Source organism: Brassica napus, chromosome C3, assembly GCF_020379485.1.
Source record: "Brassica napus cultivar Da-Ae chromosome C3, Da-Ae, whole genome shotgun sequence".
NCBI lineage: Eukaryota > Viridiplantae > Streptophyta > Magnoliopsida > Brassicales > Brassicaceae > Brassica > Brassica napus.
In genome coordinates, this window is record NC_063446.1 from 73,945,048 (window position 1) to 74,014,685 (window position 69,638).

Genomic DNA, 69,638 nt, shown 5'->3' on the forward strand with positions numbered 1-69,638 from the left:
TGTTGGAGGTCCCAAAGGCCCGCTTGAGTAACAAAACTTCTGAATGCTACAAAACTGCCTTCCCATCGTTCGAGACCTCCAATCTTCTCTGAGCTATCCAGCACGTCATTGAAGTCCCCAGTTACCAACCAGACATCATCTCTTACAGTTCCAAGGCTTGTTAGTTTCTCCCAAAGATTAGCTCTCTCCTCTGGCCTTGGAACTCCGTAGATGAACGTGATGAACGTAGGCTCACTCCCCAATATCTCAACCTCGACATGTTCCTTCCACGACAGAGATAGGCCTCCGCTGAGCCCTGTTGGAGGAACCGTGAAGTGGTAAGAGTAGGGCGTGTTCGCAAACTGTCTGAAAACCGTCTCATCTTGGTTTTTGGTTTCCATTAGAAACAAGATATCTGGAGACTTTCGTAAACGTATGTCTCGCAGACGACGAACTGTAGGAGTGCTTCCGATCCCCTGACAGTTCCAGCTCAATATGGTTAAGGAAGAGTGCTGGGGCCGGACCGAAAATCCTTCCCTGATCTTGTTATAGCTGGGATGAGAGTTATCGGGGGGTCGCCCGCTATGCTTCTAGCTCCCTGATTAATGCCTCGACTTCCTTTTGCAGGTTGTGTATTTCCAGTAGTAGGTCTGCGTTTAGGCGAGTGCACAGTCTTTGTGACTCGTCTTTTCTTGAGACTCACGCCTTGTAAAGGGGTTCTGGTTGTTCTCTTTCGAGGTTGGGGCAAGTCGTTCTCAGCAACTTTCCCCTTTCCGTTTGAAGTCAAAACCACCCCTTTACCTTTCCTAGACGAGGTCCCAGCAGTGGCTGGGGGGAGATAAGAGGGATCACCATCCTCCGACTGTTGGGGTGCATCCCTCGTATGCTCCACTTGTCTCCTGTCCTCACTCAAGCCTCTAATGGGAGAGATTTGAGGCCGAGATAACCGTTCCACTGCTGGTACTCGTGATGATGAAGGTTTACCGGAGCCTTCCAATAAAGTGAGGGGAAAGGTATCTTCCAAATAGTGGACTGCAACATCTTGGAGGCGTCCAGAATCAGAGTTTGCAACTCCATTACGCAATAGCGGAACTCTTTCAGTAGGGGAAGGAGCCAAGCGTTGTAAGGCAGGAAGACGTTCCTGAGCCGCCATGGCATGCCCGCTAGGAACAGGCGTAAGTGCTCTGGTTCCTGGTGTTTCGATTCGGTGCAGCACAGAGCGACGTTCCTGAGACGAGCTATCCAAATCTCCCACAGGGGGTAACACACCTCTCTCATCAGATAGTTGGAGGCGATGAGCGATTTGTCTGCGGTTTTGCGTGGAATCAACCTCTTGGTTAGCATACATTGCTTCTCTTGGTGGGTTTGGTGGTGGGGTATGTGAGTATTGAGCTTGTGACCCTTTTTCCACCCAGACTCTTTCACCCAGTCGAGAATGAGCACTAAGTTGACCATGGGAAATTCTTTGAGACGCAGAGAGCCGAGGAGAAGCAGTTGTATTTTGTGGGTTCCTCGCTGTGATTCTGGTCCCTAGTGAGGCAGCAGAGGAGCCTCGCATCTGGTCGTTGTGATTAGCCACTCTAGGTGGGGATCTGCGGTGGTTTACTTGAGTACGCTGGTGGATATCAGATCTTCGACGGTGGTAATCCGCTTCCCTGCGTGAGGCTTCAACAAATCTGCCTCTTTCTATTTTCCTGTCATCTCTAGCCCTTCGATAGGATTCAAGGCTCTCAATGGTTTGGGCGTGGTTGATTCCTCTGTTTGAGGTTCGATTCACAGCTGGGGCATTTCTTTGGGAGCACTCAGATTCCTCATGAGAGAGGGAATGACATAAGAAACAATGTTTTTCTAATTTTTCATAATGGAGTTCGACTTTCTTTGTTCCACTAGAAGGGAGTGTGATGTCCAGTTGCATCTCAAGTGGTTTCAAACCATTGATACGGACTCTAACTCTCCCTTGGTCGACGTCTTTAGTTTCCACCACTCCAAGATCCGATCCAATAGCGTGAAGAGCTCCGTCAGTCCAATAGTGAAGGGGGAGACCATGAATCTTTATCCAGAACGAAATGTCAGATGGAAAATCATCGGAAACTATGGGTTCCCATCTTTGAAGTAGAACCATCCAGCGTTTGAAGTGGAAAGGGCCTTTCTTCAGAATCTCCAGTAGGTCCCTTTCTGAGTCAAACTTGAACTGGAACAAATGGGGGCCAAGATCCCGCCCAGTAAACTGTCCAACAACGGACCAATGTTGCAAGAAGAAGTCCACCAGGGCCCTAGTATTTTGTGTCCTCGGGTTGGTGACGCGCCCTATGAGAGTGAACTTATTTTCTTCAATGAGGGAGCTGGTATTTGACTCTGGGATGACAACTGGGTTTCGTCGAGGTTGACTTTTACTTGAAGAAACCCACTTCTCTTTTTCAGATCTAGAAAATCTCTTCGCCATGATGAAGAGAGTGTGGACAGGTGAGTGATTTTCAGAGAGACTCTTCAATACCAAACAATGTAGTTTTCAGAAACTAAAGAGTTGACAAGTCTACACACAATAGCAATTACTCTGGCCAACGGTAAGAAACAGAGCATTCAAGATGAACCAACACACAGCTGGAAGAACCGCTAGGTAAAGCAGCCAAGCGGCGGAAGCCAGAGACCCGTACTTAATGCACCTTAGATGGTGCAGGTACTTGCAGACACCTTCGGGGAGTCATGGCTCGGTGGGCTCCGGCGGGAAGACGGCAAACGACGGTCCCTCCGACCCGGGTCGGGGGAAGAACCCGGCGGGTAAAGACCAAGTAGGGGGAGAAGTCCAACGGTTAAAGACTAAAGAGGGAATAATTTAAAAAAAGCTTTAGAAGTTCAGTGGTTTAGTGCCAAAAGAGGAAAAAACCGGGTGGTAAGCTGAAACCGTGTGCGCTCGGACCAGCGGGTATAGACTAAGCTCGAAACGAGTGCCTGGGAGAGATTTTTTGGTCTGAATATGATCATGTTTATGTTTTATGTTCTGCTATATAATAAAGAAAATAGTTAATTATAAAAATAAATCTTTACGACAAATTATTGAAATATTGGGTTTACAATAAATATCATCGTAACTGGAGCATTAAACTAGTTTATATAACTAATATAACAGATTAAGCTAGATAGAATATCGTAATAATATTATTTATTAATAGATTATCTTAAAAAATAGCCTAGGTTATGCTTACAATTAAATCAGTTTTAGATTATGCAGTTTTTAAAGTAAAGATTAACTATTTATACAATATACAGTAAATTCTATAAATTAATAAATTTTCGGTCTTAAGATGAAACAATATGAAATATGATATAATTTGATAAAATAATATGATAATAAGATAATAATATTGAGAAAAATATTAACTAAATATATGGTCTCATAAAAGCATAAATTAATAATTACCATTAAATATAAATTATAAATAAAGAATTTGTGTGCTTATATGTAATTAGAAGAACCCAGTCTTTCTATAACTATAGGCTTATCCATAAGACCATGTGCTTTATGTATTTGTATGTATTTTATGTATGTTAAATATGTATGATAACATTTGTGTGCTTATATGTAATTAGATAAAGTGACACCAAAATATTGAAAATAAAAGATGAAATTAGAGATAAATTTATTTTGAATTAATACAAATAAACAAAAAAATTCTTTATGTATTTTAACATACATAAAATACATTTCAATTGAGAGTAGTTGTATGTATTTTATGTATGTTAAATATGTATGATAACATTTGTGTGCTTATGGATAAGCCATACATATTTAACATACATAAAATACATACAACATGGTCAAAATTGATCAGGTCGTCGTCTTGATCTCAAGAAGAACCCATTCTTTCTATAACTATAGGCTTATCCATAAGACCATGTGCTTTTACCAACTTGTGAATCAAAGATCTCTCTGTTACACACCATGGAATCACTTTAAAATCCTCCATATCATATCATGATCAATTTTGAAGAAACGACCGGAGCAGTTACATAATGATCTCGTCTAGAGAGACATACTCGCTAGAACCATATGATGTGTTGAACGGAGAATATGTAGCCGACAACACGGCAGTGAAACATTAACGCTGAGCCTCGCCACCAACGTTATCCACGGTATGGCGATGCTTGACGACTGTTTTAACCAGGGTAATGTCGTTTTCATCTGCGGTTTTGAAGAAGGTATAGGAGACAATGACAATAACGAGGACAGGGGACAAGGGGCAACAGCGGATTAAACTTGTTTATGGTTGAAAAATGTGCAGATTAAGTCACTAGAAATAGAAGGAGAGAGAAGGAGAACGTGGGTGAAAGATAGAAAATGATTATCAAATTGTCAACAGCACCAAAACCAGTGAAAGGATATTTACTTCATTATGGTTTTTTTGTTATGTGGACCTAAATACTCTTCTTTTCTTGCACGGCCGCATTGATCTTCCTTTCTTCACAAAAGTTGTTTGTAATATGGGTTCATTAAAAATTAAGTAATAAATAGAGCCCAGGCATGAAAATATGGGGTCCCATCCAAATTATACCTAAACAAAACAAAATAGGAAGACAAAAATATATTTAACTTTGAATCTTTTAATTTTATATATTACTAAATTTTATCTATTGAATAGTTTAAATAAATTTTAATAATTATATTTTTTTCAAATTAAAAAATATTTTGTCACATATATCATGTTAATTGATTATTTCTACAATTAATATATAAATGTAATGTTTTGTAACAATTTCAGACAGTTAAATATGATAGAGTCTCATAAAAATGTTTCAATCCAATGAGTTCATTCTGCCTCTGGTTATAATACAAGGAATTCAAAGATAATATAGATCAAACCTATTAGACTAATACAATATACAAATATAGACACATGGAAAGAAACACACTATATATATATATATATGCCAAGAAATCAACAACAAAAAACTTTCTTCGAAATGAATCATTTTATTTAAGAATATGAACCATTATATATATAAAATTAATGTCTTGATAGATAAGAAACGAAAAACATTCAATGTATTTGAGTTATATCCAGCGACTTTGAATCTGTTAGTGAAGAGAATGCCTCAGACTCAAATAGTGGCTGTAACCATAGAAATTTGAGAGTTTCTGGCAAGGAAACTATAACTAAGTACTGCAAAGCATAACAAGAATATTAAACCCAATTCAATTTCACAGTTTCTCGCTTATTCGGATCAATGCCTCAGCAAGTCAATTGCTTGAAACTTAAGGTTTCGCACACTTCTTGTAAAGAAGAAAATCATAGCTAATCCCAAATACTTAATGGCTTGACTTGAAGGAAAATCATCCTTATATTCATCCTTAGTTTGTCTTTCATTTCGTTTGATTCTCAAAATAATTACTAAAATATATTTAAATCGAAGACACCAACTAAACTAAATGCTAATAAAAATATTAATTAAAATTTTAATCTATTAATAAGAAAATTATCATGGTTGAATTTATAGAAGTAAATGCAATTCAATATACTCAAGTAATAATCAAACTAAATAGACATTATATATCCAAAATCACATGTCTAATTAAAGTAACATAATATTGTTATAACAAACCATATATATAAATTATGAAAAGATTAAAAATGAAATATTATCCAATTTTTTTGATATTTACTTTGTTAATATTTAAACATGTCTATGAGCACATAAAAATCACCTACTATAACTATAGATGTAAAGATTTAAGATATGTTAACAATTATATTTTCATATTTAGTTGACAAGTTTAATGCATTCTGACAGTACATGATATTTTATTTATTTATTGGAATAGCTGAAATTAATTTCATACTAATAAAAATAACATAGGTTAAACTATCAATTTAATCTGATTTTTTAATATTTATTTTACAATATTTATTATTCGTTAATAAAATAGACTAGGATTATAGAATTTATAGAATTTTTATCAATTTAAACCTAATTAATATTCATATATAATTGTATTATATTACTAATTATGAAATTAGTGAATTATTTATTAAAATATATTTACCTCAACATATTTAAATATAATAAAAAATAATTTAAATTTATATTTTAAAAATATATTATGAGTAAATTAATTTGAAATTGATTTGACATTATTAAACTAAATAATATCAAAGAATTAAAATAATTTCAATGATATTGATTGTAAATCACAGTAAAATTAATGTTTGTTTCATATTTCTTATTTTGAACAGAATTGAAAATATATATTTATAACTAAACTAAAAGGAAATAAAAAAAGTATTATGATTTAGTTAATTTTTAAACTAATTCATTTTAAATTAATTTTAGAACGTTATCCTTAATGAATTTCTATAAAAATTCCAATGATATAAATTTTAAATTATATGTTAGGTAAATTGTAGTTTCATCAAAGTACATTTTATAGAATAGATTTAGGTTAATCGTATTTAGCTTGACCTTGGTTTTCAACTAATGAAATGAACATAAATTATATGTGTATTCCTTAATGGAATTAACTCAATATACCTAACTTTAGCTAAAATTAGGAAATTATAACTGGAAATTCACATTCTTTGTAGCAAAAGTGACAGACAAACCATTTTATCTTTTTTTTTATTGAACGCTTGATAGTATATTCTTCATTTTCATATGATCTTTTCTCTCTTCTTTGCTTCTTTTCAATTTGTTTTCACCATCACAATAATTCCGCCGACGCTGGACACCGTGTATCTCATAAATCATTGACCCAAAGAAAGACATGCCTCCCGCAAATCTCTCAGAGAGCCATATTTATGGAAGATCAATCTGAAGCGCACCAATAGATTTTGCCTCAAGCCTAACCTTGTGTTTAAGAATCTTTTTTGGGGGGTTCTTAGATAGCTCATTGCTAAGTCTTAGCAGCTTTAGATTCAAGTCTTTCTTGTATCTTAATGCCATTTCTATGAAATGAATTCACATTTTGCAAAAAAAAAGAAATATTCTTATATGCTCCTGAAATTGAAAATCATTGGATTGGATGAATTATCGATTGCGATTAATTACTGGACCTTAGAGAATTAACAATCTGTTGCTAGTTTCAAGGAGAGAGAGTCTCACAATACGTTCAATAATTTGGGTGTAAATTACTAGTATGTTAACCAAATTCGCTGAACTTTACCGTAACGTGTGATATGAATTGTTAGTGGGTAATTTCTCAATCCGTAGGTATGCTCCCAACGAATATATCAATTTATATTAGCATATACTGCATGTTTTGTTAGCGACCTATATTTACATGTAAATCATTGAAGAATCAATAGTATACATATATAGTAATAAATACTCATATAAGTTAGGAGTATTTAGACGTAACATAATAGTTTACGTATAATATGATCATTGTTAACATCAAGAATGTAGAAGTTAAATAGATAATGATTAAATTATCATGTTAATCTATTTTCAGCATCTAAAAAATCATCTATCAACTATCGAAAACTATTTTTAACATTTTACCAGCATTTTAAAAAAGCGGCAACATGCTTTGTAACAGCTAATCAAACATGTATCAACCAATACTTTGTATCATTTAACCAACCATTTATCAATTAGCATCAACCACAGTTCTTAACAGATAACAAAACATGTATCGGCTCATAACACCTAATCTATAGCAACTAACCATATATTTATCAGTTAATGACAAGCCAAAATGTTACATGATAGCTACAACTACTCAGCAATTGAAATATTCATGTCCTCGTCTTAATCTCAGGAAACCCATTATTTCTCTAATTATATGCTTATCAATAAGACCATGTAAAATCTTCCATATCATTTCATGATTAATTTTGAATAAAAGACCGGAGCAGTTACATATGATCTCGTCTAAAGAGACATACTCGCTAGAACATAATGATGTGTTGAACGGAGCATATGTAGTCGACAACACGGCGGTGAAAGATTAACGCTGAGCCTCGCCACAAACGTTATCGGTATGGCGAGGCTTGACAACTGTTCAATCAGGGTAATGTCGTTTTCATCTGTGGTTTTCAAGAAGGTCTAGGAGACAATGACAATAACGAGGAGAGTGAACAAGGGGCAACAATGGATTAAACTTGTTTATGGTTGAAAAATGTGCAGATGAAGTCAGTAGAAATAGAAGTGAAAATGTTTATGGAGATTTTAAGTAGATAGGAAAGAGAGAAGGGAACGTGGGTGAAAGGTAGAAAAGAATTATCAAATTGTCAACATCACCAAAAACAGTGAAAGGATATTCACTTAAATATGAACTTTTGTTATATGGAACGAAGCCTAAATACTCTTCATGGAAAATTGGGGTCTATGACCACGAAAAACCCTGTAATTCACCCACTAGTCATTTCCCCTAACATTCATATACACGCCGTTAAATATACATATTAATACTGTAATATCCTTTCGTATAACCGGCGCAACCTGCAAAAAAATAAATTAAAATTATTAATTATTAACCGCAGAAAAGTAAAATGTGTCTTACCCTACTTCACATCTTCCTTTTTTCACTTCCTTTGATAATTTTCTCAAGTCGAAAGGTCTCCGGCGCCGATTTGATCCAAAGCATTGCATCCGCATGCAATCAAAAGCTTTTCCATCTCCTTCGTATTCCCTTGTCAATTGTCTTCCATGTTAGTGTTTCACCGGCGGTTGGTAACATACCTTTCCTCTCCAACTTCACAAACTCGACTATTCCACTTGGGATAGTATCACTTGATATTCTGCTTTGCTTGGCTGACCTTCCCTTGTTTGCAATGTATTTATTGAGTTGGTCATTTTGATTTATGTTTATGTTTTGCTCGTTCTGTTTAATCTGTCAGTCTTTTGAATTACACAGCCTAAGCATTTAATTTCTCGGGTGGAATAGCACTGCCTTACACTTGTTTACCCCTATAACTGTTAAATCTACAGCCTTCTTGACGGTGAATGTCAGATCTATTAGGTATATTGAGCTCTACAATTTATACTCGGTTGTGCTTATTCTTTCTTAAGCTTGAATTGGGTTTTTTTTTGTATCAGCGGTACATAGTACATAGTGTAGAAATATTGATTATTGTGTGGAATAGAATAAAATTATAAGTTCAAATTATTCTACTTTACATGGAATTGTAGTTTTATATCTTGTGATTTTCCATTCGTATCTATACTTAATCTGTTTTGAGTGATAATTCTTTTCTATATTCTATATTAAAGCTTCCACCGTCCTCACTGTTTGCCGTTCTTACTTTCATTTTTCAGGTTTGGCATGGACGAGTTAGGCCTTCCAAGTAGATTGTTTGAGACAAGCTTTGAACCCACTGGCAAGAAAAGGATTAACAACTATTTCAATCTCTGTTGTAAATCAATTATGGATTTAAAACATTTAGTACCAAAAGGAGCATAGTAGCAAATAACATAGTATGTATTATATGAAATAGCACTTATCATGTAATATATGTTTTAACTGTTTACTCACCCTATAATGCACATATAATATGTGTAAGTTAACATTGGCATCATTTAATTTATCCAAAGTAGAAGGGTATGGCGGAAGGTGGATTTAATTTCTGAAAGATTTGGGTTGCAATGGATGAGGGTTTATATTTTCCTAACTTGGGTTTAGTGTTTAGTGTCAAGTTCTCTCTTACCAATCCGCCATTAGATTTCTATTTTATGTAAATCAATTCTGGATTTAAAGCATTTAGTAGCAAATAACATAGTATGAATTATATGGAATAGCACTTATCATGTAATATACATTTTAAATGTTTACTCACCCTATAACACACATATATTATGAGTAAGTTAACAGTGACATCATGTAATTATCCAAAATAAAAGGGTATTGTGGAAGGTGGGTTTAATTTCTGAAAAATTTGGATTGCAATGGATGATGATTTATATTTCTCTAACTTGGGTTTACTGTTTAGTGTCAAGTGTTCTCGTACCAATTCCTCATTAGATTTCTATTTTATGTAAATCAAGCATGGATGTACTATGCAAATCGTAGCAAATAACATAGTATGTAGTATATGGAATAGAACTTCCCATGTAATATATGTTTTCAACATTTACTCACCCGCATAAGTTAACATTGTCATCATTTAATTATCCAAAATAGAAGGGTATTCTGGAAGGTGAGTTTAATTTCTGAAAGATTTGGGTTGCAAGGGATGAGGGTTTATATTTAATTGTCAAGTGTTCTCGTATCAATCCCCATTAGATTTTTATTTTATGTAATTTAGTCATGGATGTACTATACAAATCGTAGCAAATAACATTGTATATAGTATATGGAATAGAACTTTCCATGTAACGTGTACTCACCCTACAATGTACATATATGCTTTGAATACAGGTGTCCCACACGCTCCGTAAATTATGTGATTGTTACTATGCGACACAAAACTACCATGTCGTTTACTTTATAATATGAAACCGGCAACCAATAACTTGAAGGGGTATAACCGGGTGGAATGAAGCCAAAAAACCTAACAATGCATTATATCAAAATCATTGTTAGTTCCCTAATTTACCACTCAAATACTATCTCGCCAATAAGCCATTTTATGAGAAACTGGAGCCTATGACTACGAAAAAACCATAAATCACCCACTAGTCTTTCCCCTAACAATCTTTTATTTCACTGCCGCATTGATTTTCCTTTCTTCACAAAAATTGTTTGTAATATGGGTTCATTAAAAGTTAAGTAATAAACAGAGCCCGGGCATGAAAACATGGGGTCCCCTCCAAATTATACCTAACCAAAACAAAATAAGAAGACAAACAATTATATGTCAAGAAATCAACAACAAAAAAATTTCTTCAAAATGATTCCTTTTCTTTAAAAATATGATCCATTATATGTATAGACAATTAATGTCTTGATAGATAAGAAACGAAAAAAACATTAAATGTATTTGAGTTATATCCAGCGACTTTGAATCTGTTAGTGAGGAGAATGCCTCAGACTCAAGTAGTGGCTGTAACCATAGAAATTTGAGAGTTTCTGGCAAGTAAAATATAACTAAGTACTGCAAAGCATAACAAGAATATTAAACCCAATTCAATTTCACACTTTCTCGCTTATTCGGAAAGCAAGTCAAAGGCTTGGAACTTAAGGCTTCACACACTTCTTGTAAAGAAGAATATCATAGCTAATCCCAAATACTTAATGGCTTGACATCAAGGAAGATGGATATAATCAGGCATGTTACATACGAAACTATTAATGAAGTATAATATGACTATATGATTGATACAATCAAACTGTTTCCCCTTCTGAGCTGTTGACACGAGGGGTTCGATTGCTAGCATCTTGAAACATTGAAGAACCTGACCTCTTCTTTAGAGAGTAACACTTTCTGCGTTGAACTGGTGCATCGTGCTCATGATTCCCATAGTATGTAATCACCAATGACTTCACATTGTCTGCTCTTCTCTCCACATGCTTCTTCACATCGCACCCAGCGAATGTGCATTTGTAGTAACTCCTGTGAAAACCATTTCCAAAATAAAAATATACATATTTAGACTAAGCATCGAATATCTAGGTTTTGCCCAAAGCGTGAGACTAATTTCAGAGTATATTTTTGACACAAATATTATACAACCTCGTATTTTGGTTCCCCATGATGAGTCTCTGACCATATTTTTTCCAGCTATAACCATCGTCAAGATTGTTTTCTTCACTTTCCATTTGAATTATGACCCCTTCATTGTATCTGCCCGCTCTTAAGGTTCCAATAATGTTTGATACCTCATCTTCCCTGCGATAGAATTGTGTAATTTAGGTTAATTTAATCAAGATGTTGAGTTTATTATTCTATAGTTGATTATACGATGTTAACTTGGGACCTTCTTTTTGGAGATGAAGGTTCGACGTTTAGAACATCAATAATGTTCTGATCTTCAGGAGCCTGATCAACGTCCATCCGCTGATGAGGAAGACCGTTGTTGGATATCATCATTGTTGCATGATCGCCACCGGAACTTTCCACCACCTCCGGAGGCCCGATAATGGCAACTGGAGAAGGAGGGGCAATCTGGAAAACGAAGTAACCAAAGAAAATAAACTGTTAGGGTTTAGGATTGGGATTTTTCATTTGTTTTTCTTTTCCTCCTGGAAAGAACACTGAGGCCTAAGATCTAACAAAGTATAGTTTTATCATTCATAATCATATGTAAAGTTTGTATTCTACGGTGAAAATCAATTGTGAAGTCGAGTAGGACGTCATTTCCACGAAGTTTTATTTAGAATCGCTTATTTTTGTTGGGGAGAAAACTCTGAAATGTAATGAGACACGTACACACAAACAAATAGATCGTCAGAAACAGAATATCTGTAATAAAGAGTTTATTTATAAATGAAAAGGAAAAACCTTTTATTTAGAGGAAGCTAAGCTAGCCCGAATCAAAGAATATGAGGAAGATGATAAGAGAAGAATACGAGAAAGTTGGTATTCTTATAGTAAAACTCAAACCATTTTACTTTGGAAACAATTGATATGGTCAAACTTTCTATCATCAAGTGTCAGGAATATATTAAGAGATTTTTAATTAGATCTCTTTCCTTTTTGATATTTATGAGCAGTGTATATATTTTGGTTTGGTTTTATCAAAAAAAAAAAACCGAAAAGTTAACCAAACTATACAAAATTCAATTTTCTTTTCCTCTATTTTATATATATCAAGACAAATAAGAAACTTTTATCCTTAAAAATAATTAAATTAAGTAAATTAGATTATATTTGACTAACTTAAGTTTATTTTTTGAAGATTAACTTAAGTATGCAATGATGTTTAAAATTATTTTCTTTAATAGAATTTTTAGTAATAAAACCCCTTCAACTAAAGATAGATCGTAAAAAAAACTCAACTAAAAAATATTCAACGAAGAAATCCTCAATTTTAATTATGTTAATATATGTCACCCTCCGTCACGAAATTTAAGACAGAGGATGACAGAAATTAACGAAATTAAAGCTGAGAAGTTCTATCCTCGAATTTTAAGTTGAGTGGTTATTTTGTGATTTATTTTAGTTGAGTGGGTTTATTACTAAATGTGATTAAATGTTTTAAAATATTCATTATCACTTATGCATTGTTTAAAAACTTTTATAAGCCTTTAGAATAGTTTCTAAATTCTTATACATTACTTTATAAATTCTATAACTGATTTATACAGGTTTATAAATATTTTAATACTTTTATAAATGATTATAATAAGGTTTAACAATGATTTTATAAGATTAAAGATATGGTTGTTCGTCATACTACAAAAACATGAAGTAAATAAATAAAGCAAGAGAAGTAAATCAAAGATATAGTTTTATTGATTAATATGGTAGGAGTATAATGTATTGGTTCTAAAATCAAAAAGAGAGAAAATAATCATGCATTTTTTTTCTCGGAAAGTCTGACCTGAAGTCTGGAAATCCTGTAAAGAGGAAAAGAATGCCGACGCCATACTTTAAGTAGGAAGGTTGAATAAGATCATGTCTATGTTTATGTTTATTCTCTGCTATATAATAAATAAAATGATTAATTTTTAAAAACTATTTAGGATAAATTGTTGAAATATTGGGTTTACAATAAATATCAACTTAACTGGAACATTAAACAGGTTTATATAACTAACTAGTTGATGGCATGCGCCTTGTGCGGACTAATATATATATATATATCAAATAATTTTTAATTTTATTGTTTATTTTTATAAATATTTAAATGATTAAATTAGACACAAACTTTAAATTAATATTATAAATTATAAAATTTCAATACTCATATTGGTAATCGATGTATTAAATTATGTTATTTTGTTTTATAGTTATATTTATGACATGTAGATTTATACGATGAAAACCTTTTCTGTAGTATTATCAAATTATAAAACTTGGATTTGAAATTAAACACTTATTGTATTTGTGGACTACAAAAAATTCAATGGCATTGAAAAGATTATAAACAATCACAACTCATAAAACGTCAACAAATAAAAATACCTAATAAACATATATATTCACTATAATTTAGATTTTAAAAACAGTGATACAAAAGGAAAAAAAAATATTATAAAACATTAACTTTGTATTTCTTAGATTATATTTATATCATGTTTAGTATTTTTAAAAAGTTTAATATTATTTGATTTTTTTATCCTAGTTTTTCATGCTTTAATATGTTTTTAATATTTTCATTTTGTCTTTTATATAATATTTACTATTTTGGTTTTAGATATTTTGTTTTTACAACATTTGTGATTTTATCAAAAAACAATTTGATGTTCGTGATGTACAAATACAACTTAATTATTTTAGATTAGGAATATGATTGTTTAATTTTCAAAATATATATATAAATATTGAACATAAGTATACAAGTTACATTTTATGACATGTATTTTCAATGTTGTTTCACCTTTAATCTTAACTTTAATATTGTATTAATTTGTGTTGAGATCAATTTTTTTCAATTAGAATCAGAGAAAGTGGCTATAATACTAGTCATAAAATTATAAACTCAATATAAGATATACGTAATTATGAATTATCTGTCCAACTTGTTAATCTCTATTGTTAATATCTATTTATTAATTAAATATTCTAAATATCATGATAAGTATATATATATATATATATTAAATTGTATATATATATATATATATATATATATGTGTGTGTGTGTGTGTTTATTAATTATCTTAAATATATGTAAATCTATATGTATATTTGTTTATTAATTATCTAAAATATCATGATAAATATAAATACTAAAATAAAATTTGAAGTAATAATATTAGTCAAACTAATTAATTATCTTAAAATTATGGAGAATATGATATATCAACAAAATCAGAAAATATAGAGAGAAATTGTTATGATTGTTATTATAATTTATGATGACATAAATATGTACTAAAATAGAGGATGCACATTTTTAAGATAGTAGAGTTGGTATATCCTAAAATAGTGTAACATCATAGATGGTTTTTCTGTTTGAGTACTTACATATCCATAACAATACAATATATTTATAGGAATTATCTTTAGATTTTGGATAATTATTATTATTATTAATTTTAATCACTTATCGAATCACAATAATTTAAATTCATTTTTATTTCATAGCTAACTTATATTTTTTTATTTATTAAAGGTATAAACTATATTAACCACTATAAATCTTAACGTGAGAGATTTGTTTTTATTTTATAGTTAATTTATATATTTCTTTCATTAAGGGTATAAACGATATCAACCACTATAATGTTTACCGAGAGGGTTCGAATACGAAAATATTCTCCTCCAGAAAAACATGAAAAATAAACAAAAATTAGATCTCAATCCGCGCAACCGCGCGAGTTTTTGTTTTCATTTATTTTTATATAAACATTTTGTTTTCAATTATAAATTGGTATATATTATAATATATATGTGTCTATCAATTTTTAAAACATAATAAGTTTACGGTATATTTTTTTCATTGAATAGATTGTTTCAAACTTTCATATGTATTTGTATCTTCTTCTATATATATATTTTCGGATTATTATTTCATTATTAAAATCGTAACTATATATATAAAAGATTAGTAAAATATTGTTTTATTGTCATATTCAAAGATAGTGTAACATTTCACAAATTTAGAAAGTTTTTTAAAAATTAAACTTTTCGCTTTATAGATTTATATTATCGAGTAAATAATTAAACATTTAGTTTTTGTTTAGTTTTTAAAATAAACTATATAGTTTTAAATTTGTTTTCATTGATTTAAGGTAGTAAATATTAATCATTGTTAGATAATATGATTTTTGTTATTTAAAAAAATATTTATAATTTTAAAAGTTAACATCAACAAGTATTTAAATAATTAACATATGGAGGTATAGTATTACAATATTAAATTATATCTATTTAAATTATACTATCTATAAATCCAATGAATCATCTATTATTTAAATCCAATTATTGATAGCCCAATAAAAATTTCAGTTATGCCCAAAATTTAAATGATAAGATTAGAAATTAAATGTAACATGACTTTCTAGGAATAAGTCTATTAGGTCTATTTTTTTAAAAAAAATAACCAATGAATCAAGGTTGTGACTTCTGTTTTAATATATAAGATATCTAAAATCATAGAAAAGTTGAAAAAATCAGAAAAATCACTTCTTAAATAATAGTATAGATATAACAGATTAAGCTAGATAGTATATCACCATAATATTATTTTATTAATAGTTAATTTGTAAAAATTAGCCTAGGTTATGCGTACATTTAAATCAGTTTTAGATTATGCAGTTTTTTAAGTAAAGATTAACTATTTTTACATTATATAATAAACACTATAAACTAATACTCGTAAAATTAATAAAGACTATAAATTAATAAATACTTCTGGTCTTAAGTTGGACCAGTATAAAATATGACATAATTCGATAAGATAATAAGATAATAATATTTTAAAAAATATTAACTAAATATATGGTCCCATTAAAATCATAAATTAAAAATTACCATATATATTATAAATAAAGCATTTTATTGTTTGTTTTTATTCAAAATGAATTAATCTCTAATTTTCATTTTCATTTTCAATATTTTGGTGTCACTTTATCTAATTACATATAAAACATAAATGTTATCATACATATTTAACATACATAAAATATATCAAATAATATAATTTTAAAAAAATTCAAATTTTTAAAGTTTAAATAATATATATGATATTGTGAAATAAAATACTTTTAGCCTTTAAATAAATATTCGAAAACTATAAATCTAGAAAATGAAATTTTTTTAAAATTAATAATTTTATAAATAAAGAAATTATCATAATTCTAAAATTATTAATTTATAGAGTTTTTACAGTATATAGCTAACATCACGTTGATTTATGTTTACTAATAACTATGTGTTTTGTCCGCATATACAGACATAATAATCTTACACCAATTTGGTCGTGACCTTGTAAACCAAAAATATTCTGGTTAATTTTTGGATAAGTTTCGAAAATAATTGTATTTTCTGTGGTCAACACAAATGTGGAAACACGAACAAAAATGTTGACCAAAGAATATGGCAAATGCAAAAAAAAAAAAAAAAAAAATCAAAGAATATGGCAAATGCAAAAATATAGCCATATATACACACATATAACGATTAGACCATTGGCGACACAAAAAAAAAAGAGAACATTGACAAGCCCACAGCCACATACTAGATAAGTATTACGATTTAGGAATGTATTTTGGATATGTGTTCTTTGATAAAGCTTAGGGGTTATTGGCAAATGAATTTTCACCGACTTAGGAAATTTTGAGATTATATAGTATTGACTCATTCATTTTAACAATCTTAATAAAATCGCTCGTTATTAGTTAGAGAATTTTGAAAATCGATTAAAATCTTTTGTTAATCAAAATCATTTTTACTCATAAAACATAACTTTCAAAATATCATGTGTATCCAGAAGATTTATAAAATCTATGTGACAGAAAAGTCTAGAAAACAAAATAATTATTCTTGCCAAATGTCTTTTGCACCTTCATTCCAAATTATATGTCTAAAATCATAATTAAATACATTTTATATAATTACCTTTTGAATGTATAATTATATTTTATTTTTTCTCATTCAATAAAAACAATTATAGAGTTTTCAAATTATACACTTTGGAATTTTATTTTTTATAATTTTTTTGAAATATTTTATATTTGTGATAAAAAAAACTTGTTAGGATCATCCAAAGAAATTTTTCAGCCATATATTTAATTTACAAAGTAAATGATTGAAAAAAAATAATATAAATTCATGAAGTTGCAATCTAGAAAAGTTATGATCAAATTTTGTAAGTCAGCCTATACATATTTTCTTAATACATATAACTTTAAAAATCTATCAACTTTTAAAATTCAAAATTTTACACAATTTTTGCTCCCATTAACCCCCTATTAAATTCTTTTTCCCTGGTGATTTTCCAGGAGAACAATTTATTGCACATTGGCTCATATCTTTATATCTGATGGATTTGCCAAAATTCTTGTCAAAAAGACATTGATTCTTTCTCCAAAAAAAAATTGATTTCTTTAAAAACAAAAACATTGATTTCATATGATTAGTAGGACGTTCTAACATCATGTTACGATGATCTAAATATCACATGCTAATAAAAAAATTAAAGAACTATATGTAGGTATAATATTTTGGAGTTTAATGCATAGGAGAAACTATTGTATAATAAAAATTTAAGAGTAGACTTAAAGCATCAATAATAATAATATAATTTTATTAAGTAAATAAACTTAAATATAAAATAATTAAAATCAATTGCAAGTTGACACATGTTTATGAGACTCTCGTAAGAGAGTTTATATAAACCACGCGTTAGTGGTCCAGTGGCGTGAAACCATCTCGCTCCCAGGTAGCTCCTCACGGGGTGACGGGTTCGAGGGCGCTAACTGGCGGATGTTGCTCTTGAGAGACCTTTGGGCCCAATACGGACACTTCCAACTGCGTGTGGCCACTGGGTCGATTAAATGAGGCTGCCCAGCTCTCCTGGATGCCTCGGCGGGCTCCCCGGCTTAGCTCCGGTGGACGGTCATTGGCGCTAGTCGGATCCTCACGAGGCTCCGGATACCAGGGTCATCAAAAAAAAAAAGAAGAGAGTTTATATATATATATATATATATATATAATAAAATCTTCTCCATTTTTTTACCTTTTCACTTCCGCTTTCTAATTTTTTAAATTATTGCATTATTAAAAAACAGGATGAGAAATTTCACTTGCAAATGCTTCTAGCTTCAAACTTTTTTCTAAACTTCTAGTTTAATTTAATGAGTATCGGTTAACATATGTTTTTTTGTCAGCGGTTAACATATGTTTTTACAAGAAAAAAGATAGTAAGTTAGCGGAAAATCATATAAATAAGAGAAATTGGACAAAAATTTCTATAAATTAATATTGTTTGGGATTGTGATATTTTATTAATTTATAGATTCCTTAATTTAAAAAAAAAAATCATTTTTAGAATTTTCTATTTTTATAAAATAAAACATTAGTTTTACCTTATATACATTAATTAAATTTTAGAAATTCTACTTTTATATTGTCTTATTATATTATTTAGTGTATACAAAATATGTTTCATAGAATTAAATGTAGTTTTAGATATAATTTTACTAATATTATCTGAATACTTTTGAAGTGTTAAGAGAAAAATAAAGATGAACTCCATTGTGAATATAAAACACATAATAGAATGTTTTGTTTGTACTTATATAAACTTTATATATACAAATTATTAATTCATAATTTTAATGGGACTATATATTTACAAAGAATTTTTGAAAATTATAATTTTATTATTTTATCGATTTGTGTTATATTTTGAATCGGCTCAATTCATGACCAATTTTGTTTTTTTAATTAATTTAGCTTATTTATTAATTTAACGGGTATTAATTTATACAGGTTTTAATGTACATAAGAAAAAACTTATTTAAACTTATACCCATAACAATATATTGCTATGATATAATAGTTCATGTTCAATATACAAGCTTATCTGGAATAACCATTTCCAACTGTTGAATTAATAGATCAACTCAAAGAGTAATATGCAGTAAAAATCATAATGAAAGGGGATGAATACAAGATTTTGTATATCTTCTACATGATTGTATATCTGATAAGGATATAAAAAAAGGTTTGCATCTTTTTATTATTTTTATGTTAAAGTTTGCAATCTAAAAGTTGAAACCAAAGTTAGGCAATAGTCGATCCTTCATCCCATTGTACACCTCTGTACGGTCGGGTATCACACGATCAATAATCGGTTCATCATGCCGGTACATAAAACCATGATTATGGTTAACCGGAAAACTCTGCAGCTTAGAGAGTCCAGTCATATAGAGCAGTGCCATATCAGGGTGTGGCTCCAAAGAAGAATAGCAATACTGACAGGCCGAAGAGGAAGAAGGAAGCCTGCCTAACCGAGGGGTTTGAGACACTGAAAAGCCGGAACGGTTCCTTGGACCGGATCTATTGCTACTGCGTCCAGTTGGTATTGGGTGATTGTGTTTCCCATCGTATGTGACTACCAGTAACTTCACATCATCTGCTCCTCTCTCCACATGTTTCTTCACATTGCACCCACCGTGTGTGCATTTGTAGTAACTCCTGTGAAAACCATTTATACCATAATCAAATATATATATATATATGTGTGTGTGTTTAGATTTAGCATCGAATATCTAGGTTTTTCCAAATGCCGGACTAATTTTGGAGTGAACAGTTCTCATGCTTTAAGAGTTTTCCACAAATGCACCACATATCATATATATATGAAAAAGATGATGACCTCGGATTTGAATTCCCATTGACAATTTTCCGACCGTATTTTCTCCACTGATAACCATCGTCAGGATTGTCTTCTTCGCATTCCATCCGAAGTATAACCCTTTCGTCCTTTCTTGTTCTTTTGGCTCCGAACATGTCTGATACCTCATATTTCCTGCAAGAGAATTAATTGTGTAATTCAGGTTAATTTGGTTAAAATGCTAGATTAGTATTACTTGTATTCTTAGTTAACTCGGGACCTTCTCTTTCGAGGTGGAAGCTCATCTACACTGTCATCTTCTTCATCTACATTTTCGTCTTCCTTGTATTCTTCGTCCTCCTTATAATCTTCGTCCTCGTCCTCGCTGTCGAGGGAGATGATGTTCATGATATCGGTTTCATTGGCAACTTCATCAGATTCAAAAGAAGTGACTAAAGGAGCACCAATGAGATCAGCATGAGATTCATGAGATGGGACATAAACAGACTCTTCGGTTGGAATATCATAAAAGCCTGTTTCACATGTAGAAAAGAACTGATAAATATAAGAAAAAAAAAGTAGGGTGGGCATTTCTGTTTAGTTATGGTTCGGTTGGGGTTCGGTTCGGTTTGGTTTATTTGGGTCTAAGAAAACTATAACCAGAGTCAACCCAAATTAGTTTGGTTTGGTTTGTGTTCGGTTCGGTTCGGTTTAATTTGGTTTTATTTATGTTCGTTCAGTTCAATCGAGGTTATTTTTTAGTTTTGTCATGGTTCAGTTACAAAAATATAATTTATAAAAACATAAACAAATCATCATTTGACACTAAATCATTATTTTCTTCATATTTAAATGTAAAACCAAACATCACAATAAAAATGTAAAAAATACAATTCAATAATTTTATATTTTTATCTTCAAACCTAAAATAAATATCATTAGTATTTTTCGGGTTTAATGTTAATGTATGAGATTCATATTCTTTTATTTTACTTTTATTTGTGTTTATTCTATATTAAAATATATAAAATTATGTTTAGTTGTATAGGTTAAACAGTTAAATATATTAAATCTTAATATTATTAGTATATTAAATTGATCTAATTAAAAATCGCTTTGTGTTTTCGTTTGGTTTGGTTTTAAAACCAAACCAAATCGATATATTTGGGTTGATAAAATCTTGAATCAAATGGTTTAGACATAAACTTTGGATTGGTTTGGGTCAGTTTGGTTTGGTTCGAATTTTTTGCCCACCCAAGAAAAAACGAGAAAATAACATGAGAACAAGCAACTCTATAACCTTCATGATGAGGCATATGATCAAAGTTCATCGGTTGATGAGGAACATCGTTGTTGAATATCATCGTGGTTGCATAGTCGCCACCAGAACTTTCCACCATCTCCGGAGGCCCGTCATTGGCGACTGGAGACTGAATGATATGCTAAAACATTTTTTTTAAGTATGATAAATATCATAGGTGAACAAAAAAACAAAGTGATAGATTCTATGTTTGCCGATATATAACATCTACTTTTTATATTTTTAAGACCTAATCGTATTAAAAATAATATACTGAATTATATTCCAAAATATTTGTTCAACTATATATTCGTTCAACTATTTCTGATATCTTTATATATATGGCATTGTTATTTACCTGTGAAAAAGAATTAGAGAACTTTTTTGGAGACTGCAACAGTGCGGATGGGCTAAATCCTGGAGAGACTGCGATGAGAGGAGAAGGGACATTAGTCTGGCTTCTAGAAACAGCAAATGGACTCATGATGTTCTCTGTCTCGAGCGGTGGAACATTAAATCCTATTCTTGAAGATACTCTTTCGCCGAGACTAGATCTTTGTTCGGACTGATGATTAGTGGATAAGTTGGTTTTAGGGAAGATCTGGCTGATCGAATTAAGACCATTGTCGGTTTGCTCCAGCATCGCTCGTACTATTCCATCGCAATCACTCATTTTGGGGGGATTCCAAATTTCTATGGCGTTTCCACTCCAATCACTCATTTTTGGGGGAGAAAACCCTGAGATGTCAAGAAACACACACAAACTAAAACAAAAAGAACATGCATTAAGATATTTATGTCTGGAGTCAAACACACACAATCACTCATTATTGAATATATAGTTTACTTAGTTACATATAGATGTAAAGATCAACCATTTTTTAAGGAGACAAAGTTGTTAATAGATCATGCTGGAATGTTGTCATCGAAAACATAAAGATATTTATGTCTGGAGTCAAAAATTAAAAAAAAATTGTTTGTTTAACTATACTAGAAGAAGAACGTGAACCAGCCCATTTAGTAGCTAAATTAGGTCCTCCAAATCTTATTTATCATACTTAGAAATTGTATCCACCTGCATGGTTGTTTAACCCTTTGTACAGTGATCTAGTATCCTCTCTTCAATCAATATAAATGAAAGTTTGACAGAAAAAAAAAACATATGGATGTAAAGAAGAAACCTTTTCTTCAGAGAAAGCTAGCTGAAAATTATGATGAAAAGGAACAGATATGTGTGCTGCATAGGAGAGAGTTGGTGTTCTTATAGTAAAATTCAACAATTTTATTTTGGTAACAATTTATATGGTCAAACTTTCTTCATCCAAAATGTGTAAAGAGATTTCTATTTTTTTTTTCTTTCTTTCTTTCTGGTTTTATGAGAAGTGTATACATCGGTTCGGTTCGGTTTTATCAAAACAATAACAAAAACTAATGAAAAAATAAGATCCGGTTTTTCCTGTATTTGAAAATATATCAAGAGAATTAAGAATATTATTTTTGTTAAATATAAATTCAGTATATTATATTATACTATATTTTACTAATTTAAATATAAAGATGCTTAAAATAATTTCTTTTAACACAACTGTGTTTATATTTTACTATATAATAAATATTTTAGTTAATGATTAAAATATTTTAGAGATTATTTATCGTTAACTAAATCTAAATTCGACGATTTTCATAAAATAGTGAATTCATCTATTAGACGGTCCATTTAGACAATAATTTTTTATAGTTTATACTGTAAAGATTTTAGAATTCAAATCTAAATCCAAATTATACTGCAAAGGTTTTAGAATTCATTAACTAAAAATTAAGTTTAAATAAAGTTTAATTGATTGCAAAACTTGACAATTGATTTTAAATCATTGATTGAATAATACCTCCGAAGATTTTTTGAATTTATTTATTTATTTTTATTTAGTTGCACGTACGTTTATTAATTTTCAATAAATTTTGCTTACTTTATGGGTTTCATTCATTCTAGAGATTTTTTTTGTTTTCAATTTGTTAATTTCAGTTAAGACAAGTTAAAAGATGTCAAATCCGTCTCCCACAATATTAAATTATAGTTTATAATAAATTTACTGTAACTGAAACATCAAATTAGTAGATGTTATATACCAGGCTATACTAATTTGCGTATCACGATAATTTTATATTTTTAATAGTTAAAACAAAACTTTTTATGAGGAAAAAATTCTAAGTCATATATATTTTAGTTAGTTTTTGATCGAATGGTTAGTTTCTCAAGAAGCGATAACAAAAAGTGATCATATTTCGACCGCTTGATCTTGACCTTGTAAACCAAAACATTTTTGATTAATTTTTGGTTCGGTTTCAAAATATGTGTATGTTTTAGTGGTTAACCACAAGTGTGGAAATATCTTTAGGAATTATTATTTCTATATATTATTATATTTTTTACTTAAGAGTCAATAACATATATAGACAATGTTGACCGAGGAATATGATAAATACATAAAAAAATTTAAAGGCAAATGTAGTCAGAGTTATAGATTATACCATCACCCACAAACTAAGTAAGTATTAGGAATTTAGGACTCAGGAATATATTCTATATTTTGTAGACAAGGTATATATATAAATTTAAACATATTATTTTTTTCATGATATCATATTATCAAGTGGTTTATAAAAAAAAAATCACATTAATGTTTACAAATATATACTTACAAATTAATATAGATTTTTATAAATATATACTTAGAAATGTAAAGAAGAACCAAATTGAATGAAAAGAACAAACTTATGCATATTTTGGCCTAATTAAACTAAGAAAAATAGTTAGTTCAATTTATAGGAATTGTTTCAATTCAATATGAATTTTTATAACAAAATATATGTTAAAGTAAGATAACAATATAATGTTTATAAGGAAAATCTATATAATTTTCATACATATAAATTATAACCTATTTAAAATTTTCTAAAATGTGAAAGCAAAACATTGTGATTTAACTATTTTATGACAATTTAAATTTGTGTATGGGTTTTTAGAATACTACTGATTATATTGGCTAATGCAACTCTAATAACATTAGTTTTTTAGTTTTTTTATTAAACAACATATATTTAAATTATACAAATTATTATAAAATATATTTATAAAATACTATGATTGTAATTTATTCAAAACGAAAAAAAGATTCAATGATAAATACAATCCAATATACAAAAAAAAACTGAAATAATTTGATTTGTTATCTATGAAATGTGAATTTTTTGAAGAGAGAGAAAGCTGAGGATTTTTCATCACAGTTGTATAAGCTTATAAGATCAATAACATACATATTTTCATACAAAAGTCATAAATAAGCAAAACTAAGAAAAATAGTTAGCTCAATTAGAGGAATTGTTGCAATTCATTATGAATTCTTATACCAAAAATATATGTTAAAGTAAGATAACAATATAATGTTTATAAAGAAAATCTATCTGATTTTCATATATATAAATTACAAACTATTTTAAATTTTCAAAAAAGTGAAAGCAAAACATTGTAACTATTTTATGAATATTTAAATATGTGTATGGGTTTTTAACATGCAACTCTAATAACATTAGTACTTTTAGTTTTTTTTCTGAAATAACATATATTAAAATTATACAAATTATTATAAAATATATTTAGAAAATACTATGATTGTAATTTATTCAAAAATAAAATAGATAAATACAATCCAATATACCAAAAAAAACTGAACTAATTTGAATTGTTATCTATGAATTGTGAATTTTTTGAAGAGAGAGAAAGCCGAGGCTTTTTCATCACAGGTGTATATGCTTATAAGATCAATAACATACATATTTTCATACAGAATTCATAAATAAGTAATTTTTTTACAAATCACTTATTGATACGTTACTACTATGTGATTTTCCCGTACATATGCACGGGCTTAAATATATGCGTAAATAAATTATAATAATTTATTTACTTATAAATTTTAAATCTATTTATAATTTATGTACATAATTAAATATTACTTTAGATAATATCATTTTACTTATACATGTAATTTTAGGTGACATATATAGTCGGTTTCGTTATCATTTAGATATATTAGATTATATTTATTCTTCTAAACTAAATCATAACTTTTGTCCTCAATTGGGTATTTTTTTAATTAATCATAACTTTTGTCCTCCATATAGTTATGTGTCTAATATTTGTAAATATATTTTTGTAAAATTATATATATTTTGTTATATGTAATTTGGGAAAACAAATAAAAAATGTATATAAACAAAAATGGTGTGCTTCAAAAAGAAAACCAAAAATGGTGATTGTCTCGTAGTTATATAAATGAATTTTAATGATAAGCTTTTGGAATATCATGCACTTTTATAATTTTCAAACGAACTAACTCATAATAACTGGTTAATATTTCATTTAACTTATCGATTTGGAGATGTATAAATGAAATTAACTGATAATATTTTAAAATTTCACACATGGATACAAATATTTTAAAAAATAATTAAATTCTTTGCTTTTAAAATTTATCAATTCAAATCATTATATTATTTTGACGTATGAAAATGCACAAATATTATGAAACCAAAATCTAAGAATTTGGATTTGTATTTACGTTTTAAATATAGTAAATAATTTTATCATATATACATATATAGTTAAAATAAAGATAAAAAGGAAACTTAAATCTTAAATAAAAGAAAAGGAAATTACTTTAAAAATAATAATAATGGCAATTACATATAATATATTTATTTCATTAAGGTTAACCCTGTAATTAACTACTGTAATAATTGATGTGAGCGCGACACGTAGAAAACTGACTTCTCAAATAATATAATAGAGATAAGATGTTTGAGTGCAGTTAACCAAGGGTCACGCCACACACTCGTAGTTTCTCCATTACCAATGGCTTTTCCCAAACCTTTGAGGAAAAGGTCTCTACCCAACAGTACTCCTTTCCAACCATGCGATGAAGATGCAGTGGGAGTGGTTCTCAGGAAGGAGCTCTTGATGCAGTATCGTCCTCTCAAGACACGAGATAGGAGGCAATCGGGTTTAGTTACAACTCTCCAAGCTTGTTTAGCGAGGAGTGAGGTGTTAAAAGCTTGTATGTCTCTCACACCCAAGCCTCCTAGAGTGCCTTAGGATTGATGATTTTGCTCCATGAAACCCAAGACATCTTCCTTTCGTTTTCATTTGTATCCCACCAAAATCGTGTAAGAGTCGATCGGATTCGCTTACATAAACTCATAGGAAGCTGAAAGCAAATCATAGTGTATGATGGGATAGCAGTTCAGACGGACTTGAGCATTACTAGTTTACCCCCACTCAAGAGCCGTTTCGACGACCAGATGTTTGCTTTTAGTTTGATACGATCAACAATGCTTGTGAAGAGTTTTTTTACGTCTTCCAACGTGTTCTGTCAAGCCCAAATACTTTCTCACTCCTCCTTCATTAGCAATACTGAGGATATAATGAACACTAAGGCGTGTCCTCTGTGGTGTTTTTGCTGAGAATGAGGTAGATGATTTAGCTGTATTAATGTTTTGGCCCGTTGCTGCCTCGTACGTTTGGAGTATGTCCGCAAGATCTAGGAAACTATCACTGTCTGTTTTTACGAAAAACATAATGTCATCGGCAAACAATAGATACGTGGTGAATGTCTCCCCGCTCTTAGACCCGTTAGATGTCCATTTTGTTGGGCTTGCCGCCAAAGACCGGAAAGGATTTCTCTTCATAGTATGAAAATACACGGTGAGAGAGGGTCGCCTTGTCTAATTCCGGGGGAAGGGATTACTTTGCCATGGACTGAGTCATAGATGAGGAATGAATAAGAGACCGAGGTTATACAAGTCATGATCCTCGCTACAAAGATTGGGTCCAAGCCAAAGTGTAGAAGCACAAACTCGATGAACTTCTATTCTAATCGGTCGTAAGCTTTTTCATGTCAGTTTTAACTACCATAGAGCAATTTATACGGGCTTCGGAGTGCCTGAGGGATTGTAGGAGTTCATGTGTGAACATATTATGTAAATTCTGTTATGCAACATTTGCGTATTTTCATACTCATGCATGTGTACTATATTTATGCCAAACAACTTACTTACAATGTTGAGTGCATATTATGTAAACATTGAAAAGAATCAAATATTTGGAAATGGTTACTACATGGACTCTTTTTTTGTCAACCCGTTACTACATGGACTATAAGAAGAAACCAAACATAAATTAGGCAGAAAGTAGGCCATTACTTTCTTTGGAAATTAGGCAGAAAGTATATTATGGATATGAGACTAGAATTTGCGAGTATCCATAGATTTCTGCCAGCAAGACCAGTCCATCCTATTGCATTGGTAGTTCATCCAAGGATGATGGCAAGTGGTTTTATAAAGATATATACAATGAGAGAGAGATTGAAAGGATTTCAAGTGAGAGAGTGATTTCAATCAAACCAAATATAGTTCTCATTGTTGTCTTCTCCTATAGAACTCATGCATTCGAAGTTTCAAATTTCAACTATGCATAATACATATCTAGTTACCATATAATATTAATGCTAGCTATTATATATAACTATTTTATCAAATAAATTAATTTTGGTATATATATATGATTCCAACACGTACCCGCTTTATAACGCTTCCGCGTATCCGCTTCCGATTCCATGTAACATAAGTGACATTACATAAAGCTATCGGCTGGTACTCCGATACTTGCTTGGGGCTGGCCAATTTGGGAATGAGGCGGATGTTAGTTGTGTTTTAGATCGAGCCCAGGGATCTGGTTCTAAAGAAGGCCTGGATATCCAAACATATCGCAGGGCCGACTGTTTCCCAATGTGACTGGAAGAAGCATGCAGAAAAACCATCCGGACCAGGAGCTTTGTCCGGATATATCGAGAATAAGGCGAACCATATCTCAGCTGGAGTAGGACTCGCTGTAAGAGATGTATTTGTAGACGCATCAATACATGGAGCTATGGCCTTAGATACCGTTACTTGTGGTTATTTCAATTTGTTAAGGGGAGATACAAAACCAAAGTTGTAGTTCAAAAAACAGATGATGAGACGGTATGTGTCATGGTCTTGCCAATGTATATGACAATGCGGGTGTATATGAGAATCCTGGAAAGGTTGAAAAAGAAGGGCTTTATCAAGGTATTTATGGTTTCTTTACTCACATAAGTAGTTTTAATGTATCTTTGTTTTAACTGTTCCCTTTTCTGCAGGAGTTCTCGAAAGAAATCTCCGGTACAAGCTTTGAATTTTAGATCAAATTGACATCCAATAACATGAGGATTGCTGGGGAAATTTTTGCATAAAGCTTTCTGTCTCGAGTTGGCATTTTCTACAACGAGAATGTATCTCTTTATTCCAAAAGAGACTATAACAGGATACAAGTCTCCACTAGAAAGAAAGTGAAAATCCAGATTCTTCTGTCTCATTCCCTTCTTAACCATAAACGTATACTAACTTCTACATCGGATTTTTTGCAGTAATTGAGGAGTTTTTACAAGTACAGGGTTACTCAATATGAGAAGAGAAAGGTAAGAAAAAGCCAATGATTTTGTTTTTCCTCGTTGCTAACAATGATTCTCACTGTCTGATATATAGATGTACATATAAAATTGAAGAAAAACTGGAGGCTGAGCTGAAGGAACGAAGCCACAAATGTTTGTTAGTCTCATTAACGATGGAAAACTCTCTTTGGGGGGGGGGGGGGGGGGGGGGGGGGATAAAGTTTTAAAGTTTGAGGTGATTTAATGAGGTTTTAGATGATTTCAATCAATTGGATAGTTTAAAGTGATTTTCGTTAAACTACTTTAGAATATCTTATCACCTAAGACCATAGATTTGAGTTTTATTTTTTTTTTAACTAAGAAACTCCATCCAAAGACTCTAAAATCACTTTGAAAACATTAAAACTCCACAACTTAAAATATTTTCAAAACATTAAATTTCAGAGTGCTTTATGAAATGTCAAGTTCAGTAACAGTGCATTTTAAATGAGTTTTTAAAATTCATATTTGAATAACAATGAATTTGTCATTTTAATGCAAATCGCCAAAAAAATTGGTTGAATACACCCTCCTTTCGAGGAGTTGAAACGTAGGGGTTCGACTACTATGGAATCTGTGGAGATCTTATCATTGCTGATAGCAACAATTATGCTGCAAATAGAACTATAAGAAGAAATTAAAGAAATAAAAGAGGAACTTAAACAACTGAGGGAAGCAAAGCAAAATTGGCCCTGGATTGAAGAGATGTATGCATTTTTAAAGGTATATGATATGAAGAATTATGAATAGTTTAAAGTGATTTTCGTTAAAATACTTTAGAATATCTTATCACCTAAGACCATAGATTTGAGTTTTAATTTTTTTTAACTAAGAAACTTCATCCAAATACTCTAAAATCACTTGAAAACGTTAAAACTCCACAACTTAAAATATTTTCAATAACAGTAAATTTCAGAGTGCTTTATGAAATGTCAAGTTCAGTAACAGTGCATTTTAAATGAGTTTTTAAAATTCATGTTTGAATAACAATGGATTTATCATTTTAATGCAAATCGCCAAAAAAAATTGGTTGAATACACCCTCCTTTCGAGGAGTTGAAACGTAGGGGTTTGACTACTATGGAATCTGTGGAGATCTTATCATTGCTGATAGCAATGATTATGCTGCAATAGAACTAGAAGAAGAAATTAAAAAAATAAAAGAGGAACTTAAACAACTGAGGGAAGCAAAGCAAAATTGGCCCTGGATTAAAGAGATGTATGCATTTTTAAAGGTATATGATATGAAGAATTATGAAAAAGAGAAATATTTTCTCAAGTTAACTTGAGAAAAAGACTTCTACTAAAATGGGTGCATTGTTAGTTGGGCTTTACAAGGAATTAAGTAGTAAGCAAAGAAGATCCGACGACTAAAAGAAGCCTTCTAAAATGAGCACACGGTTAGCTTTTGCAAGGAAATAAGTAGGAAGCGAAGAAGATTCGACGATGTTTAGTCTTTTTACCTTCGGGTTTATGTTTGCATGTACACACATTATTTGACTGCGCAGCATTTTGTTATTGAGTGGTCGCGGCATAGCTATTAAAAGTTTCTGGCCTTTGTGCCCGCGGTCGCAGCATTCTAGCTAAAATCTTATCCAGAACTCGAGATTTTCTTCCAACACCGCCTCAAAATCTGCACTAACTTTGTCTTCCATAGTTGGAATCTTTGTTCTCGGATTATCATCAACGTCTGCAAATTTCAGCCCTAACCTCATTTGACTTTGTTCTTGCAAGTGTTCTCTTCATGTCTCTACTCCTTGTTGATGTGGCGTAGTGGCAAACGAAAAGTTAGAAGTTGGCTAAATGCTCACTCTTTCATGTTGTCCTTGACCTTGTTCCAACTGGCTAATTTTTTACTTCTACCCGACGTGGGGAATCTTTTTCTGGCTCAAGCTTTTGGCGTAATGATTGAATTTCTACATCTTTGTAAGTAACAGCGTTCTTGAGTTCTCTCAACTGTAATGCCAGCTCAAAGAACCCTTCTTGGCTTTAATCAAACATACACTTTTCATCACTGTGGTGTTTTTCTCCGGCTGCTAATTCAGATTGTGTTCATACCATGCGTGTAAAGAAACACATCCAAAGGAAAATACAATGACACTTTGTTAGTTTAGTCAACTCTTTTTACATGTTTTTTGTTTCAGCACTTTCCCAGACCAGGGGATAAACGATATTAAACGAGTTATGTGAGAAAATGATCCATTACTTCACGCCACAGATCCACCAACCGTTTTTCAAAATCGAAACTTACAAAAGTTTACAATGAGGAACTTCTCTTACCGTGCTTAACAAGTTAACCAATGAACAGAAAAAAGGCGTCCAAGCGAAAATCACAAGCTTAACAACTGGAATAATTTGTTTCTTCTCGATCTAACCTTCTCGCTGGAGCTTCTTCAGTTATATACACACTGACGCCAAAGTTTAGAACATAGCATCTGATTCCTCTATATCTTAAGGCTCCTTATCTCGTGACTCTTCCACCAACGGAGTTTCCTTAAGCGAAAACTCATCAAGACTATCGTCTTCCTCTGCTGAATCAGCCTTAAGCTCTTTGAACATGGCCATCACTTGTATCATTGTTGGCCGCTTAAACGGTCGATCGTCCAAACACTGAGACGCGATCTTCAAGTAATGAAACAGCTCAACGTCTCCTGATTTCTCTGTTACAAGCTCCTGGTCGAGAATCTCAACTCCTCTTTTCTCTCTGTAGAGCTGTTTCGCCCACCCGACAAGGTTATTGTCTTCTCCAAACTCCCCTGGATCGATCGGTTTCTTACCAGAGAGAAGCTCAAGAAGTATCACTCCGTAGCTGTAAACATCCCCTTTAGCCGTACACCGGAAACTCTGGTAATACTCCGGCGGAACGTACCCTGGAGTACCTGCCAGCGTGCTCACGCTCAGATGTGTGTCTAGCGCGCTAACCAGCCTCGCCATACCGAAGTCCGAGACACGTGCTTCCAAGTTTTCGTCGAGAAGAACGTTGCTAGACTTCATGTCTCTGTGTATTATGTGAGGAATGCAGCTATGATGCAGGAACGCTAGACCTCTTGCAGCTCCAACCGCGATCTTCTTCCTCGCGGCCCAGTTTAGAAACACGCCGCCTTTTCTTGATACCTCGTGAAGAACAGTTTCTAAGCTTCCCCATTTCATGTACTCATAGACAAGAAGCCTCTCTTCACCGATCTTGCAGTATCCCAAAAGAGGAACCAAGTTTCTGTGTTTGATTTTACCGATTGTTTCCATCTCTGCCATGAACTCTCTATCGCCTTGCCCCGTGATTCGGATCAGCTTCTTGATGGCTACCGTTGACCCGTCTTTGAGCTGAGCCTTGTAGACTTCTCCGAACCCGCCAGAACCGATCATAGTCTCTGCGCTGAACCCGTTTGTGGCTTCAAGAAGATGCGCGAAAGTGAGTTTTCTCAGCGGCTTCTCGAACGTGGCAACGTTGATGCTAAGCGGCTCAGGGACGCTAGAGAGCTTCCAGCTACAGCTTCCAGAAGTGGGAAGGCTCTCAATGAACTTCTCCCTCTTCTGTTCCTTCTTCTGAACTTTCCACGCCCTGTAAAGCGCCATGACTAGCATCACAAGACACATGAAGGAAAACGCGATTCCAGCGATCACAGCGGTTGCAACGGTCTGCTTCTTGGAGTGGACTTGGGCTGTAACGGGCGGCCGCCGAGGAGCAGACCCGCAGGGATGCAAAGGAACGCCGCAGAGGCCGGAGTTGTTTGCGTACCTTGTGACAGGGAACGTTGTTAGCTGGCCACCAAATGGGATCGGACCGGTGAGGTTGTTGTTAGAGACATCAAGATCGCTTAGGAAAGAAAGCGATCCGAGCGACCCGGGGATGTACCCTTGAAGATCATTGTGAGAGAGATCAAGAACACCAATAGCTTTCAGTCCTCCAAGACTGTCCGGTATGGTTCCGGTTAACCGGTTATGTCCCAAATTCAAGACCTGGAGGTACCCCATGTTACCATAACTGGGAGGTATAAAACCGGACACAGAGTTGTACGAGACGTCGAAGTAGATCATGCTTCCGTTTGCAGAGAAAGTATACATTGTCATGCCTGAGTATATCCGCGTCGCCGGACACGAATGAACCATCGGAAACCGCTCCAGCCGTTCAGCACGAATGTCTTCAAACTCAACTAATCCTCCCGCACCTCTGCAATCAGTACCGCCTTCGTTCCTCACAAACGCAAACTGTTTACCAGAAACACTCCCTGGCATTACAAGCCCGGCCTGGCTAGCTAGCTCGCCAGGGAGTGGCCCGGTTAGATTGTTGCTGTTGAGATCGAGCCAGATTAGGCTCTTGCAGTCCCCTAGCTGAGGTGGGACGCTCCCGGACAAGGAGTTGTTCCCGAGCTGCAAGATTGCTAGTTTGGTAAGATAACCGATTCCGGTAGGGATGGTCCCGGTCAACCGGTTGCTTGAAAGAGAGATCCATATCATGTTGGTGCATTTGGAGATTGAGTCAGGGATTGAACCGGTTAAGAGATTGTTGTTGAGGATGAGAGTCTCCAAGTTCCCTCCTTTGACGCAAACACCTTCTGGGATTCTCCCGGTGAGATTGTTCGCCCACATGACCAAGTCTGAGAGGTTCGGCAACATCCATATCTCATTCGGAATAGGTCCCGTGAGAGCGTTGAAGCTGAGGTCGATCGTCTTCAAGCTCTTGCACTTGCCGAGCTCCATAGGAACTGTTCCTGAGAGGTAGTTATTAGCCATGAGAAGCTTTTCAAGAAGCGGTGAATAGCTTTGGAGAGAGCAGAAACCAGAGGGAACGTTCCCTGTGAAGCCATTCGAGCTTAGATCAAGAACACGGAGGTTCGTACAGTTGGTGAGCGAACTCGGAACAGAGCCCGAGATGTTGTTGTAAGCCACGTACAGATACGCGATCCCTTCGATTTTACTCACGACGGTGGTTAAGAACTCGCCGGAGAGGAAGTTGTTTCCGAGGTTAAGGCTCTGTAACGAGGCGCAGGCCGCGAACGGCGGAGGAAGCTCGCCGGAGAGAGAGTTTCCGGAGAGATCGAGAGTCTCCAGCGTTCTGCAGAGTCGAGAAAGCTCCGGCGGGATTTCGCCGGAGAAACGGTTGTGAGCGAGAGAGAGGTGCTTCAGATTCTGGAAGCTTCCCCAGTACTCTCCGCCGCCGGGGATTTTTCCGGCGAGGTTGTTCCGGGAGATGTTCAACGTCTCGAGGAGTTTGCAGTTGGTTAGAGAAAGAGGGAAGTGATCGCCGGAGATGTTGTTCTGCGAAAGGCTGAGGAAGGTGAGGTTGCCGCAGAACCCGAAGGAGAGATCGCCGGAGAAGTTGTTGTGAGTTAGGTCGAGGTATTTCAGCGACGCGGGGATGAAACTCTCCGGGATGTCCTCGGATAAGATGTTGTAGGAGAGATCAACGGTCGTCAAGGCTTTAGACGACGGGGGAGAGCCTAGTTTTCCGGTGAGCTTGTTGTTCGAGAAATTCACGTAAACGAGATTGGTACATGTCGAGAAGACGTAATCGACGATTGAGTCATCGGATAACGAGTTCGACGACAAATCAAGATTCTGAAGATAACAGCCGGAGGAGGAAGCTGAAACAGAACCAGAAGAGAAATCGTTTCCTTGTAGGTAAAGATTCTGGAGACTAGGTAACGCCGTGAGGTTAACTAGGTTTAGGGTTCCGGTGAGTCCGCCGTTTCGTAGGTCTAGCCCGATGACTCGACCGTAGACAGAGCAAGAAACGCCTCGCCAGGAGCAGGAGCCACGGCCCGAGACGTGTTTCCAGTTACCGAGGATGTTGTTAGGATCAGACTTGACGGAGGTTTGCTTGAACGCCGTTAACAGAGCAGTTTCGTAGGAGTTGTTTTCGTCGCTGATTAGTCTTTTGCCATGAGTGGTCACCACTATAAGAGTTGCGGAGAAACAGAGGATTAACGATAACAGCTTCATTTCCACACCGAGTGTTTCGATCAGAGGCTTTATAGAGATTGATGATACTCAAAGGAGTAAGGATCTTCTTCTGACTTGTTCTGATTCATTTACTGTGCTCAATTCCTCCAGAGCTTGGAATCTGAAAATAAAAAATAAAAAACAAAGTGAGCTTTTAGAAAGAAAAAAACAGCAAAGAAACAATTTTTAATCAAGAAAGAGTTGATATACATATATGAACCTTGTTCAAGAAGAAAACAAAGAGTATAACCTAAGTTTGACAGAGACGATTGTGACTGTGACTGGAAGAAGAGAGAGAGACAGAGTATCACTAGTGAAGAAGACAAGAGAAATTGTTTTAAGATAGTGTTTCTGCTCAAGTACGATGTTGCAGAGATGGTCGGACTGAAAACAACCAAAGTTGGATATTTTTTTTCTTTCTTTCCAAAATCAGATGGTTTAAGATTCCGTAGTGAGAAGTGCTTACATAGATAGAGAGGAAACCTTTTTCAGCAAGACCAGTTCACCAAGAAGAGAGAAAGAAAGAAAAAAGTGATTTTTCAGGAACAAAACAAGAATTCTCCCAGGAAAAAAAAAAAAAGAGGAAAGAATTTTCCTTTTTGATCTTGAGTAAATGAAGAGCTAATGGGTGTCCTTGTTTGGAAAGAAATACCAATGGTCTAATTGTTGTAAAAAATGAAGGATTTCTTTTATTAATTCAAAAATAATATTCTCTTTGCCGGAAAATTGCAAACAAAAATATAATAATAAGAAAAATTGGTAAATAAAGGAAGAAGAAAAAGTAGGAAAAGAAAAAGCAGAAAAAATGAAGACATAATCCTCCAGAAAAGAAGAGAAAACATAATCATGATACAAAAGATTAATTTTCTCTTTATAATCTCTGTCTAATCATCAATTATCTCGTATTACTTTTTTTTTTGTTCAAAATCTCGTATTACTTTAATCACAAAAATAATGTTTCACAAATTAGATAAGGTCGAATTTCACGGCGAAATTTATGATTTTAATATTATTGTATTATTAGTCCAAATCTTACTTGTTTTGGGGGTTAGATGAATTAACCGGCACGTATGTATCTAAAGATGATATAAGGTCTCTGCGTTCCCATGTAAGTAAATAGCTGTCTCTGCTCTAACATATAGTTCAAAGAAAGAAAGAAATGTGATTATTTTAAAAGATTGACGATTGTTACGATAAAGGCCTACTTTTTCCCATATTTTTCGTATGTTTCTACGCATTTATGCAACTTTCTAACCCTACACGGCACCAAGCACTAAGCTTATTTTAATTCAAATGAATTTAACAAGTAGTATGGTTATTTTAATTTGTTCATGGTCCTCTTTTTCTTCTGTATATTAGTTTGCGGCCCCGCGTATTGTCTTTATTTATATAGTTGCCGCTTAACTTTTGGCAACTGTCGCATTTTATCCAATTTCTACCTAAACCGCATCTATAAATAATGAAATATAGTTCGTAGCAAAAAATAATAATAATAATGAAATATAGCTGTATTAGCTAGTCTTTCGAGTATCAAAGTGCATTGAGTATAACTAAGAGAAACTTCCTTGCAGTAAGCCTGCGCATCTTAATCTGGATCCGAAAACCCGAACCAAAACCGATCCAAAAATACCCGATCCGAAATCAGACTGAAAATTTACAAATATATTTTGGATCTAAATCTTTTTACCCGAAAGAACCGGAACCGAAAAGAACCGACCCGGATCCAAAAAAAAACCCGACCCGAATAGACCCGACCCGATAAGAACTGATTTGTACCTGACTTAAGAACATGTATATCTAATACTATGATGTTTTTGTGCTCTATTTTATATATATTATTTTATGATTTAGTTGAAATATTTTTTTAACAATATTTGTTATTCTTTTGTAACATTTTTTAAATAATATGAAGCTTTAAAATGTAAAATTTAGAGTTTAAAAATGTTTTATTTTAATTATTAATAGTTTCATTTAAGTTATTTGTAAAATTTTAGATATATATGACAAATATCAGCTAAATTTGATGGAATTGGGTATGTCATGTCCTTTTCACATCTTAAATACCCGGACCCGATATAGACCCGAAAAATTACAGATATTTTATGGGTATTTTAATTATAGATCCGAACCGACCCGAACCCAAGAAGAATCGACCCGAACCTGAACCGAAAACTTTTAAGTACCTATTGAGTCTAAATATTTACGATCCGAAAGATCCGGACCTGAAAGGAATCGGCACGAACCCGATCCGAAGACCCGAACGCCCAGGCCTACCTTACAGATATTTTTTTATAGTTATACACATTTATTTTAATTAACTAAAACAAGTTGAAAAACTTTTGATCCATCTAATTTTATTGCGTTAAAAAAAAAATTTTATTTTAAATTTAGCAAAAATTGAGTTTTTTTTTTTGCTTAATTATTGAGTTTTGTCGATGTCAAAAAAAATTGTGTAATAATATTTAACTTTTAAGATATATATTTTTACAGCAAACTTATATAATGAAGTCTAATATATACTTATGTTATATGAGATTTATTTACTCGTCCATAGCGCACATATATATATATATATATATATATATATATATATATATATATATATGTATGCCATTTACATATTACATCAGTAACGTACAAACAGGAACATTAATTTCAAAAACCCGTGACATCCATCCACATGTAAAAATGAGCTAGAGATTACGGAGAAAAGACAAACAAATTTCTTGAACTGTTAACATATAACATAGTTTATACACATAGAAAATAGGAAAACTAGAGTATCATTTTAAACCTACTTAGCTTGCGTGATGTCCGATGTAAATGAGAATAGGGTCGAGAATTTTTAATTTAAAAAATGGGGCAGGAAAAAGACAAGGATCCTAGGAAGTAAGTTTATTATTAGTAGGTTAGATAGTAAGATAAATAAAATAAGAAGGGGTTTTATGAAAAGTCGGAAACGGTTTTGACGCGGGTGGGCCGTAGGGTTGGGCCGTGTACCAATTTTGTCAGTATACTCTACCGCACGAGCGCATATACGAGCGCATATTTTATGAACTCTTTCTACTCTAAAAGATTCTCCCATGCCCACTAAGTATATTTATTTTTATACAGTGTAATGTTAAATTATTCAAGGACTAGAATAAAATATAATTTTTGAAAAGAAAAAATATCAGTCGGATAATTTAGTTAATTAAATATAAACTGTTGCTTTTCTAGCAAAAGGTGAAAACCATCAAAATCTACGACTTTAACCTTTACGAATATTTATTTTTAATTCAAATAAGCATAATTTTAAAGAAATTGTGCGAATAATTGTTAATATTGATCTCAATAAATTTCAAATATATATCTAAAAATAAATTTTAAAATGTTCACTAACATGTTTGATATATAAAAATTCGTCTTATTTGCCCAAATTATACTAGGTATGTATTTATTTTCTTATTCTCATTAGGCCATATATAGCTTGCAAAAGAAGAAATAGAAAAAGGTCGAAAAGGACATTTTAATGGTCCAGCATATCATTATCAAGATTAGCTAAAAAGAAATTGAAGAATAGTTGCATGCATGTCTCTTGACATCTTTCAAGTTTCAAATGCAAAAAGAAGTTCACATATGGAAAATGATTTTTCGAGAAGTAAATAATTTTAAATTAAATTGAATATTTAGTTACACTTTTATACTAAGCTGTTTTCAATTGACAGATTGGAAGATGCTAAGACTATTTTTGCACTTTAATTGTGGGTATCAACCAGAATGTTGAAAAACCATATTCATTCTTTGTTTGACGTGAAGGACCGACCTAATAATAGTGAAGAAAAAGCTAAGCATTTTAAATTAATCATTTGTCACCCACTTACCAATATATGTATGACCAGAAATTTCAATCACACTCCAATCAAATTAGCCAGCTATTTGTTAGTCTTGTCTCTTTTTATTACCAAATTTTACTGTAAATTAAAGCTCTTTTTAGTGAAAATGATTAACGCAAGGGTCCATTACCAGTCATTGCGTTATCTTTCTGGATCTTCTGTATATGATTTATCCATCAAGGTAAAAACCTTTTTAAATTCACAACTTAAATTAACAGTTGTACATCACATACATGCAAAAAGAAAAGCAATTCTATGAAAGTAATGCAAAGGTCAATAAATGCTTTTTTTTTGTCAAATAAATGCTATATAAACCTTAATAAACGAAGAAACCATATAAGAGAATTCATTGCGTCAGTCACTTATAGAATTTACGATTCCAAGTATCACAATTCACAAGGCTTGCTAAGAACTAATGATATTACATTTTTCTCACCCAACAAATGTTGTATCTATGTTACACTAGCTTTCTATTTGAGTATATGATAAGAGAGTGTTACTTTTGCGAGAAAAATATTTCCAAAAACTAATAAAGAGGTATTATTTTACGATCATGTTTTCTTCCGTTCTAATTGCACATAAGAAATTAAAAAAAAAAAAAAAAAAAGCTATACCAGATTGGCACAAACCCATATCAATGCACATTTGCCGCACCAACCTCCTCGTACTTATCTTTTCTCCGCTCGTTGATCGATCTCCTACGACTCATCTCATCTCTGTGTAACAAAAGGAGTTAGTTTTGCTCAAGATTAGGAATTAAATATATCAACACACGCAAACACAAACAGACAATGGAGTGTTTGAAGGTTAAATGGGCAATAAAGGTAAAAGAGAAAACTTTTATAATTACCTGAGAAAAGTCCAGATGGAGTCATAATGAAGAAGGCCCAGCAGTTTCCTCTTTTTCCCTTTGTGACTTACTTCACCTCGTTTTACTACAGGTAGTTGCTTCACACCTCTTGCCTCCATTAACTCTTTGGCCACACCGACCGTCGTGTCTGGATAGCAAGTTATCAAACCGCGTTCTTGGCCTCTATACGTTATTTTCTTAGTACACACTGAGGAAACCGGACATGTATTCTCCTGCATCAGACAAAGTTCATTCAACTCCATTGCCAAAAAAAGAGACAGGAGAGTTTGTTATGTTTCACTGCTTACATCTACGACTGGAGAGACCTTATTGGACAAGCAACGTCTACTGTCTCCATGTGTTAGGATTCCGGCTAGAAAATCATCTTCATCGACCACCACAAGGCAGTTTTGGTGGCTGTCTTTAAGAATGTTTCTTGCTTCTCTTATAGTTGTTCCCAGAGAAACCTTCACATAGTTCTTTGACATAACCCGCAAAACCTTTAAGTCGTCCAGAATAGTTTCTTCATCCAAGAAGGATTTGTGGTCAGGGTTCTCCATCACGGTAAGCTCAAGGGAGTTTGCATTATCCGTGCGTCTCCAAATGCCTTCGGTTTTAAGATGGGACGGTGAAAGAGTAGAGTATCCTCTTCCTGCGTTGCGACCCTCTGAAGAATCACTCTCTTTGTCTTGGTTTACCACAGAGGGGACCCATATTGCTAAACCAACCGCTCCCTGTTAGAGGAAACAGAGATGCATATCAGATCATGAACAAACATGATAAAGATTTTAAGAAACTTATCGCTCTCTATCCGTATAAACCACCTCTGGTTAAAAACATTATAATAGCGAAAATGATAACTGGTTTAGTTTCAAGAAAAGCTTTATTGCTCGATCAGCTAAACAAGCCAACTAGGGAAGCATTTCATGAATCTCACCCCTCTAAGCGATTTTACCACATGTTATATTTGATAGTACCACATGTTATCTAAGCACCAGAAAGAAACTGAAAGGGGAAAACGTATGGTTACCATGAGAGGAAGCAAAATTCTATAATCTTTTGTTAGCTCGAACAGCAGTAATACTGATGTTAAGGGGACTGAGCACATGGAAGCTAGTGTCGCTGCCATGCCAACCTGCATCACATAAATGAGGACAACTTGATGAGTCAAAATCAGTAACAACAGAAGTGGGCACTATCAGAACTAGAAAAAGATGCATTGAATGAAGTAAAGGCATGCATCAAAGGTAAAACAATACCAGAGCGTAAGCTTGCGGTTGAGCCACAGCGGCGTTACCAGGAATTGCTCTGTTAATAATCTCAGCAGCCGAACCTCCAAACACAGCACCAACAGCAGCACCAATCATCAAACTTGGTGCGTATAGACCGCCTACAAGCCCAGAGCCTTTGCACAAAGCAGTGGCCACAACTTTGGCTGCGGCTAACTGAGCTAATAACCAAATTCCAGGAGCTGAAGCACTCGTTCCAGTATGCAGGATTTCCTCAACATTTGTAAACCCCCAGTACAAAATTCCGGGGTACTTGAGAGCAATCATCCCAGCTCCTAAACCACCTAATGCAGGGCACACAATAGCTGGAAGACCAAATTTGTCTTTGATGAACTCGAATGACTTGGTGAACCACGTGACGAGCCAAGAAAAAACAACGCTGACAGCACCGCACAGCATTCCTAATATCAGGTACAGAGGGAGCTCTGGAGACAAGTGAAAAACATGTTGGGAAACTTATAAGAAAATGCTAGTTGAAGCATATATATATCAGCCTTCGTAATTTAAAGATACCAAGCATCTTTATGATATCATACCCTATCCATCAGGACATTCTATCATAAGCTACTGATCATTTATACCACCAGGCTAACTGAAAGTTTACAATTGAGATTAAAAGCCAAAGAAAAACATACCTGCAGCGGACTTCAGGTCATACGAGGGGACTGTGAAAGCTGATTGAGTCCCAAGCAACGCATTCGACACAGTCGATGATATAACAGAGGCCAAAATTATCATTGCAGTGGTAAATGGAGGCGAGTTCTCGGCACGTAGAGGTCTTAAAACAGTCTCAATAGCAAAGAAACAACCCGCCACTGCTGCATTGAAACCTGTAACCACAAATAACGATCGGTAAATCAGATTTATAACCATGAACGAAATTTCCATATTGGAAAGACCAAATAATTGTAGTGCCTGTCTCAGTGGTCTCATTATAGTAAGAAACACAATAACACATACACACGAAACCAACATCAAAGTAACCATAAGTAAACTCTTTTCATTAATTAATACCAGAAAAATGCTCTGTCTAGTGCTAGAACCTAAGATTCATACACAAATTTGTAGGCTACAGTACATACAAAATTCTGGAACCAAGAGAGTGAGCAAAAAGAACGAGGGGCCATTAAGATTGAATAAGCCAAAAAGATCCCAGGAACCAATAAATACTAGAGTGAACGAGCTGTGCTGCTATTCCGTGCATAGGCAATCCAATAATACACAAATATCAATTATGGAGGAGGAGGCATAAGCAATTTTAGAAGAGGTCTAAACAAACCAGATGCAATCCCAGAAGCCGCACCAGCTGCAATGAGAGCTATCCTCCTTTCTCTGTTGTTTTCCATCATTAGCGCAAAACCATTGGCACATGACTTTCCAATGTCAACACTAGGTCCCTCGGGACCCAGTGAACATCCTGTACCAAGGGTCACAGCAGCTTGGATGGCTTTTATCACTGGGAATATACCAGCAAGTAAATCTACTCCTTGTCCTTGGGAAGAAGTGGACTGCCTTATTTGATCCAAGATCTCAAGCAAACCATGCATCATGCCTACGATAACACCCCCAGTGACAGGAATCAAAAGAATCCGATGCCACGTGTCGGCTAGTCTCTGCAGACGAAGCCAAGCAGCACCCTCGTTGGGAGTACCAGCCCATGACCACTCATGAATGACATGAACCTAGACAAAAACCACTATTCTGTTGAATCAGAAGTCGAATATCAATCAATATAGATTCAAATCAATGTGCACAGATCAAGATCTGACGCATGGCAGCGTACCCCTTTGTTGAAGCCGGCGACGCAAATCCCAGCGGCGACACCGATGAGACAGCCGATAAGAAGCAGAGCCCATTCAGGTGGAGCACTATCTCCGAGCACGTCGTTGCCTTCATCAAAACCGTACTCATCATCATTCAGGTAATCGCGATCATCGACGCCATCTCCTTCTCCGGCAACCGAGAGCGGGGAAGAAGAAGAGGGATGGTGGTGGCTCCTATCGACTCTGATATTATCCAGTCGTTTGAAGCTCAGACGACGCCCGGAGAGAGAGAATCTCCGATCCAGATGCTTGAACAGATTTCTAACTCCTCCGGTGGAATTCCTGATAGCCGGAGACTGAGATTCAACGTCGAGATCACCCTCTCCTCTGCCATTGACGACTTCATCTCCGTCGGTTGATCGCAATAGATGCCTGTCCTCGTTGTACTCTCCGGCTCCTCCTCCCGATGACATATCTAATTCCTAGCCTCCTGTTACAAACGCATCATCCAACTCGCCGTGATGCTTCACGATGGCATCAATCTCTCAGTAACAGAATCTACGCCGGGGAGATTCGTCGCCGGTTTTCTTCAGATTTGATCGGCTTTTCAGATTCTAAACCGTCTCGCGCCTCTCGATGATGAAACACGCGGCATCCGTCGTCAGAGAAGCCTCACTGTGAGCTTGAGAGAGAATCCAAGTCAGCACTTATGGGCCTTTATTGGGCCTTTCTTTGTTATTATTATGAGCAATTTCACCCTCCCGCAACAAGTCGATATGTCCGAGTGGTTAAGGAGACAGACTTGAAATCTGTTGGGCTTCGCCCGCGCAGGTTCGAACCCTGCTGTCGACGTTTTGTTTTACCTTTTGTTTGACATTTCAGTTTCCGGAAACAGTTGGAGTTGCTCAATAAAAAGAAAAGAAAGAAACATTTCGGAGCTCTTGGATGGCTTTTATCTTGGGGGGTTATTGGAAGTTAAATTTTGAATTTAGAGATTTCATTGTTATTGGTTAATGAATTCTTAAAATCTTATTAGTATGAGTAATGAGAGTATGGGTCTGATGAGAGTGGCCCATCAACATTCAAATGAGTCAAAGACACATCATCACCATCCGAAGGAGAAGAAGACAAAACAGAGCTCCGGACGTTTAACGGAAAGGAGCGTGGTGTCTAACAGATTTGAGACCTTATCCACTCTGGTCAATGATGAGTCATAGCCAGACTGTCCATGTATAGGAGAAAACCCTAGCTTCGTATGAGTTGTATATAAAGCATTGTAGAGGCTCATTGCAAAAATAACGCAGTTTTATAAAAGTATTATTCAGAAATTGTCACGTTCTGTTTTATTTATGGTATCAGAGCCCTTGTAAGCTCTAACAGGCGAAACAATGGCGGCTCCTCTGTACACTCTTCCCAGCAACGTCCATGTCGTGAGCTGCGTCACGTTGAAGCTCACTGACTCTAATTACTTGTTGTGGAAGACTCAAGTCAAGTCTCTCCTGTCCAGTCAGAAACTCATCGGCTTTGTCAACGGTAGCACCGCAGCTCCTCCTCCGACGAATCAGACCGAAAATGTTGGAGTTGTCACCACGGTTCCAAACCCAGCTTATGAGTCATGGGTCTGCTCTGATCAACTGGTCAGATCGTGGTTGTTTGGTACTCTCTCGGAGGAAGTGCTCGGCTCAGTTCACAGTGCTCAGCCGTCAAGAGAGGTGTGGCTCTCCCTTGCAGAAAACTTCAACAAGAGCTCTCTAGCAAGAGAGTTCTCACTCAGAAGAAACCTTCAGCTTATGTCAAAAAAGGGCAAAACTTTGACTGAATACAGCCGTGAGTTCAAGTCAGTATGTGATGCTCTCAGTTCTATTGGTAAACCGGTTGATGAATCTATGAAGATATTTGGTTCCCTGAATGGTCTGAATCGTGAGTATGATCCAATCACGACGGTCATACAGAGCTCTCTCTCCAAGTTCCCACAGCCCACGTTCAATGATGTCATATCGGAGGTCCAAGCTTATGACATCAAGCTCAAGTCTTATGAAGACAGTGCAACTGTGACTCCACACATTGCGTTCCAAACCCAAACTGGCTACTCAACAAACCCACCCCAGTACAACCCAAACTTCCGTGGTCGTGGTCGCTTCAATCAGAGTAGAGGGCGTGGTGGTTACTCCAGCAGAGGACGAGGGTTCACTCAGCACCAGTCAACTCCAACTGGAAACGCCAACCGCCCTGTGTGTCAAATCTGTGGACGCACCGGACACACAGCTCTCAAATGTTACAATCGGTATGATAACAATCTCCAGACAACGGAAGCCAATCACGCATCACTTCAAGTTGCAGACCCCTCTGGCAAGGAATGGTATCCGGACTCAGGAGCCTCAGCGCACGTCACTGCGTCAGTCACAAACCTTCAACAAGCAGAGCCATACAATGGTAATGACACAGTGATGGTTGCTGATGGGACTTACCTCCCCATCTCGCATGTGGGATCGGTCGCTCTCTCTAACACCTCAGGTACTATATCTCTTGATGAAGTGTTAGTTTGTCCGAAGATACAGAAGTCTTTATTATCAGTATCCAAGCTTTGTGATGATTACCCTTGTGGTGTCTATTTTGATGCATCTAAAGTGTGCGTGATTGATCTGAATACTCAGAGAGTAGTGTCCAAAGGTCCTCGTCGTAATGGATTGTATGTGCTGGAGAGTCAAGAAGTAGTTGCGCTTTACTCAAACCGACAGTGTTCAGCTGATGCAGAAGTGTGGCACCAGAGGCTTGGGCATTCAAACTACCAGATTCTCCAACATCTCAAGAACAACAAGGAGATAGTAATGAATAAGAGCAGCACCAACCCTATTTGTGAGCCTTGTCAGATAGGGAAATCTTCAAGACTTCAGTTTTTTCTTTCAGACTCTCATGCTTTGCATCCCCTAGATCGAATTCACTGTGATCTTTGGGGGCCTGCATCAGTTGTATCAAACCAGGGATTTAAATACTATGTTATCTTTGTGGATGACTTCTCCAAATACACATGGTTCTACCCTCTCCAATCTAAGTCTGAGTTCTTCTCAGTGTTTAAAATCTTTCAAAAAATGGTGGAAAATCAGTTCAACACGAAGATCAAAGTATTTCAAAGTGATGGTGGAGGAGAGTTTATGAGTTCAGCTCTGAAACAACACTTTGCTGCGACTGGTATCAGGCATCTTATCTCCTGTCCCTACACGCCTCAACAAAATGGCACCGCTGAAAGAAAGCACAGGCACATAGTTGAGCTTGGTCTCACAATGCTGTTTGACAGTCATGTTCCAGCTACTCATTGGGTTGAAGCGTTTTTCACATCAGTCTACATTGGGAACAGACTACCTAGCTCAGTCCTTGAAGACAAGAGTCCGTATGAGGTACTGGAAAAGCAAAAACCAGAGTACTCTTCTCTCAGAGCATTTGGAACAGCGTGTTATCCTTATTTGAGAGATCGCTCAGACAATAAGTTTTATCCAAGAAGTCTACAATGCGTCTTCATTGGATATCACACTCAATACAAAGGATATAAATGCCTTCATCCACCTACAGGGAAAGTGTATATAAGCAGACATGTGATCTTTGACGAAGCCGTATTTCCTTTCAAACAGCAGTACAAGCACCTTCTCCCACCATCTCAGACAACACTAATGCAAGCTTGGCAATCAACTCCTACGCCAGTTCCAACATCAGATGAGAGGATAACAAGAATTCTACCGTCACCGCATTAAAATCAACAAGATGTAGTGCCTCAAGAGGAACCACATCAAGTCGAGCTACCTCACCCTGATCCACACCCTGTTCCTGCCCCTATCACACCAGTTGATAACACTCACACAATGACAACAAGGTCTAAAGCTGGCATTCACAAACCAAATGCCCGATATGTACTACTGGCGTCAAAATTCTCCACCAAAGAACCAAAATCTATAGCTGAAGCAATGGCTCATCCTGGTTGGAGGAATGTTGTCATGGAAGAAATTGGACGAGCTCACATGTTAAACACCTGGACGTTAGTACCGCGAACTCCAGACATGAATGTTATCGGGTCACAATGGCTATACAGAACCAAACTTAAACCCAATGGAGATGTTGACAAGCTAAAAGTCAGATTGGTAGGCAAAGGGAATCACCAAGAAGAAGGTCTAGACTATCTGGAAACCTTCAGTCCAGTAGTGAGAACGGCAACAATAAGAATAGTCCTTAACATAGCTGTTCACAAAGGATGGAGCCTGAAGCAACTTGATGTGTCCAATGCGTTTCTTCATGGGGATCTCAAGGAACCAGTCTACATGACTCAACCTCAGGGATTTGTAGATCAGGACAAGCCAGATTTTGTGTGTAAACTCACCAAAGCGCTCTATGGGTTGAAACAAGCTCCAAGGACATGGTTCGACACTTTCAGTAACTTCCTCATTGAATTCGGGTTTGTCTGCAACAAGTCTGATCCCTCTCTGTTCATATACCAAAAACAAGGAAGAAGTATGGTGTTGCTGCTCTATGTAGATGACATACTCTTAACAGCAAGTGACCGACTTCTTATGGAAGCTCTACTCATCAAGCTCAACACTCGGTTTCTGATGAAAGACCTTGGCTTCCCCAAATACTTTCTCGGAATCGAAATAGAAAAGACTCCAGAAGGACTCTTTCTTCATCAGTCTGCTTATGCTGAGGATGTTCTTCATCAGGCTAGCATGGCCACGTGCAACCCAATGCCCACTCCTCTACCTACAAGCCCTGACACCCTTGATGATGAGAAATTTCTTGAGCCAACGTACTTCAGAAGCATTGCAGGCAAGCTCCAATATCTAACCATATCAAGGCCTGACATACAATTTGCTGTGAACTTTGTGTGTCAAAGAATGCATGCTCCTACCGTGGGTGACTTTAGCCTCCTCAAACGCATATTAAGGTATGTAAAGGGGACGCAGACGATGGGTATGCTCATACGCAAGGAGTCTGATCTGCTTCTCACTGCATATTGTGACAGCGATTGGTCAGGTTGCAGAGAAACCAGACGATCAACCACGGGCTTGTGTACTCTTCTGGGACCTAATCTGATATCTTGGTCAGCAAGACGTCAAGACAGTGTATCTGGATCATCAACTGAAGCTGAATACAGAGCACTTACTGAAGCCGCAAAAGAGATTACTTGGCTGTCATTTCTTCTGCGTGATCTGGAAGTTCACCAAGCAAATCCTACTCTACTTCAATGCGACAACCTATCAGCTGTCTATCTTAGTGCCAACCCTGCTCTTCATAAAAGGTCAAAACATTTTGAGAATGATTGGCACTACATAAGAGAACAGGTTGCTCTAGGACACATTGAGACTCGCCACGTCGCTGCAGAGCTGCAGACTGCAGACATATTTACGAAACCCCTTCCACGGAAAGTTTTTGAAGAGTTGAGAACCAAACTTGGCGTAACCGTGTCTCCCACGCCAAGTTTGAGGGGGAATATGAGTAATGAGAGTATGGGCCTGACGAGAGTGGCCCATCAACATTCAAATGAGTCAAAGACACATCATCACCATCAGAAGGAGAAGAAGACAAAACAGAGCTCCGGACGTTTAACGGAAATGAGCGTGGTGTCTAACAGATTTGAGACCTTATCCACTCTGGTCAATGATGAGTCATAGCCAGACTGTCCATGTATAGGAGAAAACCCTAGCTTCTTATGAGTTGTATATAAAGCATTGTAGAGGCTCATTGCAAAAATAACGCAGTTTTATAAAAGTATTATTCAGAAACTGTCACTCCTGTTCTGTTTTATTTAATTAGAATCCTTTGTTATTGGTTTGTGGATTTTTAAATTCTATGGAAATCCTATGTTATTCAAAAAGTTTAGTTTTTATTGACTTTGTAATTCTATTAAACTCTTTTGTTATTGGGACATAAATTCTCTTTAGTTTTACTTATAACACTCAACTTTACAAATATCACATATAGTCATAGGATTCTCAAAATCTATGTATCAAAAACACAAATACACAAACACAACAAGTTTCTTTTACATTTTTATTGTCAAGTCAAAGATAATTATAAAAAAAACTAAAGATAAAAGAAATTATTAAAAATAACAATTAAAAAGAAAATCTTTCATGAAATATAACTATAAAATCATGAGAAAATTCATAGGTTGATCTTAAAAACTTTAAAACAAAAATCAAACAAGACAAATCAAAATGTCAAAATATTAAAATATTAAAAACCCAAATTTTTTATTTAATTGTCAAATAGTTCTATTTTATGAAAGAATTTTTTTAAAAAAATAGAAAATAAGTTTGGAAAAAAAAGTATATATGAAAATCTATAATAATCAATGACAATTTATACAATACATTGGGTAAGAATTCATCAAATCTACTTAACTTTTAAAAATCTATTAACTCTTAAAATTTTCAAACTCTATACAAATTCTATTTCCAACCCCCCTTAGTTCTTCGATGGAGGTTGATGTTATCTAAATCATCCTCTTTCGCAGCTCTTTCTTTAGATCTTGTTTCGCCAAAGTTGAACCTCTGCTGCTTTCTCGGATTTGCACTCAACATTCTCTATAGGAATCAATTTTCACTCACCCAAGAAGTGGTGCCGGTGAATCAGCTTAGAAGTGGAGTCTCCTTGACAGGAAGGAGGAAGTGATGTTGGATGAATTTCAGCTGATTCTAATGGCGATTTAGATGAGTTGGCATCTTCCTATGTGAAGGTGGTCCGATAAGATCGTTTATTGGAACGGTTGGGTTTCCTAGAGATTATTATCCGGTGGTGATGGTGGCTTCAAAGGCAACTGATGGAGCGAAGGATAGGAGCTACGAGGAGTTCATAAGAGGACCCAACAACGAAGCTCGTGCAGATCGTTCTTCACGCTGGAGTTGTGTCTCAGATCACTCCATGCGGTGCCGCGTAGGAGAGCATGCCTACCCCAATCGCTTCATGTTTCATGCAAAAGGAGGCGAAGACACGTGTTTAAGTCTCATCTTTTTCAAGAGACACGTGGAATTTTACGGAACAATCGAAGAAACTCAAAAAATTGAGTTATATCTAAAACTAGGGGGTGTCCGCGCTTCGCGCGAAATATTGTTTTATTATTGATAAGAGCATGATTTTTTGGATAATGTAATTATGTTGTCGTTTTTATTTGTTAAAAACATTATTTGGTGTTTTTAGTGTGTTATGTAGTAGTAGGTGATAGGTTAATATATTTTGTGTTTGTTTTTTTTGAATAATGTGTTGTTGTGTGTATAGTACTTGTTAGTAGTGAAGTGAGCATTTAACGTAAAATAATATTGAATTTCAATAACTTTGCATCTACGCATTTGTTGATTCTAAGATTAACGATTTCAGCGTCAAAATTGTATTATATTTTTTTCATATTTTTGAAAATTATAACTTTTAAGATTTTTTTTTGTCCTCTCTCCATATTTTAACCATGAGTCGTCACCGTCTATGTATTTCGTTACCTTTCTGGTGTGCGGTGCTTCTCACCATCACCGGAAAAAGACTCACCTCTTTCTCTTGTTCTTCTTTGCCTTCTTTTTATGTGAGATTATATGATATTTTTTGTAGATCGGGTTTATAAGTTTTCAGTTGTTAGGTTGTTTCTCACGGCATTATAGGATTTTCCAGTCAATATTGACTGCTCCTCTTCTTTCTTAGATTTCAGTTGATGTTAGGAACTGCATCTCCTTGGTTGGGTCAGATTTTAGTCGTCTTTGACGTTTTATTCCTCGTCGTTGGCTTACCATCAATAGTCTCTGCTCGTCTTGGTTTTCAAGATCTAGTTTTTGGTGTTCTGACTTCTATGCTCTCTTTCATAGCTCGAGGACGGCTCCTTAGTTTGTTGATTTCGTTTCGTCTCTATTTCCCTCTTTATTCTTGCATCTCTTTGCAGTTTTCATCGCATCTCTGGTTGCTCTCCCTTTCACCATGTTTGCCACTCGTGTTTTGGATAACGTTTTCGTTCGTGTATGATATGTGGGCTTGGAATGTTATTCTAGTTTCAAGTTTAGTCTTTGATTTCTTGGTGGTTGTCTTTCATTCTCCCTCCCTCAAGTTGTTTCTTTTCTTTCCGTGTTTCCTTTGGTATAAGTGTGCGGAGTTAGTCTCTTAGAGCTTTGGTCCCTTCTATCCAGAGCTTTGTGGGTTTTCACTTGCACAGCCGTCTTGTATGTTCTTGTTTAGTTTGTGAGGTGTTTCTTACTTTTTAGCTACTGGTTGTGATTCCAGTGTTTTAGGCATATACTTTCTCCTTCTTGGTGGCTTTGGCTTTTCGATTATTATTCTCCCTCTGGCCCGCTTTCTTGGTTATTTGCGTTGGTGTTGTAGTTTCTTATTCTTAGTTTGATTATTTATGATATTAATAGTGAAATAAATATATAATTCGTAAACGAAATAATAAAAATTAGTAAAAATAATACAATGGTGAAAGTTTATGATATTTTTAGTTGTGAATAAATTAAATATTTAAAATATATTTATATTATTTTATTTATTTCTTGATTTTTAGGGACCAATAAATTTGAGAAGGATTATATAGTACACAATTAGAAATTGATGGAACAAATTGCAATAATCTAGAAGAAGAAGGATTTAAAATACAAAAAAAAAAGCATGAGGACACATGTCAACAAACCCCCTTCCACATGTCATAAGAAGGAAAAATGCCAACTTTATATATATAGATAGATGTTTTAAAAAAGCTAGAGTAATATTTTTCTTGTAAATATTGAGTTTTGTGAAAATAATATGAGAAAGCTTAAACCTAAATAAAGTTGTGAATTATTTATATTTATTTTTGCTTTATAATTTTACAATTTTATTTTGTTGGGACTTTTAAAAAATGTATATTACTTTTTGTATAATTAGTTTTTATTTATAATTTTTATTAAGTAATTTCTTGTACATGTAGGATTTTATATTTCGTTTTTTTAAGATGTTTTTTGAAAAAGTCAATATTATCTTTTATAATTCTCTTTATTTAGAAGTGTTTTTCTTAAAAGAAAAATCACTTTCAAATAGGTTTTTACAATTATTTTTGTTTAGAATTTTAAAAAGGAAATTACTATTAAATAGTTTAAAATAAGATAACTATATATTTATGATAAAAAAAAACTAAACACATGTCGTAATCTTAAAATATATATTGTGATGTGTCACAATCATATTAATTAGAAACTCTTAAAAGATTATGTGATGATAATTTCCTTTTTATCTAAAATCATAATAAAAGAGATTTGTAAGAAAAAAATTTAATCCAAACCAAGAGAGGATTTTTTTTTTCTTTTAACTCGTGATCAATGATAATTGTAAAATTTTATTTAATAGATAATTGTAAAAGTTTATTTAATAGTAATTTTTACTTTTAAAATTTTGATGATAAATATGCTACTAAAACAAATTTAATTAACAAAGAAAAATCTAAAAGTAGAAGTGATGTTAAAATAACAAATTTAAAAAATATTAATTTAAAAAAATTACTTAATATTAACTGAAAATATTTATATGATAGTAATTTTATATTTCTTAAATCCTAAACAAACTATAATTGTTAAAGATTATGTAATAGCAATTCTCCTTTTCTAAAAACTTGAAAAGAAACTATAAGAATATTTTTGTAATAGTAATTGTTTTTTTCTAAATTTCTTTTAAATTCTAAACAAAAAATATTTGTACTTTATTTTTGATACATGTCTCATTTTTAATTATTTTATTGACATATGTCGTGGTCATTTTAATTAGCAACTTTGAAAAACTAATTTTTATATAATAAAAAAAGATATGGTATCTTTTTTTTTATTGGTTGAAATGTGGTTAGGCGTATAAGTAATGATGTTTTTATTTAGAAAATATACAAAATTAAATATTTTTTAAAAATATGTGCGGATAAACCTAAAATAAGAATTAAAATGAAAAAGGGAATAGTATAGAATTAACAAACCGTAACAAAGAATCAGAGTAACGGGTGGATAACTTTTATTAAATTAAAGGGTTGTTTTCAGGTTATCCTAACAGTTAAGGATTTTATTCGTGGATTGAAGTTTTTATAATAATCCTTTTTCCTTATCCCTGAGAGGTTTTCCTTTTTATATGTCAAATCTCTCGCTTATAAAATCAAGTAGCCTCTGTATCTGTAATCTTATTGCTTGATTCGATGATGATGGAATGGCTGCACCACGACGTGGTAGAGGTCATCTTGGAGAGACTTCCTGTGAGATCTCTGCTGAGATTCAAGTCTGATCAACGATCCAATCGCGGAGCTTCCAAGAGAGGCAGTTGAAGCAGTCAGGAAGAGGAGATCCAGATGTTCTCATGGTGTCCGCAAGTACTGACGAATCTCTAAGAACACTAGTATTGGGTTCATACTCATCGATAAGGAGGAGAAGGCAGCAAGACAGTACTTAGTGTCCAATAATAGCTGTGACGGTCTCGTTTGTCTCTACCATCCCTTGGAATCCGGTTATGTTGTCAACCCGGCCACAAGATGGTATCATCCTCTTCCTCCGTGCCAACTTCAACAACTCATGATCAGCCAAGGAGAGAGTTACTTTAAGCTTGAGCACGGACTCTTTAAGCTTGGATTCGGTAAAGACATAATATCATCATCCACTTACAAGCCTGTTTGGCTATACAACTCTTCAGAGATAGGCCTTGACAACGCTACTACATGCGAAGTTTTAGACTTTATCCCCAATGCTTGGAGGTATGCTACTCCCTCTGCTCCTTATCGTGTTTGTTAGATGGTTCGCTTCATTGGTTCACAGATTGCAAGGAAACCAAAATTTTATCTTTTGATCTTCACACCGAGGCTTTTCAAGTCATCTCTAAAGCTCCCTTCCCAATTCACATCATGATAATCCTTACGCAATGGTCTTGTGGCAACCTCGACAACCGCTTGTGCGTATCACAGATGAATGATTCCTTGTCCGACCAAGTGATACGGTCCTTCAATTCAGGCAACAAGACATGGGACAAAACTTTCTCCATCGATCTGGATATGACATATATTTTATATGATTGCCCAATACACTGCGCCTTCCGCCCACTAGCACTTTTGGATGGAAAGGAGAAGAAGAAGGATAATTTGCTCTTTTATGACATTGTGAGAAGTCAATATCTGTTGATACATGACCCCGAAACCTATCCAGATGAAAGATTATACTTTCACGGCTGAACCCATGGGATTTGTTGTTTGTTTTTTCCAGAGTTTAATCTCTATTTGATTTTTTTTTTTTTTTTTTTTTGAATGCATAATGTAACCGTTTCTTTCTTTTCTTCCCTTTTGAATTGATAACCATATTTTCTTGAACAAATTTTTGCATTTGGTTATCAATGCGTACAGAGTTTGAATTGATAACCATGATAAGATCTCTTAACTCAGAAATGGATGAGCAAGAGTGTTGTAAGAACTTCAAACACAGATCAAGAAAAAAAAAATTTGTACATTAGATGGATTAGTGTCTGAATATTACAACATACCAACCAAAACTGCCAGCTACCACACTACCAAGTACCACCAAGTCGATGATATGTCCGAGTGGTTCAAGGAGACAGACTTGAAATCTGTTGGGCTTCGCCCGCACAGGTTCGAACCCTGCTGTCGACGATTTATTTTTGCAGTTGGGAGTTGCTCAAGAAAAAGAAAAGAAACATTCGGGAGCAGCTTTTCTCACAATAATTGGTCACAAGATTATGTTCCTCCTACACTACTAGTCTACGTGCAAAAGCACGTCTGTGCTTTAGAATTTGAGAACGCTAATAAAACTTCCGATGAAAACCCATTTGGCTCTCTCTCTTGCTCGGGTAGAAAGAGAGAATATATAAGACGTTCAAAGAAACCCTCACACAAAAAAAAAAAAAAGTCATGTTCTGAGATTCAAACTTAAAAAAAAAAAAACATGCAAAGAGGCGGAAGCAACAGAGCTTGCAACAAAAACAAAGGAGAGAAACATGTTTTGACTCATAAAAAACAACCGAAACAAAGGATCACAGAACGATAGAGAATCATTCGTAGATCCAAGAATGAAGGCTGCTCTGCCAGTTCACAGGTCCATCAGGGAACCACAACGCACACTCCTTGTTAGCACTCTCCACCGAGTCACTCCCATGGATAATGTTCCTCCCAATGTCAATTGCAAAATCCCCACGGATGGTTCCTGGCTCAGATGCTGCAGGGTTCGTTGCTCCGATGATCTTCCTCCCCGTCAACACAACATTCTTTCCCTCCCAGATCATTGCAACGACTGGGCCAGAGATTATGTAATCAACAAGGCCACTGAAGAAGGGCTTGGCTGACAAGTCCTGGTAGTGTTTCTCGGCAAATGGACGGTCCACTGTGATCAGCTTTAGACCTGAGACCATGCCATCAATCAAACCAAACTATCATCATACAATACTGACCAGATCTAAGTCTTAAAATACAAGACTTAAAAGCTACATCAGCTAAGCTAGTCTCAGTTACGATGATAGTATGCAGCAGCAACCAACTTAAAAGTATTTTACCTTTCAAAGTGAAACCCTTCTGCTCGAACCTGCAGATGATTTGACCGATCTGAAGATGGAGCAGACATAATAATCAAGATACTTGTGAGGAAACTCAACAGCACTAAATCAAACAACAAGTTTCTCAGGAACACAGGTAACAATGAAGAGCATCAATAGAAACGTACCAGACCCCTTTGGACGCCGTCGGGCTTGATCATGATGAAAGTTTGTTCCATTGTCGATTCTTTTTGATGTCACTTACTAGTCGGCGATACCTATACGCAGTGAAGAGAAAACGTTGTTATATACAAGAGCCCTAGATGCTGAGAATATGCGCTCCTCGTTGTGGGGCTTCACTAGATGGGCCTTATGTGATTTTGCTTTTTACTATTCAGAGGTCCATTCATGCCTCACTTGAAACTTTAGCGTAAATATGTTAAAGGGATTACTAATCCAAATAAATAAGGAATTGGATTGACTGGAATGGAATGTTGTATCATAAGTGGAATCAGAACCGGGTACATGGTGGAAGCAAATGTTATGGAAACGTAGAAGCTAAATTTAAAAAAAGACTAAGAAGAGGAACTTGTTGAAACGTATACAAGAATAATTTTATAAAACTATGACTAAAAATATATGCAAGATTAAAATAATATTATTATGCACAAAATAATTTATAGTATTAATTAGTTTAGTATTTGCATATTTTTATTCTTTCTATTTTAATACTATTTGTTTTTAGATTTTTTATAAATGAAAAATATAATTTATATTTCTTATTTATTTATGACTTTGGATTTTTAAATTAGAATCAAGATTCCAAAATGAAAGCGTAATTTTTCAAAGTGTTTTTATCAATAAGATTATTTTGACGAAATTCAGAAAACTTTCACAAGTTTCTAATTCTAATTTCTTTCGATCTTAAAGCAGAAGGCATACGTCATGTGAAGCTTCCGTTCAATCTAGAAATTAACCGGGGAGTGTGGTAGAGTTGTAGAAACACATGTTTATTCCTCCCGACTATTATTAACAAAGACTTATAAAAATGTTTTATTAATTTTTATAGAATAAAAGTCGTTTAAAAAGACTTGGACTGCAAGGTTGAAACAAAGATGTTGTATAACTGCAAATAGGAAATCCGTAACGTTTGATCAGTCCTGTCTTTGAGACGTTGCTCAAAATTTTGCCAGAGTTGAACCAAATTCTGCATATAATCTATCTTATTAAAGTAAAAATACTTTAAACTTTTGTTTTCCAACAGAGATAGCAGTTTCAAAAAATAGTGATGTTTGGAAACATGAATATCAGTAAGTTAGGAAAAAAAATAATGAGCTTATGTTATTAAAAAAAATTGAAAGTCCATTACATTATATTAAAAAGTAATAGGTTTATGTTACTTGATATACATATTCAAATCAAAATAATAATTTAAAATTGATTTATATCAAAATATATATATATATTCAAAATTTGATTTTACTAACATATTTTCTAATAACCATTATAAAAATATTTTCAATGTATATAAAAAAATACAACACAGCTCAATTTTAAATACCAACTTAAATTATGGTTTTTATATTTCATATTGAAATTTTAAAATATAATATGTGATTATTTATATGATTGTATGTATAAAATATTATTAATTATAATAAAAGTTATTTGATGGTAAGTATAAAATATGATTAATTATATGATAACACATATTTTTGTAACCTATGATGACACATATAGGATATATAATACTTTGGTTTAAATATTTGGATAGAGAATTAATAATTATTTAACTATTTTAAATATTTACGTTTGATTATTTGTATATATTTTCAAGTATTTAACGAACTTAAAAGTATCATATATATTCTAATTTTTTTTATATATATTAAATCTAAAAATAATTAATATATATAAGTATATAAATCTATTTTGGATACCCAAAATACTTCGGTTCGGATCGGATTAGGTTTCAGTTTTTTAAATACCAAAATTTTGAATAATTCTGATATTTAATCAATTTTGGTACGAATTTGGTACTACTTATTCGGATTGGGATCGGTTCGATTTTTCGAATTCGATTTTTTTTCTCAATCCTAAATAGTGACATAAAAAACAAATAGCATCATATTTTTTTAAAAAATACACCCGCGCGGCGGATCAAAATCTAGTTCAGATTTTTTTTTTTTGTCAACTTTTATTATTGGGCCGGTCCAGTTGGCCCATCAGCCTCGCCGCAGGAGGCGTGGGTCGAATCCGAGATGCCTGGGAGATTGACGTGGTACGCAGACCACCTGTCCTAGAAGCTCCCGGCAATCTAGTTCAGATTATTTTTCTTGTTTTTGCCAAAAGAAACTTTCCATATTGTTTGTGAGGACAATCGGAATAACCAAGTACAAATGTTTATTAAAAAAAAAGATACAAATGTTATAATATAGTTCTGAAATTAGTGGATGAACATCATGAGATTTCATTGTTAACATGAAATAAAATCTGAAAATTATAAGAACCTCAAGCACACTACTAGCTTTCTAGCCACAGATGACTTTATTCGTCAATGCACCTAGTTTCATCTTTGTGTCATTATGTATATTATTTTAACTCTGCAAGTGGATCACGAAATATAATATGTTTCAAACGAAAGGAAGACCCACAGAGGCAGAAACAAGCAGAAGAAACAAAGATAGGTGACTAGATTGGGTAACTTGCCATACAAGTCAAACATATACATAAACGAGAGAGATATAGTTTGAATGAATCAGCCAAAGAAGCTTGGATCGTAGCCATTGCTAGAAGTGGCCAAGACATAGTAAGCAACGATGTGACCAATAGAACCCCAAGCAAGAACATCCACGATGTTGAATCCAACAGGGTCGTTCGATTTCAAGAGGCTTACGTACTCCTTGGCACGATCATCTCCCGCTTCGAAGTGGGTCTTCCCGTTCTGCTCCGGCACCTGTTTAGCCACATTCTCTCTCTGGAAGTTGAAGAAGACGAACCGGCCTAGGAAGAGGGAGAGACCTGTGCTGAGGCTAATGACGACGGATGGGCTGAGCTCGGCTCTCACGACGGCGGAGGAGGAAGATCTTCTTCCGGAGGTGGTGGATAGCTTGGGCAAGGAGGAGGAGGAGCCACCGAGGCGGAGAGGACGGAGGCCATGGAACGAGATGGAGTTCGGGTGTTTCTGGGAGATTGTAGAGGAGAAAGTTGTGGGTGTGAGCAAAGCAGATGCGCTTGTCGCCATGTTATCTTCTTCTTCTGTGGAGAGTTTCAGTGCAAGAGAGAATGAGTGGTTTTGGATTTATCATCACTTTTGGCTTCTTGGAGGAGACGATACAAGATTTTGCTTGTGAGGATAGGATTCAAGGTTGATGATGTGGCATTCTCTCATTGGTTTGTATTGGATTATGAGATTTCAGACAAGTATTTTGTCTTACAGCCCCTCCTAGTTTAAACCTTTTTCCGTAAAGCGCCTTACGTTTTACTTTATTACGATTTAATCGACATAAATTCCGACAGTCAAACAAGAACCAATATTTGCGTTAAAGCCCTAATATTTACATTTTGTTTTGTAAAGCGCCTAAAGTTTTCTTTTGTCAAATTTAAACGACAAAATCAACACAAAATCAAATACTTTTTGCGTTAAAACCCTCATAGTTTTAGACGGTTCTCCTTCTAAGACCCTACTCTATTAACGTTCAATTTAATCCACACAAGTTTACAATCCAACGGAATACCACACAGAATCAGCAGAAAAGGATGAAAACGAGTCACTAACAATGGATTATAGCCAAATACTGAGAGCTACAGGCTCGGATCGTGTTGTCTCATCCTGGTCTGGCCAGAGTAAAGAGTTCATGCAAACTCAAGCTGAAACTCAAAACACTTATGTACATATACAGGAACCTCAACAGTCAACACTCAAAAGCTAACTAAATAGACTCTCTGTGAAAACCCCTAGTACTTGCACAACACATCATTTACACCATTGGAGATTTGATTATAATGTTTTTATTTGGACGCGAGAGTGTACCAGGCATGTGGTAAGCTATTTTATTCTTCTGATGGCTCTTGAACGGTTACAGATATGAATCGAGGTAGGAGTAGTTGTGGTGGCGGCCATACTCAAGGAGACTACCGTAAGTGCGGTCCCAAACACCGATGAAGAGCGCTTCTGTGTCAGGGCTGAAGGATATTCCCGAGATCTCCCCAAAGAAATCGATCTCCTGCTCTGTTTCATACCCTTTCGAGACGTCGTATACATGAACAAAGTCAGCCGGCTCAGCCATGGCCATGTACTTCCCATCTGACGTGTAGCGGATGGATCGGATTGCTCCAAGGTTACCCCTCAAGACAGCAACAGATTTAGACAGGTTACGAATGTCCCAAACCCGGCAGGTCTTGTCTTGGTTACCTGTGGAGAACGTGAGCCCATCCGGGTGCCATGCTGATGCAAAGGAAAAGTCCAAATGTCCTGCTAGCGTTCCCAGTGTCTGTCGGAAATATTCCAAATCAGTTAGAAGAAAAAAAAAAGCTTTTTTATTCAGAAGAGTTGAGCATAGGGATAGTGTCTCTGCACCTTTCCAGTGTTGGGGTCTACGAGAAGACCCTCTGGGTTGTCTCCCACAATCGTCAATAACTTACCATCAGGACTCAGAGATGTGTGCTGCCAATAAAAATTATCCATTTACGTTAACTGTACTTATCACTCAACTTAGTGTGACAAGAAACAGGAAGGGACTTGCATTGACTGGCCAAGGAAAGCGAAAATAGTTAACAAGCTGATATCTCTCCATATCAAAATCTCTGACTCCACAATCATTATTTGAGGCCGTGAAATGAAGCGCACCACTGCAGACAAACAGACATAGGCCAAAGGGAATGTTAGAAGCTGGAAACTGGCAAAAAAAAAACCTACATGGAGCAAAAAAGAGAAGCAGATACCTGGGTTTGTTATAGATCTCAATTGCATTAGTGATAGCATTGTCATCATAGGTTGTACGGGAACAGAAGCTCACACCAGGTCTATCAAGATGCTGCATCAAACCAATGTGGAAACAGTTGATTAGATTGCATGTCTGTGTAATCCATAATTGGAAGAACATTAGAGTTTACCTTGCATATAAGTTCTCCTTGAAATCCACCAGCAACTAAGAACTTATCTTTGACTGCAAGTGTACTCACTTGAGTCTTCGTAAATCCCTCCAGCAAACTTCCAGGATGTTTCTTCACCCACACAAGAAAAAACCAATAACTGATGTGGGTTTTAAAAGAAGAATCTCTGATGATTCTGGAAGAAGGAAGGAAACTAACCTCGGATGGGGAAACATGGCCTTGAACATTGAGAACTTCATGCTTTCCAGAAGTCAAAGTAGAGTAGTGGCTCACCAAAAATTGTGACATAAGGTACACATCATGCTTAGAAGTTGCCCATACCAAATTCCTCAACTACAATACAAAGATGTACACGTAGAAGCTTCTTAGAACAACAAGAATCCATTTATGTTTAACTTATGCGGACAGTTGCAGCAATTTGTACATCCTCATTCCTCATTATACATACGGACTAAAAAAAATTGGAATTTGAAAAAATAAAAAAGATATGATTCGATGAAAACCTGGAAATGAAGGATACTTGATTTGATGGATCTTGAATTCCGCCAGAAATCATAAAAGATGGCCCCTTTCTGTGTAGCCATACAATCCTGAGAGGTCACTAAGCAAATGATATATACAGTTGAAACCAATATTGTTGATGAAACAAGCACTTGCTTGGACTTTGACCCGCCCGATATTTATTTTATGTTTTTAATTTATATTAAATAATGTATTTGTAGTATTTAAACATAAATTTATATTGAAAATTAATCTTTGCAGTTATAATAAAAATTAAAATTAAAAATTTAATAAAATATTCTGATATAAATTTTATCCTAATTAAAATAATAAAGAGGTGGTCATAATTTTTTTCAATTTCAAAATCTTAGCATCCCTTAAAAACAAAGAAAATAAATTTATAAATACATAAAATATATAAACATATTTGGAACTATAATATCTATTAAAATAAATTTGTTAAAGAAAAATAATATTGCGCTGTTGTTGTTTATTTCTAGAGCTTGACCTGTGACCGTATAAATATTTGCTTTCACTTTAAATTATTACATAATTGTTAATATAACATTTTAAAACATAACAATTTTATTTATTACTTTGAATAATTATATTTTGTGATTTTAATTGTCTATTATATCACAATGTGTCATATAAAAAAAATCAATATTTATAACTAATTAGGCTTATATTATGAAAGCATTATACTAATAATATATGAATAAAGTATTTTATATTTTATTTATACTTTATATAAATTGATTATGATGTTTAATTTTTAATTTTCTTATTTATTACTAACAACAAATATTAAAAATATTTAATATGTTAATATAAAATATATTAGGAAATCTATTTTGGTTAAGATTTGATTAAGAAAATCTATTATTTAAATTAGGAAAAGACATTAAATGCTTAATTCTATTATTTAATTTAGGAAAATACAAGCATACTTAAATATATGTTCAATAAATATCTCAATGGCATTCAAATGTAAATAAATGGTAAAAATAAGGAGTATTTTTATTTTGTACTTTTTGTTTTAATAATAAAGATACAATATCTAAAGGGTGTCAGAGAAGGAGAAGAAGACTTACTTTCCCGGAGGAATCACCAGAGTTAGGGACATTTTCGTAGTTTTTATACTGGTCTAGTCTAGTTTGTCTGTATTTCTCTCGGGTAATGCTAAGCCTGTCCCAAGGAATGCCTTGGATGTCTTTGCCTTTACGGGCTTGCTCCGCTGAAGTATCTGCTATTTTATTACTCTGTAACCAAAAAAAAAAAACCCACATAATTTTGTAAAAAAATGTCAAGCACAAACTAAACTGAATTAGACTTGTTACAGAGGCATCCATATATAAATACTTACAGAGTAGTCAAACTCGTCGACATCGGAGTCAGATGCAGCCATGTCATCACCATGAAAGTCGTCACCCAAATCGTCGTCTACATCTTCCATATCATCATCATCATCATCAACATGGTCCATGTACGCAGCATCCTCCTCCGCTTGGTAATTGGACATATTTTATTTATAGTTTGGATAGAAAAGGCAACTGCACATGTAGAAAAAAAAAAAGCACAATTTTATTACAGAACTCTGAAAGCAAGCGACCACAGAAGCCAAATAGAGTAGTTGTAAACATGAATATTGCAACATCTAAAACAAACAAAGCGGTTAGAGGAAAGATAGATCTCCACAAATATTACAATCTTAAATAGAAACTTCATCCCATCGCGAAACTAACGAAACGCCTACTAAACCGGCTCCGACACACTGAAAGTTCGGAAATAACGAAACCAATACACATGTATGTCCAACGCAATCGTAACAAGGCAGGAGCACGACAGGAACATAGCATATCAATTAAAAAGACAGAAAAATAGGAGATGTATGGTTCAAACAAATTCATTACCTGACGATGCAATTCCTTTTGCATATACAACAATTTTTTTATTGGATTGGCGTTGGTTAAGATCGATTGCAAGAGAGAGAAGAAGAGATGAGACATTTTTTTATTTATTTTTCTTCTCTCGATCATCACAGGCTATACTGCATCAGTACAAACGAATCGGACGGTCCTTGTTTTTCCTTATTTTTAAACCTCCTTTCTTTAATCGATGCTTTGTTTACGCTTTTGCCCTTCCATCGTATTCACTGAAATTTGGTTTTGAGATTACGAGGGGTTGATTTGTCTTTTAGCTCATGGCGTTCGGAAGAGTTCCGCATTATTTATTAGAATTGCCCACATTTTATTAGTATTTACAATATAACCTCGCCAACTTTTTAAATACTCCAATCATATCCAACTGCAAATCCATCACTACAAGATACTACATCAGATATTCCTAATAATAATGGCTAGTATACTACTTCTTCACAAACTCGTTTCTTCTTGCTTTCATGTTATCAAACAAATAAAGAGACATTTGTAGTGTTTTTAATTATCATAACCTTAAACAAGATCTCACACTGTTTTTGTTATTCTAGTCTAGTTTCTTCTCTACACTGATTACAACAAAAGGCTTTGAAATCAGCTTTTATACTCGCATCTCTCATCTCAAATCTACACTCTAAACCATCAAAGATTTTCTCTGTCCCTGTCTTCTTCTTCTTCTCCTTCTTTTTAACTTAAAGAAGTGGAAGCAGATGGAACTATGAGAAAATAAACAAAATGGCGTGTGGCCCAAGTTAGAGGAGGAAGAAGAAGATCAAGAAGAAACTAACATGTTTGTTCCTTAGGAAATCTGTTATTTCTCTCTGTATGTGCAGACGTTTGGAGTTGTATTTATGCAAAAACTCAGCAGAAGATGTTCTCTTATGGTTTCTCTAACAGAACAATCTTCTTCTCTGCACAAGACAGACAACGATTTACAACTGTTGTTTAACTCATGTCTCCATATTCTTTGCTACAACGAGGCAACATATAATCAAAAGAGACTTACGTGAAGTTGTGAGTCTCGTAAACTTTCCAGCATTTCAGTTATTTCCATCTGTTTCACCACCGTTGCGTGCAAAACCTGTCAAAAAAATTGGAAAAAATGTCAAGTCCAAGCTACGATTATGCAGAGTTTGTGAGAAACAAAAAATGGAAAAGCAGCAGCATATTATTATTATTATTACCCTCTTTGTTTTTACGAGATCAAACTCAACCGATTTGATTCTGTCTAGAGAATCCATCAGCATTCTCTCCTTCTCTACAGGTATTTCAACCGGTTTGTTCCGCATTTCCTCGTACACTTTCTCCAGTTCCTGAATACGTTCCAAACAGGGACGAATCTTGTCTTTCATTGTGGTCTCTGTAGGAGCTGAGATGAGTCTGCTACTGTTCTCATCTTCTGTTGGAATTGAAGGAGTAATGGTATTCTTCCTCCTCAAAATCTGAAACGGGATACAACGAAAAACTGCTGCTAGTTTCAGCAACAACGCAAGTATTCTTTTCGCTACGTTCTCAGTTCTTATGATGTCCATTGTTCCCCTTAAATCATGAAGCCATCGGATGATGATGGGAGTACCTGGAAGATGAAATTTAACATGTGAGAAAACTATATCGTGATTTTCAACGCTAAGGGCCGTTTGATCAACAGCAAAGCCTGAAGTATAACCTGGTGGAGATGTTTCACGTTTTAAACCGAGTGTTGCTTGATTGAGTTCGATCATTTGGTAATGGGATTGCCTTTCTTGTCCTTTTCGGTTTGTAGCTATGTCGAACTTGTCATCGCAACTATAATAGCCGTTAACATCTGATGCCCTAGCCTGCTACATAGATCATATTGCTCCGGTCAGTGTTATGAAACTAGAGTGGTGCTGTGACACAAATGTACCAACACAACAAATATAACTCACATCCTCATAAACTGGATTCACATGAGCAGAGGCTGAGCACATTCTTCCAGTTAGAGAAGCAGGAACATCAGAACATGATTCAGATTCTGCTGCTGAACTCTCAGCTTGCATAGCCTAAAATTCAAAGCTCACTTGTCATTTATATACCGGACAAAAAATAAGTTCAAGAACAAAGATATTGGATTGATACAGCCATTTACCTTTGATGGATGTATACTTATGTAGGATGAAGCAGAATTCTGCGGGTCACTCAGCTTCCTACTGATTTGCCTAAAGGGTGATGATTCTCCATGGTAGAGAAGCTGATACAAAGCACATTATCTAAAATCAGTTTCATGTAAAAGTACAGACTAAATTATTTAAAAAAAAAGATGTAGATATTCATTATGAAGTTGATAGAAAGTTATAAAAGACCTTCATTATTTCAGGATCATTCCAGGGTCCTTTGTTAGAGCGAAGACACCCTCCCTCGCCAAAGCAAGAGCATGAACCTCCGAGGAAGTCTGGCAATTGACTACAAGCACATACCATTTGGATCTGGTAAGTATTGGTTTCAAATGATATCTGATTTGAATGGAAAACAAACTACCTTGAATCAATGACTTCGTGTAATTTGGATAAAGATCTGGGGTCTAGCACCTGCAACATCAGAAATAAGAATAAAGTACATATGGCAATAGTTGGCCAAAGAGAAAATTAACTAGGTTGAGAGCAGTACATGTATCTTTGCAATGGTCTTTTCGTCAAGAAACTTCTGAGCAGCAGGCCAAAGCATCTTCTTGAAACCTGTTCCAGCATTTACAATGAACATTCTGTGCAAAGTCTGCAAAAAAAAAAATTGATGGTTTGAAACAACCTGGTATGTATATGCGATGTAGATATAAATTGAGAAACTAAAGTACCTCAGGGTAGTAGCTGTTGTCTATCTTCGACATGGCAGCGACAAGATTCACAGCTGTTTGTGAAAAATTCTTCATGCCCTGTGATTAAACATGACACTCCATAGCTAAGAATGTGGAAGCACTAAAAGAGAAAAACTTATGAATAGCTTAGAAATTAAATACCAGTCCTTGCACATCCAGTATTGTAGTCGTGGAACAGATACGACGCTTTGTTGCGATGGAGCAGGCAGGGAATTTCTCCAGGAGAGCTCTCTCAAACTCTTGCACATGGTATTTTAGATATCTGTCAATGGTGGTGATACGCATAAGCTTAGAAGGATGAGCTTTTCCAAGCCTTTCAATGTAGACAGGTCGTCCTTCCTTGTCAACTCCATGATAGCCTTGAGGATAGTACTGCAGGACTTCTTCCAGCTCTTGGAATTCAAAATCCTAGCATCCACATACATAAAAGTATTTTGATCTTGAATCCAATGAATATTATATAGAGAAACAAACAAAGCTGGTGTCCAACTTTAATCAATGGCTCTCTTACCTCTAGTATGGTATCTGTACCATACTCTTTTCTCCATCTAAGCATTTCATCCCACATCTGGATGGTTTTTTCAATGTTGAAATCTCTTGCTTTCAAAAATCTACATCCTCAAAAATCACATTTCAAACTTATGGAACCATAGCGACTATGATATGCTACTAAAGAAGGACAAGATGAAGTAACCTGAGAAGAGTATGGTACTCATCATGTCTAGGAGGTAACAAGTCTCTCTCGAGAAGGTTACGGCGGAACTCAAGCACAACGCTCTCTTCTTTCTCATCCCTTACATCTTCAATAGAGACTACTGGAGGAAACCGGTAGTCAATCTTCTTTTTCCCCCTTTTCTTCAGAGAATGAGTGAACTTGGTTGAAGCGTTAATGGCCTTCTTCTTCAAACTCCCGATCTTTGAGCGGCGTCTTTCATCTTCTTCTGAGATTTCAAAGTCTGATCTCCTCTCCCTGATTTCGTCAAGGGCTCCGTTTTCTTCAACTCCTTGAAATAGACAAATCAAGGTAAGTATCTGACAAAGTCTCAAAATCCACAAACAACAACAAATTTTGTACCTGACATATCTCGATCAAAAGGGAAAGATTGTGGTTGATGCAAAGCGGATAGAGAGGACATGCATGGGAGGAGAGGAGTTATGCGACCATCACTTGTGAAACAAATAATACAAACCTGCAGGAACAGAGAGTAACGGTTAGTCAAAGAATGAGAAATGAAACTAAAGCAGCGCCTACAAGTTTTAATCTGCCTCGGCCCATTTTTAAAAAAAAAATCTTAACCTTGTTGTTGTTGTTCTCGATAAATTCTACCACAACAGAGTAATCATATGAGAACTTGATTTTGTGTCGGAAATGGAGAAGAGAGCCCGAAAAAAAAAAGAATCCAGATCTGCTCTTAAGGTAGGTGGGGCTTAAGAATGCATTTAAAGTGTTATCTACACTTGTCTTCTCCTGACAACAAAAAAAAAAAGGGAAACGCATCATCACTTCAAGCAAAGCCATAAATGCAAAGCTCGAAACTTTCAATGAAACGGAACCGTTAAAAATGAAACAGCAAAGCATCGGAAACGAAGACCACGAATCTCCTCACCGACACTCTAAATACCCAACTAGATATTAGTATATCGCAGCAAATGCCGATTGAAACCAATCGGATCTCACCCACCGACAAACAATAAAAAAAATGAAACAGGACTCCAAACTCTGAGGTTTACCTTAATTACTAGGATGAAACGACGATCTCTCTGATTCCAATACTCCCACAAAACGATCGGAATCTAGATCGGATTGAGAGGTTATTATCGAACGGCTACAAACGTTAAATTAAGAGACGAAGACGCAATCATACGAAAGCTCCCCTCCCTCTGATATGTAAAAGATGTTAGATAGATGCGGAAAGATCGGGACTTTCTCGCGTGTTCTTCTTCTTTCTTCTACTTTTGTTAGTCTTGAGTTTCGCCACTTTGTTATATTCCCTTTTGCATTTTGTTGATTTTTTTTTTTTTTAAATACATAAATGTGGGGGGTAGTAAATTAAAAACTCGATTGGTTTGGTAGTTTTCTGTTGGTCCAATGGGTCCCCTATTCTTCTGTAAAACAATGGGGAAGGTAAAAAAAAGGTTGCAAGCAGCTTTTTTCTTACCCTGACTTGGTCTGCCTTCATTTTGCATGCGTTCTGTCCTTTTCTTCCCTTCCCCCTTTTACTGATTATTAAATTATTGATCCAAAGGTAACATTTCAACGTCACATTTTTTCAATTATTTAGTACTAGATCATTTGTTTTCTCGACTGTTCTATTCATTGCATTAGCGCAAGTACACCACTCTAGTCTTTCCACACATCACTATCTCGTATACATTCTTCTTGGCTAAATGTAATAACAGTATTTTGCTTCTTCTTTTTTAAACATGTTGCTTGTAAAATCAGTCATTTAAGTCTTAAACAATGAAATACATAAAGACAGAGAGATTAGATGAAGACAAATGAACAAAAAAAAAGTTCAAAAAAGATTGGTTTGTTTCTCTCGTTTTCTGTACAACGGAGATTATTTTGTTCAAGTTTTGGGGATTTTTAGTTGATTGATCTACTACTTCTACAGAGTAGTACTCCCTCCGTTTTAAAAATTCTAGAGAAAAAAATTGTTTCAAAAAAATATATATTTTATATTTTTAATACAATTTTTTTTCAATTAATAATGAGAAATTGTAAAGTTCAAAAACATTAATGCATTTTTTAAATTTTTATTTGCTTAAAAATATAGAAAATATAAAATTAAAAAATATATATACAGTTATAACTAAGTTTAATATGTTTTATTAAAAATGTGAAAATTTTAAAACATGTATTATTTTGAAACGGAAAGAATATTTTCTAATATAATAAGTCCCGACACATAATTTTTGTATCCGTTTATTTTTGAACTATTAACCACTTATTCGCAATAAAAACTTGTACTATTTTATTCAAATCGAATTACAATTTATAAGCAGAGGAGAACTATTCAAAGTTGTTATCTTGCGTATGTTATATCTTTATTATCTAGTTCAAAATATTTTTAATGGTTGTAAAATTCCCTATATATTATTTGTAAAACATTACAACTTCTTTTTGTAGCCACATGTCATCACTAGGATGATTCTTAGAATTATTAGAGAAATAGGTTGGTCCATCTCATTATATAATAAGCTTTTTATTAAACTAACCATAAATTAATTATTAATATCATTTATTATTTCATTAAATAAAGATTACGGAATTGCCTAATGTGGGTAGATTATATATGACAATTAATGATTTTAAATAATAAAGATTTGATAAAAAAAAGTATCTTCTATCAAATTTGTTTAATTTAAAACTATTAAAATAATATTTTTAAAAACACAATAACCATATTATAAAAATTTACATTTTTCTGTATATTTTATATTTTGAATTTTAAAAAATGACTATAAATTACTAAAACTGTTAAAAGTCTCACATTCAAATTTTGCGATCCATAGTTTAAAATTTTTGTTATGACAAAATACAAATGATTACAAAATTATATAAGTAAAAGTCTAATTTAATTAATCATTAAGATTTAAAATATATATGTATATATATCATTCTAAATTAAACTATAAACCATGTTGAATAAATAAATATTTTAGTTTCAAAATTTACTTTGAATAATTTTTTTTGATAAAAGTTTTGAACTAACATTGATAAATTTTTATCAATTACTAAAATTATTAATCCCACAATAAAAGTTTTGTTATCAGTAATTTAAAGTTTTTGCCATTAAAAATACACATGATAAAAAAACATATGAGTAGAAAGCATCATTTAAAAAAAATAAAAAAATAAAATAGACATTAATATTAAA

General features: G+C 34.4%; 8 protein-coding genes, 2 non-coding genes and 1 pseudogene across 20 annotated transcripts; 3 read left to right on the forward strand and 8 right to left on the reverse strand.

The window, feature by feature from the left end:
* Positions 1 to 10,125: 10,125 nt before the first annotated feature.
* Positions 10,126 to 12,402, reverse strand: LOC106417915 (probable WRKY transcription factor 10). The gene is made up of 3 exons (XM_048751488.1): positions 11,830 to 12,402; positions 11,586 to 11,741; positions 10,126 to 11,465 (listed from the first exon to the last, which is right to left on the reverse strand). Exons 1-3 carry the CDS (start codon positions 11,940 to 11,942, stop codon positions 11,237 to 11,239), a joined length of 498 nt encoding a protein of 165 aa, XP_048607445.1. The 5' UTR covers positions 11,943 to 12,402; the 3' UTR covers positions 10,126 to 11,236.
* A 7,157-nt stretch (positions 12,403 to 19,559) lies between these two features.
* On the reverse strand, positions 19,560 to 22,891 carry LOC106418096 (probable WRKY transcription factor 10). The gene is made up of 5 exons (XM_013858763.3): positions 21,960 to 22,891; positions 21,602 to 21,731; positions 20,582 to 20,834; positions 20,344 to 20,496; positions 19,560 to 20,162 (listed from the first exon to the last, which is right to left on the reverse strand). Exons 1-5 carry the CDS (start codon positions 22,320 to 22,322, stop codon positions 19,730 to 19,732), a joined length of 1,332 nt encoding a protein of 443 aa, XP_013714217.2. The 5' UTR covers positions 22,323 to 22,891; the 3' UTR covers positions 19,560 to 19,729.
* Positions 22,892 to 31,352: 8,461 nt separating this feature from the next.
* LOC106416582 (serine/threonine-protein kinase BRI1-like 1) lies at positions 31,353 to 35,728 on the reverse strand. 3 transcript variants are annotated; one of them, XM_048751490.1, is made up of 2 exons: positions 35,572 to 35,728; positions 31,353 to 35,226 (listed from the first exon to the last, which is right to left on the reverse strand). In XM_048751490.1, exon 2 carries the CDS (start codon positions 35,103 to 35,105, stop codon positions 31,617 to 31,619), a length of 3,489 nt encoding a protein of 1,162 aa, XP_048607447.1. In that variant the 5' UTR covers positions 35,106 to 35,226; positions 35,572 to 35,728; the 3' UTR covers positions 31,353 to 31,616. The 3 variants fall into 3 exon arrangements, with proteins under 3 accessions (XP_048607447.1, XP_048607446.1, XP_048607448.1); XM_048751489.1 differs by having other exon boundaries at positions 35,356 to 35,719; XM_048751491.1 differs by having other exon boundaries at positions 35,326 to 35,719.
* A 3,589-nt stretch (positions 35,729 to 39,317) lies between these two features.
* LOC106418676 (chloride channel protein CLC-f) lies at positions 39,318 to 43,565 on the reverse strand. Its single transcript, XM_013859422.3, has 8 exons — positions 42,903 to 43,565; positions 42,399 to 42,801; positions 41,755 to 41,949; positions 41,090 to 41,544; positions 40,861 to 40,965; positions 40,139 to 40,564; positions 39,831 to 40,063; positions 39,318 to 39,696 (listed from the first exon to the last, which is right to left on the reverse strand). Exons 1-8 carry the CDS (start codon positions 43,353 to 43,355, stop codon positions 39,615 to 39,617), a joined length of 2,352 nt encoding a protein of 783 aa, XP_013714876.1. The 5' UTR covers positions 43,356 to 43,565; the 3' UTR covers positions 39,318 to 39,614.
* An 87-nt stretch (positions 43,566 to 43,652) lies between these two features.
* On the forward strand, positions 43,653 to 43,734 carry TRNAS-UGA. Its single transcript has one exon. It is a non-coding gene; the product is annotated as a tRNA-Ser (tRNA).
* Positions 43,735 to 52,840: 9,106 nt separating this feature from the next.
* LOC125583922 lies at positions 52,841 to 54,116 on the forward strand (annotated as a pseudogene).
* Positions 54,117 to 54,413: 297 nt separating this feature from the next.
* On the forward strand, positions 54,414 to 54,499 carry TRNAS-UGA. The gene has a single exon. It is a non-coding gene; the product is annotated as a tRNA-Ser (tRNA).
* Positions 54,500 to 54,743: 244 nt separating this feature from the next.
* LOC106418549 (nucleoside diphosphate kinase 1) lies at positions 54,744 to 55,742 on the reverse strand. The gene is made up of 3 exons (XM_013859273.3): positions 55,563 to 55,742; positions 55,396 to 55,444; positions 54,744 to 55,244 (listed from the first exon to the last, which is right to left on the reverse strand). Exons 1-3 carry the CDS (start codon positions 55,611 to 55,613, stop codon positions 54,898 to 54,900), a joined length of 447 nt encoding a protein of 148 aa, XP_013714727.1. The 5' UTR covers positions 55,614 to 55,742; the 3' UTR covers positions 54,744 to 54,897.
* A 2,242-nt stretch (positions 55,743 to 57,984) lies between these two features.
* LOC106418443 (photosystem I reaction center subunit V, chloroplastic) lies at positions 57,985 to 58,805 on the reverse strand. The gene has a single exon (XM_013859157.3). It carries the CDS (start codon positions 58,616 to 58,618, stop codon positions 58,133 to 58,135), a length of 486 nt encoding a protein of 161 aa, XP_013714611.2. The 5' UTR covers positions 58,619 to 58,805; the 3' UTR covers positions 57,985 to 58,132.
* Positions 58,806 to 59,120: 315 nt separating this feature from the next.
* Positions 59,121 to 63,026, reverse strand: LOC106416657 (uncharacterized WD repeat-containing protein C2A9.03-like). 2 transcript variants are annotated; one of them, XM_048751498.1, is made up of 10 exons: positions 62,904 to 63,026; positions 62,357 to 62,543; positions 62,085 to 62,252; positions 60,993 to 61,079; positions 60,688 to 60,822; positions 60,490 to 60,600; positions 60,319 to 60,410; positions 60,120 to 60,225; positions 59,954 to 60,040; positions 59,121 to 59,867 (listed from the first exon to the last, which is right to left on the reverse strand). In XM_048751498.1, exons 2-10 carry the CDS (start codon positions 62,510 to 62,512, stop codon positions 59,454 to 59,456), a joined length of 1,356 nt encoding a protein of 451 aa, XP_048607455.1. In that variant the 5' UTR covers positions 62,513 to 62,543; positions 62,904 to 63,026; the 3' UTR covers positions 59,121 to 59,453. The 2 variants fall into 2 exon arrangements, with proteins under 2 accessions (XP_048607455.1, XP_048607454.1); XM_048751497.1 differs by having other exon boundaries at positions 60,490 to 60,822.
* Positions 63,027 to 63,361: 335 nt separating this feature from the next.
* On the reverse strand, positions 63,362 to 67,772 carry LOC106418580 (phosphatidylinositol/phosphatidylcholine transfer protein SFH13). 8 transcript variants are annotated; one of them, XR_007320938.1, is made up of 17 exons: positions 67,489 to 67,772; positions 67,055 to 67,225; positions 66,833 to 66,947; positions 66,452 to 66,761; positions 66,269 to 66,368; positions 65,899 to 66,165; positions 65,737 to 65,814; positions 65,553 to 65,657; positions 65,424 to 65,473; positions 65,249 to 65,348; positions 65,035 to 65,136; positions 64,835 to 64,948; positions 64,594 to 64,747; positions 64,112 to 64,503; positions 63,934 to 64,008; positions 63,716 to 63,838; positions 63,362 to 63,618 (listed from the first exon to the last, which is right to left on the reverse strand). XR_007320938.1 is itself a non-coding variant. In XM_048751492.1 (16 exons), exons 3-16 carry the CDS (start codon positions 66,891 to 66,893, stop codon positions 63,818 to 63,820), a joined length of 1,929 nt encoding a protein of 642 aa, XP_048607449.1. In that variant the 5' UTR covers positions 66,894 to 66,947; positions 67,055 to 67,225; positions 67,489 to 67,772; the 3' UTR covers positions 63,362 to 63,817. The 8 variants fall into 8 exon arrangements, 7 of the variants coding, with proteins under 7 accessions (XP_048607449.1, XP_048607452.1, XP_013714766.2 ...); XM_048751492.1 differs by having other exon boundaries at positions 63,362 to 63,838; XM_048751495.1 differs by having other exon boundaries at positions 63,362 to 63,838; positions 64,594 to 64,744; positions 67,489 to 67,771.
* Between the last annotated feature and the right edge of the window lie 1,866 nt (positions 67,773 to 69,638).

What these genes read in the sequence shown, in the direction of transcription:
- LOC106417915 (XM_048751488.1), bottom strand. Translation starts at nt 11,942, where the DNA reads ATGATGATATCCAACAACGGTCTTCCTCATCAGCGGATGGACGTTGAT. An exon ending in CCTTCATCTCCAAAAAGAAG is followed by an intron (nt 11,742 to 11,829) that starts GTCCCAAGTTAA and finishes ATTCTATCGCAG; the next exon opens with GGAAGATGAGGTATCAAACA. An exon ending in ATGGGGAACCAAAATACGAG is followed by an intron (nt 11,466 to 11,585) that starts GTTGTATAATAT and finishes TGGTTTTCACAG; the next exon opens with GAGTTACTACAAATGCACAT.
- LOC106418096 (XM_013858763.3), bottom strand. Translation starts at nt 22,322, where the DNA reads ATGAGTGATTGGAGTGGAAACGCCATAGAAATTTGGAATCCCCCCAAA. An exon ending in CTTCCACCTCGAAAGAGAAG is followed by an intron (nt 20,497 to 20,581) that starts GTCCCGAGTTAA and finishes ATTCTCTTGCAG; the next exon opens with GAAATATGAGGTATCAGACA. An exon ending in AATGGGAATTCAAATCCGAG is followed by an intron (nt 20,163 to 20,343) that starts GTCATCATCTTT and finishes TGGTTTTCACAG; the next exon opens with GAGTTACTACAAATGCACAC.
- LOC106416582 (XM_048751490.1), bottom strand. Translation starts at nt 35,105, where the DNA reads ATGAAGCTGTTATCGTTAATCCTCTGTTTCTCCGCAACTCTTATAGTG.
- LOC106418676 (XM_013859422.3), bottom strand. Translation starts at nt 43,355, where the DNA reads ATGTCATCGGGAGGAGGAGCCGGAGAGTACAACGAGGACAGGCATCTA. An exon ending in GGCTTCTGGGATTGCATCTG is followed by an intron (nt 41,950 to 42,398) that starts GTTTGTTTAGAC and finishes TTGTGGTTACAG; the next exon opens with GTTTCAATGCAGCAGTGGCG. An exon ending in AACCGCAAGCTTACGCTCTG is followed by an intron (nt 40,966 to 41,089) that starts GTATTGTTTTAC and finishes TATGTGATGCAG; the next exon opens with GTTGGCATGGCAGCGACACT.
- LOC106418549 (XM_013859273.3), bottom strand. Translation starts at nt 55,613, where the DNA reads ATGGAACAAACTTTCATCATGATCAAGCCCGACGGCGTCCAAAGGGGT. An exon ending in ACGGCGTCCAAAGGGGTCTG is followed by an intron (nt 55,445 to 55,562) that starts GTACGTTTCTAT and finishes CTCCATCTTCAG; the next exon opens with ATCGGTCAAATCATCTGCAG. An exon ending in GAAGGGTTTCACTTTGAAAG is followed by an intron (nt 55,245 to 55,395) that starts GTAAAATACTTT and finishes GCATGGTCTCAG; the next exon opens with GTCTAAAGCTGATCACAGTG.
- LOC106418443 (XM_013859157.3), bottom strand. Translation starts at nt 58,618, where the DNA reads ATGGCGACAAGCGCATCTGCTTTGCTCACACCCACAACTTTCTCCTCT.
- LOC106416657 (XM_048751497.1), bottom strand. Translation starts at nt 62,512, where the DNA reads ATGTCCAATTACCAAGCGGAGGAGGATGCTGCGTACATGGACCATGTT. An exon ending in CAAGTATCCTTCATTTCCAG is followed by an intron (nt 60,823 to 60,992) that starts GTTTTCATCGAA and finishes TTTGTATTGTAG; the next exon opens with TTGAGGAATTTGGTATGGGC. An exon ending in GCTTTCCTTGGCCAGTCAAT is followed by an intron (nt 60,041 to 60,119) that starts GCAAGTCCCTTC and finishes TTTTATTGGCAG; the next exon opens with CACACATCTCTGAGTCCTGA.
- LOC106418580 (XM_048751494.1), bottom strand. Translation starts at nt 66,893, where the DNA reads ATGTCCTCTCTATCCGCTTTGCATCAACCACAATCTTTCCCTTTTGAT. An exon ending in TTTTGATCGAGATATGTCAG is followed by an intron (nt 66,762 to 66,832) that starts GTACAAAATTTG and finishes GTCTATTTCAAG; the next exon opens with GAGTTGAAGAAAACGGAGCC. An exon ending in CACGAAGTCATTGATTCAAG is followed by an intron (nt 65,349 to 65,423) that starts GTAGTTTGTTTT and finishes ATGTGCTTGTAG; the next exon opens with TCAATTGCCAGACTTCCTCG.